Here is a 72089-nt window from a genome sequence, read left to right as displayed (position 1 = left end):
AGATTATTGGAGGAAACAAGGGCTGCAGGGGGTTGTTTTCAAAGTGGATTTTAGCAGAGCTTATGACACCGTGGATTGGCAGATTCTGTTAAGGCTTATAAAGGAGATGGGCTTCGGAGAAAGGTGGTGTTCTTGGATAAATCAGTGTATTTCTACAGCTTCTATATCTATTCTACTGAATGGGTCTCCTACAAAAGAGTTTCATATTGCTAAAGGTTTGCGACAAGGATGTAGTCTTTCTCCTCTTTTGTTTAATGTGGTTGGTGAACTCCTTCATATGATGTTAAATAAAGCTGTGGAATTAGGATTATTTCAAGGGTTTTCTTTTGGAAATGTGCAAAACAGTTTCAATTTGACCCATCTTCAGTTTGCGGATGACTTAATTATTTTTTGTCGAGCCTCCATCACTCAAATTAAAACGTTAGACGAGTGTTGATGATTTTTAGTTTTATGACGGGGCTTCATCTTAATTTAGTTAAGAGTAAATTGTATGGTATTAATGTGGAGGAGGACACACTGAGAAGTTGGGCTAGGGACATTGGCTGCTCTATTGGTTCATTTCCGACAGTTTATTTAGGCCTTCCGCTAGGGGCTAAAAGAAACTGTGAGAAACTGTGGGAGCCAGTCCTAGCTAACTTTGATAAGAAATTGGCGGGATGGAAAGCTTCTTCTTTGTCTATGGCCGGTAGATTGGTGCTTATTAAGTCGGTTTTATCCTCTTTACCTATCTTTTATCTCGCTATTTTCAAGATTCCAACTAAAATCTGTCAAAAATTAAACTCTTTGATGGCGAATTTTTATGGGTGGAGGAGAAGAAAAGAAGAAAATGCATTGGGTGAGTTGGATTAAGATTTGTAAACCGAAGTGTGGAGGTGGTCTAGGAGTTGTTGATTTGAAGCTTATTAATAGAGCACTATTGGGAAAGTGGGTGTGGAAGTTTGCCAACGAAAAAGAATCTTTGTGGAAAAAGTTCTTATGTTCTAAACATAGTGTTAGTTGTCTTTCTATGGATGTCAATAAAGTCTCCTCCCATAAGGACTCTTGGATTTGGAGAGGTATTGTGAATAGCTACATGAAGGATGATTTCTTTGGAGGATGCATTAGATCTCATGCGAGGTTACAAGTTGGGAATGGCAATTCGATTTTCTTTTGGAATGATACATGGTTGGGGGATTTTCCATTGAAAGTTCTTTTCCCTAGGATTTTTGCTCTGTCAACAAATCAAGGGGTAAGGTTGCTGAATTTGGTAGTTTTGATTTGAATGGTTGGGAGTGGAATATTAAGACTAGGAGGAATCTATGCGATTGGAAGTGGCTCAGCTGGTTGATCTATTGGACAAGCTCAATGTTATCAAATTAAATGAATCTTTGGAGGATTGTATGCTTTGGGTTGGTGCGGGCGAGGGTTTGTATTCCGTTAAAGCTTGCACGAAATCTTTCTACTCAGTGGATGAGGATAACTTTAGGTGGAACAAATATGTTTGGCAAGGTCTGGTTCCTCCTAGAGTAGAGGTTTTCCTTTGGCAAGTATCACTTAATAAAGTAGCGGTTAGAGGGGAATTGAAGAAAAGGGGGGTTCACTTAGGGGAGGACTCTCTATGCCCCTTTTGCAATCAAGCAGAGGAATCAGTTCAGCATCTGTTTATTTCCTGCCAGTTTTCCTGGGTACTATGGAACAGAATCATAGCCTACTGGGGTATCAAGTTAGCCTTACCTACTGATCCTTCATCAATTCTAATTTCATGGTCTGTTCTTAGGCCATTTTCTAATATGTGGAAGTTTATTCCGGGGGCTGTTTTATGGTCGATTTGGAAGATGAGAAACGAAATTGTTTTTGAAAGAGGCAAGCTGGACACATCCTCATTGTTTTTCACAGTCAGGTTAAGGCTTGCGAAATGGTTCCTAGCTAAGTATCCTTTATCCTCTATTCAAGTGGACTCTCTAATTGGTGATCCTTCATTGGCTGATAATATTTCAGCTTCTCTTGATTCGAACAGGCCTGTGGTTTACTGGAGTCCTCCTCCAGTCGATTTTTTTAAGTTTAACGTGGATGGAGCAGTTAGTAGGGTTGGGTTGTTAGCAGGAATTGGGGGCATTCTTAGAGATTGGAATCGGATTAAATTGATGTCGTTTTCAGAAAAAATAGGGCCTACTCCTATCATTTTAGCAGAGTTAAAAGCCATCAAAAGAGGAATAGACATCTTTGTGTCATCAGAATGGGTATTGAAGGGAAGGCTTATTATTGAATCTGATTGCAAGTTAGCTGTGGAGTGGTTGAAATATCAGGAGTCAGTTCCTCCTTTTCTTTTAAATTTTGTCAAGGATATTGCGGATGCGGTTTCTGAGTATGAGGTCATTGTGAGGTGGATTCCGAGAAGCTGTAATTGCGAGGCAGATTTGCTTGCAAAGGAGGGGATTGGGTAGTGGGTCACTTTTTTAGTACTGGGTTCGGAGGTTTTTCATCAAGGCGTTATAAGAGTGTGCTTAAGTTTTATGTATCTTAAAGGAGTGGTTCTAGTTTTATGTAATTTTTACATTATCAATATATTAAGGTTCTCTATTCCTCCTTCCCCTAGTAGGTTCTGACCTCATGGTAAGGGCTACTAAGAAGGAGGTTTTTATGAGACCTACTTTTCCTATCAAAAAAAAAAAGCAATACATGTTGCGCTCAGGCTATTTCGGGTTCTGTATTTAAGGCATTTACTTAAATAATTTGTTTAGTTAAAAATTACATATGGTGTTGCATCGTACATAATTGATTTTTTTATCCTCTTATTTGTCTTCTGCATTGAAAGGGAGGAGATTGCTCGAATTGATGAAAATTTCATGTTCTCTTTGGAAGCTCTTCATTGACTACTAATGCATTGATGATGATATTTTTGTTGGCATATTTCTTCTGGCAGAGAATGCAGAGAAGCCTACTTATATCAGGTTTCTTGTATCCAATGCTGCAGCTGGTTCTGTAATTGGAAAGGGTGGTTCAATGATTTCTGAATTTCAGTCAAAATCAAGAGCTCGAATTCAGTTGTCACGCAGTCATGAGTTTTTTCCGGGAACATCTGACAGGATCATTATGATTTCTGGAGCAATTGATGATATACTCAAAGCCGTGGAAATTATCCTTGCGAAATTATTGAATGAGGTGATCCTTTTTTCTTTTTGGCTATGAACTCTATAAGTTCTCCGACAATTTTATAAATAACAAAGCTTGTTTTTCTGGTTAGCTTAATATCAATGATAATGATGCTGCTGAACCTAGAACAAAAGTGAGGCTAATTGTTTCCAATAGCTCTTGTGGCAGCATAATTGGGAAAGGAGGGGCTACCATAAAGTAAGAATTCTACTTGGATACTCCGATTATTGTACATGTTTTTGTTGCTTTGATTTTGGCACTGGATAGGATGTTTTGCAGGCTTGAAATCAAAGGAACTTTTAATATAGTTTTTAGTCACATGACTGGTGTTTGAACTGCTTATTTTGGAATTGAGTCATTTGTGAGAATGTCTGCAACGGAAGTTATACGTGACCAACTGAGTTAGGGTCTTGGGGATGATTTGAGAAATTCACATGTAAAGAGAGCTAACTTGGTGAGACAGGCACTGAAAAGGAGAAATTTTGGTGATAGGAGTAACTTTAGTAAAGATTACCATACCGATAATTTTGATGCAGCTTAATAAGTTACTTCTAGAATTGCATATTCATGACATGCTTCTTCTCTAATTAGATGGGGATGGCTTTTGTTTCATTATAACAGCTAAAGATGTGGAGTTTAAGGTTTACGAGAACAGTGCTTTCTTACAGGAAGTTCCAACTGGCATCAATATCTGAGCTGCATGATATTTTGTTTTCTTTTATCAATTGAAGTACCTTGGGCTTTATTTATGATTGTATGTCAACTGAGAATCATGGAAAAGAACCAATCTATTGTTGTCATAATACATTGGTGCTTGGGTGTTGTGTGGGCTGAGGGCATGTTCTTCGAAATGGATCAGTATCTTAAATGTAACACTCAAATGCACGGAAAATTCATGTTAACCTGTGCTTTTCTACATTTATCCACTACTTCCACCCAAGTATGTATGATAATTGATACTCGAAAGTTATTCTGGTTCATAAAGTATGACTTCTCCCCAAGTGACTTATAGCTGCTACTTGTGGATTAAGTCTCGCAAGAAGTTAATTGGTTGTTTAAAGCTCATAAATCCTTAACATGCTCCCTTGTAAGAAAACTATTGTTGTACTTGTGAACTGTGTACATAATCTTTTCTGAATGCATTAGATGAAACAAGAAACAAAACATATACTAAAAATGATTGTTTAAAGTAGGCTCATGTTTTATGTCTGTGGTCCATGGTATGTTTTAGTTTCTAACTTGGTATTGAAGTATTATTTGTCCCTTTTCATTATGTCTGCCTTAAACATACTCGGATTGTTATTTATACCTTTTTGCAGGTCATTTATTGATGGCTCCCAAGCTGGAATTAAGATATCTCCACAGGATGATAATTTTTATGTCTTGAATGATAGGCTAGTAACAGTAATTGGCACTCTAGATGAGCAGTTTGAGAGCAATTGATTTGATTCTTTCAAAGCTTTGTGAAGAACCCCATTATTCACAAGCTATGCATGCCCCATTTTCATATGCAGGTATGTAATCTTTTTATTCAACTATTGAGTCCATGTTTGCATCGATTGTCTCTGCTTTATCAGCACTATATTGCCATTTTTATCTCCCACCTCTTTCATGGTTATATCACAATCATGTTATGCAAACAGTTGTGCTGTGACCATTTATCAATTAAAAGATGTATTTCCATTCACCCATTATTATCCATTTTACAGGTTTCCATCTAGCACTAAGCCCAAGCCTAACAATACTCATATGTCTCATTAGAGGTTTTAAGATGTGCTAGGTATTTGAAAAGTAAACTTAGCAGCCAGCATGATGCTTTTCGAACATTTTTTTTGGGGGGGTGGGGGGGGGGGGATAAGAACACACTGCCTTTGTCTGTAACAATAGTTTTTTTTTCTTCTCAGTATTTCATCTTTCACCAGGACCACATCCAACGCAAGTCTTCTATCTCAGTTTTTGATATTTTATTTCTCTTTTAGCCTTCACATGTATTCTTTGGAAAAGGATTTTATTTTTTAAAAAATAAACTCAAGGCTGAATGCTTAGAGAACTGTTATGTTATTTTCCGTCGGACCTGAGCCATTTAGTATGATAGCAGAAACCTTAAAGCAAAGGGGCATAACAAGCACTAAATTAGAAGGTGTTTCACCTGTGTAATTTATCCTAATTGCAAAGTAATTGCAGATTTCATCTGGTGGTCAAATGCTTGGAAGTAAGCATAGTCTGTCTGCAAAAATTGTGACCCAAAAATATCATGGAAGTTCCTTTGTGTTTAAATTCCAGATGTTCACTTTGGAAGTTTGTTTTTTTAAGGTTGTTTTAACAAATTTCAGTTGTCAAGTCTGATTCTTAATGATCATTTTTATGCTCTAATTTATGATGCGAGTTGTCCATGATGGGGGATTGCATATTTACCATTTTATTATGTCCTTTGTTTAGTTCTCACTACATATTGCTAGTAAGATTTCTTTGATTTTGTCCCGGTAAGCTTTTTTTTTTAAAAAAAACTTGAAATTTTAGGTATTTTCTTCTCTGGTTTTCATGGATACCATATGCATATGTGCTTCCTTCTGTTGATACAGTGACTTACAATTCAATGAGCTATGCACCAAATGGAGCTGGAGTGAAGTTTCCTAATCACAAGGTTCATCTCTTTCTATGTGCTTTCTCTGTCCTGCGTGATGGCTGACGCTGATTTACTTTGTTCAGTACCAGACAAACTATATTATTACTATTTTTTGCTTTGGTGTTTTCACAAAGGACTATCACATGGTCCTTCCTTTTTTTTTGGCAGACTCATAGAATAGTTATTTGTCAACTCATTACTGCCAAGTTTTACCATACTTCTAGAATTGTTGTATTGCGGTACTATGTTACTCGGGTTTGGGTATGAGTGTTGGATATGGGTACTGGTGTCATATCCCCATACCTTGCTTTTGTCTGAATATGTCGGACATGGGTGATTTAAGTTAAATGAAGATTAGGAGCAATATTGTTGTTGTATTTCTAGTGTCATTTCAATTTCTAATGCCTCCCTAAACCCTTATTATTTATGTTGCAAGTGATGTGAGTGATATTCTGAAATCAATAACTCATGCAGTCATGCTATATTGTGTATATTGTTAATAAATTGATCCTTACTCAATAGAATTCTTTTACATGTCTATCCAGGAGGATCGTAGCAACTCCGTTACGATTGGTGTTTCTGATGAGCATATTGGATTGGTTCTAGGTCGTGCTGGAAGGAGTATCATGGAAATTAGTCAGGTTTATAAATTAAAAATAGTCTAATAGATACATTTGGTTCCATAGTATTTTTCTCATGTTATGAAACTGAACACTTTCTCATTTCAGGCAAGTGGTGCCAGGATAAAAATATCGGATAGAGGCGATTTCATGTCTGGAACAACCGACAGGTACAACAATCCCAATTTTATCAATCTGCCATTAGGCATTGAGTTCCTAGGTAAATTTCCCCCCTTTTCCTTGTGTGACAGGAAAGTCACAATCACGGGATCACAAAGAGCAATTCGTCAAGCTGAGTCCATGATAATGCAGAAGGTAGCAAACGCCACCGAGAGGGCGATGGATTAGTCTTCCGGTTATCAAAAGGTTCAACTATTCTTGCCGAGTCTTTTCATGGACCCGCTCACGAGTTCCTCACATAGTTTGGTTCAAGTTGTTGACAGAGCTATAATAGCAAGGAGGTAGAAGCAAGAACGGGAAAAATTTTATATGGCAAAGCACTTTTTAGGTGCTTTTTGAAACATAAAAACTAATTTTATTGGTTGGGAAAAACAGATGTTAGGATAGGCTATCATTTGCATAACTGAGAATTCGAAGTAGCATAATTTTTCCTTTAGCTATATAATTGTAACAGCTCGCAGTTGTTTACTTCTATTGAATAGCTGAACTATAATTTTGAGACGAAACTTTTTGGATAGTTGATACTATGTAGCTTGATTTGAATGATACTTTACTCGTGATATTTTATTATTTGAACATCCGAAAATTGATTAATATATTGGTATAAAAATACCTCTTGGGTTCATGTCAATAGCAAACTGGTCTCTTTCAAGATAACCAAAATAATCTTTAAATTTTCAAACGAAAATATATATAAATAATTTTGAGCACGAGTGGGGTGACAATGACGACGAGCATATTTAGTTTCATTTTCAATTACTCAATAATTATGTATTTAAAATTTTATATTTAAACACTTAAAAGCTCACAGTCTTTTAAATTTGAAAAGTTTAATGTTTTTAAATCTATATTGTTTATATATGAGTTTTTAAGTGTTTAAATATAAGTTATTTAGATAATTTATTAAGCGATTGAACATAAAACATGAGTAGTTGCTCGGCTTGTATTCATGCTGGTGCAGTTATTGGAGTCATTTTCAAAAGCATAGATCACGTAACACGCATTTATCCAACTTGACATAAAAGAGTGTTGATCAATGTTAGAATGAAAAATAATTTCTAAAAAGGTGATATTCGGGTAAATAAATAAAAAAAAAAAGCCCATTCAGAGTTTTGAAGAGATGACCTCGAGGTTTACGGTTTTTTTGTCTGCACAGAAAAGCAGAAAAATGAAAGTAACTCTTCACCCGGGACTCAGAGATTTAGATCTCAACGGTTGCTGTTCGATATTTCGTCTTATCACATAATCAACGTCGTCTGATCTCGTCCCACTTTGCCCCTCCGTCCTCCATTCTCATATACCTAAATATCTTCTCCGAGATCAACTGTTCAGGTCATTTTATGTCATGGACATGAAGAAATTATATTGAAGAAAATAGAAGAAATTGAGAAGGCAGATAGAAGTTGAGAGAAAAGATGGGAAGCTCGTATTTCATTCATCAAAAGTACAATTCTATATTTATATAGCTGATAGGCCTACTTTTACTAATTAAGTTTTCATGGGCTTATACTCTATAATTCACCCAATACCAGTTGCTAATAACCCATTCTCTTCGGATATACTCCGCTTCAAAGTCTGACCCGTATTTGACCCGCCGAAGGTTTCATCATCTAGTTTAACATGTCTCATACTATTTTCCCCTATTTGAACTTCAATCCCTAATCCTCCATGCATGCTCATGACATTACCCTCCCCTGCAACCTATCCTTATCTCCAAGGATCAACGTTCGGAAATTGTGATTGTAGCATCGAAGCCTTCGGGTAATCTTTCAAATGATGCAACTCATGCCCAAACGCTATTAGAAATCAAACATCCCTATCACCCAATATTAATAGTCCTTGGTAAAATTCAGTCACCATTCCATTGAAATCACTTGCTTTTCCCCCCTTCAGAATCGAGTCAAATATTTTAGTATCAACAGCAAAACTTACAATAGACCCCTTCGTTTTCAGTGTTTTACCCATATCACCAAAGTAGCATTTTGTTCCAGAGAAACCTTTACCACTAATATATCTAATGATGAATTTAAAGGTTCCCAATTGGAAAGAATGAAGATTCATCAAGCCTTGAAAAAGATCAAGAATTATATCAAGGGAGTATGAAGCCAAGCCATCAAAGATTGACGCAAAATTTGGGAGCAGTAGTTCACTACGTTTAGCAATGGAAGTGAACCTCATAGTATACCCTGAATAATGTTGCGCACACCTTATTAACAATTCACAAATGATTACGAGCCATTTAGCTCCATAGCCATCTTTGTTATAGGAGGAACCTTTATCACACTATGTATCAACGTTCTTAGAGCTTTCTGGGCTGGATTATAACTAGAATAGAACTCCCCAATAATAAATGTTGAAATCATCTTTAGTGGGTGGATCTCAAAATTATCAAAATGAAACTGCTTACTTGAATTTGAGTCCTTGGTAGAGATTCTCTAAAATGAAACGCTTTTCAATAAAATGTTTCTCATCAAGATTCAAATCAATTTGCTGCAGAATATCATATGAACACTTGTTTAATATCAGAGCCTGCTGGAAGAAGGACAACTACGATTTTCAGTATGCTACATCTGCATCGCTGTAGTTGAACCGATGCCTACGCAACATTGATGCAGCATAAACTCTCATCCACTTGATATCACCAGTCAATGAGTGTACAACAATCTGGTTATACTTCTCATGGTATATAGCAAGCCACTCTTATAAAATGATTGCAGAAGGCCCAAGTGCAGATGAAATCCACTCCCTTAATGTTCGAAGCATTCAACATAGTTTCTGCTGTTATAAAAGTTTTTGACACCACCACAACAAGAGTGGTGTCAGGATTTAATCCTGCAATATTTCTTGCAACATCAGTAGGATCCACATTTGCAAGGAAACATAATTGCCGTACTTTTGCAAATTCAATAGCCTCAGGGTCTGCTTGGAGAGCAATATGCACAAAGAAAGGACCTAAGAAACTGCCACCAATACTGATTGTAATAACATCATTCAATGTTTTCACCGTAACTCCAATCCATGAGCCACTGCGAACTTTCTCCATACAATCCTTGATCTTATCAAAAGCATTCCCATCAAACTCCACCATCATTTGTTCACATTGTTTTTCGTCGTTCATCAAATCACAAAGATGAGTTTTCTTGATATCCTCAACATGAGCATTCAGGTCCTTCCATGGCTGGGTGTCGCAGATTAGAGTGGTCGAAGCCATCTCCGCTGATTGAATCTGATGAGTAATACGTCCACGCCATTGATGCACATCCTTTGCATTCCAAGTCATTTCAAGATCAACTCTACTTCCATTCAACTCAAATAACTCAACCTTCGAAGAAGTGTAACTAATAAACCATAAGCCAAGTAAATTGCTTTTATTTGTCGTGAAATGATGTCCCTGCAACCTTTGGTGGAACTTTGGACCTTGTAATAAACTTGAATATGCTTTCAGTTCCATCCAGTAGAGAATTTAAAAGCATAACTTGTAACTTTATCTCCAATACAACAAAAGCAACAAACAATCCGCAAGAAATTGAGCAGCTATGAAGAGAGTCTTGAATGTAGAATTGTTGTGTATAAATCCACATGTATGCATAACCGGGTAGAAATTATATTTGTATACGACAACCCACCCTTTTTCACTAAACAAAACAATTTTGACATACCAAATGAACTAATCTCTCTTATAGTCACACTCAAGCTCTTAGCAATTTGATTTATACTCCTTCCCATCAACAAAAGCCGAAACAAATAAGGATCAAAGACCTCAACATGTGTATTGACATTCATAAACTCTAAGAAATAAATTTCTCTAAACATCAATTGAAATGCGTCTTCTACTCTTTACGGGCATTTTATCAAACACGTGAGAAACATCATGATCCCTTTTTTGTCCTTCAGACGAAACCATTTTGAGGTGGATAAAAATGAGTTCAGAAGTGCCCAAATGAAGGTCGATTCATACCTTTTTCCCAAGTAGTTTTCTGTTCATAAGTCTTCTGAACTGGAGTTGATTTAGGATAACTAGTAATACTCGAATCAGACTGAAAATAAGAATAAGGTTGAGATTTATTGGTGTCGGAACCACCACTCTGTTTGGAGCAGATAAAGACGATAACATGTCAAGAATCTCGTGAAGCACTCCGGAGTGATTTTTCCTCAAATTTCGCTGATTTCTTGCAGGTGTGGACTGATCTTTCTTCTCTCCAGCTTTCACCATCAGATTCAAGATTCTGTGTAGGCATACCCTGGTTTCTTCTGATTTGGTTTCCAAGATACCGAATCTTTCTTCCCAGCTCGTTCTGTGCTCTTCCCACCAATTTGGTATGGTATCTTGAACTGCAGAGGCTTTGTTTTCTACCATTTTCTGTTTTTTTTTTAAATTGAGGTTGGATCAATAAATGGCTCTAGATACCAATTTGTCATGGACGTGAAGAAACTATATTGAAGAAAATAGAAGAAATTGAGAAGGGAGATAGAAGTTGAGAGAAAAGATAGGAAGCTCGTATTACATTCATCAAAAATCATAATATTCCTTCTAGTACAGTTCTATATTGACATAGCTGATAGGCCTACTTTTACTATTAAGTCTTCATGGGTTTATCCTCTATAATTGACCCAATACTAGTTGCTAACAACCCATTCTCTTCTGATATATTCCGCTTCAACGCCTGACCCGTATTTGACCCGCTGAAGGTTTCATCATCTAGTTTAGCATGTCTCGTACTATTTTCCCCTATTTGAACTTCAATCTCTAATCATCCATCCATGCTCATGACATCTTAGTTTGTTTCTTTCGTTTTAAGCATTTTATGATTTTGATTTTGATTCGAATTTGTATATTAATGCTTTAGATCTATGGGAGGAATGCGAACTTCGGTGATCTCTGTTTAGTTGCTAAAAAAAATGGCAGGAATTTGAATTTTGTTTGTTTCCAAGGAAATGAGAGAGTGTTGACTTGTTTTAGTCAAACAAGTTTTATCAGAACGAAGAGATGTGAATTACTACTATTTGTCGGTTTTCGTGTTGTTATAGATTAAGAGAAAAGAGTAGATACGAGAGAAAAATTTAAAGAAGAGAGATTATAGAAAAGGAATTCAACATTCATTGCATAATGAAATTCATGATTACACAACAAGTATTTATTTAGTTACAAGCTGGTACATGGAATCTAACAATGCCAGCTGGTATTCCTTACTACCAACTTATAACAGACTCATTATAATCTTCTTTCTCCTTGCAGGATATTGGGCCACATGAAATGTGCTGCTTCAACTCGTCCTGGGTTGGAGACTTGGGCAGATCCGACTCTGACTGGACCGGGTACACGGGTGACTCCAATTCAAAGGGTAAGTACCTCATGCTCCTTTTCGTGTTTCAATCCCTAAATCCCCCTTTTCAATTCCCTCAATCCCTAACCCTTGACTTCTACTTTCCCCAATTCCTTCTTCTCATCCATGCTCATCTCTTCCGACTGTGACAATACCCGCCGCTAGAATCGATCCTTGTCCCCAAGCATCAAACCCTGGAAATTAGCCTCAAAGAACAATATAGTCTTCACATGTATCACTGGTTTCATCGAGGTTTGTCCAGTGTACCAACAACTGCTTTACAGGTTTGTTTCGTCGATTTATTATTCTTCTGCCCATACCTTTATACGGCTCGATTCAAATCTGACCATCATTGTCCATGACAAGAGGGTCTGTTGAAGAGACTATTGAGTCACCAACGTGTTTCTTCAGGATGCTCACATGAAAATCTGGATGCAATCGGAAAGAATCTGGTAAGTCCACTGGATTCGCGACCTCGCCAATTTTCTCAATAATTTTGTAAGGTTCGTAGTATTTTGTAACTAACGTTAATTTTTTGTGCATATCAATGGATGTCTGCCTGTAGGGCTGCAATCTTAGGTATTCTTCTTCTCCCATTTGAAACTGTCGTTCACTTCGATTTTTATCAGCATGTTGTTTAATTCTGTTCTGCAACATATCTGGGACCATATGCACTGTGAATTCTGAACACCATAGCAGAGTATACGGTTTATCAGAATTTACATTCACTTAATACCACACCTCATCATTGTTTTGTGAAACTTTTCTCTTCCCTATATCTTTTGGCCTCTCATTTCTCCGTTTCAAGGTAACAATTTGCCCAACTCGAAGACCATCATAATGAAGAGGTAGAAACCCAATATCTAGGCAGGGTTCTTGGATTGGCAGCTGTAAGCTTAGAGCACTCCAAAATATTAAATTCTGGCTAGTATAGAAACTGGAACAATAATCTTCTAAAGCTTTGTAGTTCACCAAATTTCCATTGTGACCAACCTCAATAGACCCAAACTTATACCCCACATCTTTCTTATATTTGCCCCAAACCAAATTTTTGGTTAACATCTCTTCCATTTGAAATTTAAGGAAAAAATTTCCAATTGATTCAGACATTCTAATTTCTCCAGCAACCGAATCTAATCGAACTGATGTGTACCCAAATAACAAACGATTATTATAATCTGCATCAGTAACCTCATAGGTTTTAGCATTAACCACATTGATGAGAATGATTGTTCTATCAATAATTTCTCTATACCAACTAAAGAGAGTTGATCCTTCATAGCTATTAGAATATTCTTCCTCCCTAGAGTATATCCTTAAATCCAGAATAGTCTGACATAATACACCCACATATTCCCTTAGAAAGTAAACATATTCCAAATAGGTTGAGTTTCATTTGTAAGCTCCCAATCCCAGTACCTCTCCACAACCTTTTTTGTTTTCTTCTTTTTTCTCAATATTTTCATCTTGACCAGGATCTTTGGCTTCAACTAGGTCCTCATCAACTTTGACCTCTGTAGTGATTCCCTTTTCCTACCATGTATAACTTTGGAAATAAACAAATTGTGAATAATTATTCACAAGCTTTTGAATCCATTCCAGATTTGTCTCCTCCCAAATAGAATAGGAGCTTTCATTTGCTTCTCCTTCCTATACGTATGATTTCGGACTCTTTGTTGAAATAGCTACCTTATCAGAAACCAAATATGCTGAATAGAAACCAACCCCAAATTGACCGATCAAATTATTATATGTACCAACATCTTTTCTTTCCTTCACAGCCTTAAAAAACTTAGCAGTTCCACTCTGTGTAATTGTTCTAAGACAATCAACAAGTTCTTTTTTGTCATACCAATGCCTGAGTCAATAGTTGTTATTATCTCATTGTCTTTATCAGTTTGGATATGAATGTCAAGATCAACAGCTTCCTTTAAAAGCTGAAAATCAGTAACACTTAGATACCCTAACTTGTCCCCATAAAACTCAACGAATTTGCCAACAACACCATGCTTCCTCAGAATTTATGTCACGGTTAGAACCAATTCAATAGTTGTCACGCCAATTAATAATTTTCTAGATAACTTGAATCCAACAACACCAGGAAAAACCATGCTCATAGGCTGACCAAGCATGGTTGCCTCAGCTTCAATACCACCAACTCCCCAACCAGCTACTCCAAGACCATCTATCATAGTTGTATGAAAATCAGTTCCAACCACACTATCGGGGTACAACATTCCGTTGGTGTTGAAAACAACCCGCCCGAGATATTCAAGATTAACCTGATGCACAATACCAGAACCAGGAGGAACAACAAGCATATTATGAAAGCCAATAGATCCCGGAAAGAAAATCTTTCCTTGTTCCTCTAAAACTCAAATTCCATGTTTGCTTGCACTGCATTTTCTGATCTGGTTACATCAACTTGAACCGAATGGTCAATGACAAGATTTACAAGAACCAAAGGATTAATTTTGCTTGTATCACTATCAAGTTTATGCATTGTATCACGCATACAAGCAAGGTCAACCACAACAGGCACTCCAATGAAATCCACAGATTCAAGCAAGATTCTGATAGAGTAAGGCAGTTTATCAATCCTTGGATCATTCAGGGTAGGCAAGCTGTAGAACCTTCTAAACTCGCCACCACATGGCTTGGGAAGACTTGTCAACACTGCCTTAAAGGGATGTTCAGCAGCATATTTTTGGCACTGTAGAAATTGATTCATATTTACCGTTGAAGGAGATCCGTCTAATTGTTTTGTTGCTGTTTGAGTTTTATAGTTGTCCACCCTCCATCCCGTATCATAATAAGGGACGATTCTCTTTCTTAATGCATATGGAATCTCCATTTGATTTTGAAGTTGCTGTGCAAATTCCAACCTATTCCAATTTTTTGTTCTGCCCATGTAGAGTTTTAGCCCCTCGACATTGAACTCGCATTTGATGAATTTATCAACACCACCTGTGAAAACTTGTCTTAACATTTTGTTATTACTGTCATGAACTGTCCAAAGCTGAAACGTTAGCTTCGACATTTTTTCAAACAGTTTATGCCCTCTATTGTGAAGTATCCTAATATCATTGGATGTAAACTCATTGGTGGAATCACCATGTACTGGTTTAGATTTTAGGATTTCGGTTTCATTAGGCTTATATGAAAATCGAGATTCAGTCATCCCTGTCACTAACATAGGCTTCTTCCCATCAGTCTTAGGAAGGTTAGGAATATTTACATGTTCATTCTCTGAACTAATTTGTTCTTGTAGTTGAGTAAAGCAGTCCCCATTCCTTTGCTTTTGCTCACTCTTTTTATCATTCAGAATCTGTAAGATCTGCTCTACATATCTTTGATTTGTTACCAGTTTAGATTCCAACGTACTCAATCGGCTTTTCTGTTTTTTCCACCATTTAGGTGGATTAGTATCATCTTGGCCTTGCTTTACCAACACAACCAAGTCTTCAATTTGTTTTTGAAGTGCAAAAAAAAAATCAACTTCAGCCATATTATGGGTTTTCTTTGTCATACCCACTGAAAAATTGCCAGGAATTGAGGCTCTAGATACCAATTGTTATAGATTAAGAGAAAAGAGTATATATGAGAGAAGAATTTAGAGAAGAGAGATTATAGAAAAGGAATTCATCATTCATTGCATAAGGAAATTCTTGATTACACAACAGGTATTTATTTAGTTACAAGCTGGTACAGGGAATCTAACAATGTCAGCTGATATTCCTTACTAACAACTTATAACAGTCATTCTTATCTTCTTTCTCCTTGCAGGATATTGGGCCACATGACCTGTGCTGCTTCAACTCGTCCTGGGCTGGAGACTTGGGCAGATCCGACTCTGACTGGACCGGATACACGGGTGACTCCAATTCAGAGGGTAAGTACCTCATGCCCCTTTCTCGTGTTTCAATCCCTAAATCCCTCTTTTCAATTCCCTCAATCTCTAACCCTTGACTTCTGCTTTCCCCAATTCCTTTTTCTCGTCCACGCTCATCTCTTCCGACTGTGACACCTGCCTTTTCTCCGCTACCACACGGAATTATCGAATTATAGCTGAATTTCAAACGAGTATGTAATTTCGCATTGGCCATTATTTTTGCATTTTATTGGAGTTCAGAAACAACAATTTTGTGCTTTTGTTTTTTGCCTTAGAAACTTTAGGTTGTTTACTTTCAAATAGTGTCGTGAGTTAATGGATAGAATTCAGTTGAAGAATTTCAAGAATTGTTTCGATTAAATTATTCTTGGACAATCATAATTATCATACGTTAATGTTTTCAGTATTATATTTGTGTTTCCTAGTAGATAATCAAGTAAAATTTGACAAATTTAATATCCCACTGAAATGCTTTTTGTGAGTTAATCAGTAGCTATTGTTATCCGTATGTATAAGCTATCCCTTTAAGCTCATATTTATTGGTTTAATGCCCTTTTATTTCTTTGTGAATTAAAAATGTACCGAGTTTCATTCTTGATAAATTTCTGCAAATCCAATTTTTTACTGGACTAAACAACATTGTGTACAATATCTGAAAACTATGTGTATCACTCTTGTCTCAAGAATCTAAGATTGATGTCTTGTTTAGATCCTGAAGCAAGGGGGAAAAGTGGGTTTTAAAATTGCTCTAGAAAATTTTTTCGATTGCATTTTTTTATGCTGTCACGCCAATTTATACATAGAGGATTATAAAATTCTATCATTCTTCTTAAGTTCAACTCCACTAGCTTTTTCTGAAAACTAATGAGTTACAAATTGTGCATCTCTTGATTGTTTATATTTTGCAATTGAAGAACTTCACTTACAGACAAACAACTCATATGAGAGCAGAAGAGATTAAAACAGACATGTATATCAGCAGTTGGCCTTCAGATTTGGCCCACGAGAAGTGGGTTAAACTCCCGGTTTCTAGTGCACATCCATCAGCTCGATACAAGGTATTTTTCTTTTTTCTTGTGAAGCTTGCACAATATCATATTGGTTGTCTCACTTTATGTACCTGTCTCATTTGGGATGTTTGATCATGTTGTTAATCGTTAATAGGGCTGCTATCCATTTATGAATTTTTCTATTATAATGGGGCTAGATTGCTTATCATGTTATTGTTGGCTTATCAATGTAGCATGCTGCAACAGTGGCTGATGAGAAACTATATATCAATGTAGGCAGTCGTAATGGTCTATACCTGTCTGATATTCAGGTTTTGTTACATGACCTCATTCTTACGTATTACTTAATTGTCTGTATTGTGCTCTTTGGCTGCTTTTGCAGGTATTTGATCTTAGAAGTTTGACATGGTATAGTCTGAAACTGAAGATTGATCCTAGTGATGATAAATCAGAGGACAATGGCTTACAGGAAGTTCTTCCAGGCATTTCAGATCACAGTATGGTATGACTTTTATTGCACCACCCCAATAGATATGATTCTTTTTTCCCTAACTAAACTCCTCTTCTTATGCTGTGGTTCAATGCAATTTTGAATAAGCACTTGAAACAATAATTTATTTATATATTTTGTTTCAGATTAAATGGGAAAATAGACTACTTCTTCTGGGTGGGAATTCTAAGAAATCTTCTGATGTAATGATAGGTTTGTATTTCTAAGGGTCATTTGGTACAATTACAGCAGAAGTTTATGAATCCAGTATTTTGTTTAATGGTTTGTGACAAACGAACATTTTTACATTGTTTGGAGTCTAATAAAAATAGTTGATGCACTTGTAGTGCATTTCATCAATCTGGAGACTCATGTATGTGGTGTCATGGAGACCTTTGGAAAAACTCCGGTAACTCACTTTTTACAGCTTGTATTAATATATTTTACAGTTTTCGTTTTCTCTATGCTTGCTCGTTTATTTTATTCTTAATTGATATATAGTTTTAAGTTATATGCTTCTTGAAATGTGTAGAATTCATTTCACTTGCTGGTTTTTTGTGTTATATGTTCCAGGTAGAACGTGGGGGTCATTCTGTCACAGTGGCGGGTTCTAAGCTGATAGTTTTTGGTGGAGAAGACAGGAGCAGGAAATTGCTTAATGATGTACATGTTTTTGATCTACAGACAATGACTTTGAGTGCAGTCGAGGCAACGTAAACTTCTTTTCTGATTTTAAATGCCGATTATTCCTCAAAAGTTTAGAAGTAGCCTGCATCGCTTGTATTTTGTTAGGCAGTCACCCCCAGCTCTAAGATATGATCACTCAGCTGCAGTGCACTCAGAGCGCTACCTTTTGATTTTTGGTGGTGGTTCTCATTCATTATTCTTTAATGATCTTCATGTATTTGACTTGCAGAATGTAATTTTTTTGGTTGGTCACCGCTGATGAACGGCAGCCGGCGAAGCGACGACCTACCGGTTTCTGGATTTTCACGCTTCCCCAGAGAAAATAGGGGGCCTCAGTTTGATCTGTTTTGAGATGGGGGAGAAAATGAAAATTGTTTTTGGTTTTTGACTTTTATAGTTGACCTGTGGTTGACCCGTAACCCGATTCACCCAGCTAGAGGATCCGTGTGTTTTTTAGCACAAAGGGGTAATTACATTTTGGCCCCACAAAACTTTTAAAACTTTCGTTTTGCCCCCTAAAATTCAATTTCGTCCTAAATTCTTTTTAAATTAGCCCCCAATTTTAATTTTTATTTCAAATTAGCCCTTTTATTATTATTATATATATATATTCATGTTTTTTTATTTTTATTTTCATTTTTACTATCTTTTTTTATTTATTGTTTCTTTTTATTATTATTATTTTTATATTATTATTATTATTATTATTATTATTATTAGTGTTTTATGTATGTATATATATTTTATTTTATTTAGTTATTTTTTATTTGTTTTACTAATATTCTAATATATATATATATATTTATTTATTTTTTATCATTATTTTTTCTTTTTTTATTTAAATACCGTTATATATATAGTGTTTTTATTCTTTTTTTACTATTTTTTTTTATTTTTTTATTTAATATTATATTTGTCGAAACCATCTTTCGGTTAGACTCGGAATTGGGCTTCGACTTAGGAAAATGGATTAGGAGTTGACACCGATCATTTATTTTAAGAATAAAACGGGTTGATCGGATACCTTATTTCTTACCTGATCTACGTCTTACCAAAGATGTGTCAGATTCGAGAGTCGGTTACAATCAAGGAATGGTTAACACCCTTGAACTGCCCTTTCGGTACTACGTAGTTTCCAGTTGTCTTTAATTAAGAAATTGAAAGTTTAAATTAAAAGTTAAAATAACGATCCGAATCACTTACCTCCGATAGTTTTAAAAGTGTACCTTTAAAAAAGTTAGAAAATGTTACCTAAAGTAAAATGCGGAATAAAAAAAGACAATAACTATACAAAATGTCCCGAAATAAAAAAAGAAAATAAATACAAAATAAAAAAAGTAAAGACCAAATAAGGTAACTAAATTAAGAAAACAAATCAAATAAAATAAAAAAAGGAAAAAGGAAAATAATAATAATAAAAACACAAACAAAACAAAAAAATAATAATAATAAAAAATAAAATATACATAAATAAAACGTTAGGTAAAATAATAATAGTGATAATAAAAAATAATTAAAAAATGCATCTAATTCATATCTCCCCACTTACCCTAATCACTCCACCATCATTTCATCAAAACAAATGAGAAAAACCCGGGTAGAAAGAGGAAAGGAAGAAATTAAAGTGAGGCCAATCATATAATAATAATGAAGGTTAGGTAAGACAAATATATATATAATATAATATAATAATTAATAAGTAAAAGTAAAAACAAAAACAAAAACAAAAGAAAAAAAATATAAATACAAATACAAATAGAAATAGAAAATAAATAAATAGTAAAAAATAGAAATAAAAAACTAAAACATACATAACGTATTAAAATAAAAAAAGAAAAAAAATGATGATAAGAAAAAATAAAAATATAAACAAAAAAGTTAGGTAAAAAAATAAACAAAACAAGTAAAATAAAAGATATATATAATAATAGTAATTAATAAGAAAAAAATAATATATGCATTAATAATAATAGAGAAATAATAATAATAATAATAATAATAATAATATAAATATATATATACATAATTATATATAATATAATATTTAAATAAAAAAGAAATTAACATGGGAAGGGACCAAATTGAAAGACAGACGAGTTGGGTATTAAATTTAGAAGAAAAATCACAAGAGAAATTCGATTTGGGGGTCAAAATAGACCCTTAAAAATGACGGGGGACCGAAAGGGTGATTTACCCATTTTCCTCAAAAACACACGGATCCCCTCCCCTAGGAGGGGATCCGCTCGAGTCATCGGGTCGGGTTGTGGGTTATGTATAAAGCCCAAAGCTTGAAACAAATTTTCATAATTCATTTCCCCCTCAAATGGATCAAACTCCATTTTATATTTTTCTCTTAATTGTTCTTCGACCAAACGAAGAACACGACCGGGGTTTAAGAACAAACCCAGTTTTCGACAAGCGTCGCCTCGCCGGCCACTTTTGATTGGCACCGGCCACCGTTCATCGGCGGTGAAACATAAAAAGATTTCATTTTTCTAAAAGCTTTCCTTTCCCTCTACTCGAATATCAAGATCGTTTTTTTAAAAGTGCCTCGGGGAGGTGTAGATCTAGAAAAGAACATTTCGATCACCCCCTTTCGGTCATCGACGATCGGGTTTTAACAAAATACAACATGCAAGGGTAAACTACACGAGGTAAAAAAAATTCTACCTTTTATTTCTTTCGGAACTTGTACAAAATTGCTTCGATAATCTCTTACAATTTACTTATTTTTCATGATTTTTTTCTTTGTTAAATTCCTAGTGATCCCTAAATCGTGTAGTTACATATTTATTTATACAAAAAAATACTATTTTTAAAATCCTATTCCGAGTAAAACTCTTGGTTTGTTGAGAGTCTAATGGTTGCTTGCTTTGTTGGCTTTGCTGGTTTTCACATGTTATCGTGGTGTCAAGGAGTTCGGCGTTGGTTGCGTGAAAAACGGCGGTTTGACCAAGCTGGGTGAGAAATGACGTTGGGGAGTCTTCGGGGGTGAAAAGCTAGGGTTACGAACCCTAGCTGGTTTGGGTTCTTGGAATTCGGTTCGGGTCTTGAACAGTTAGGCTACCTCTTTTGTAAATAGGCTTGTGTATTGGGCTTAGCACTTGTTGTAATATGGGACCTGTTACTAAACATGTAAAAAAACAAAAGATAAATAAATATATGATATAAATATAATATATGATAAATCGTATGACACAAGTTGGGGACAAAATGACATGTCTACAGCTGCCCCTCTTTGCTCATTATCGTGTAACGAAAATAGGGCAAAGACTAAAATACATTAATTTCGTCCTACCATCGTTTAGTCTTCTGTCATGTGGATCGATTCCTGATTTATCAGATATCCTTTGTCGAATTGAGTTGCGGCTGGCTCTTCCGTTGCGAAGTCGAGTCCATCTCGAAATAATATGGAATTAAAGTCGGAGTTTGGAATTTGGATCAGAATGTGGTTTCTTATTGCTAAATTATAGTTCAATTCGGTCTTCTTCTCGATTTAAAGAACTTGGTTTAAAAATTTGACTGGCAAAATAGTTTTTTGACTCCACCCTATGGTTGACAGGCCCTCAAGATAAATGAAATCGAACTCGAAAGGTCTTCGTTGACAGATAGATTTTCTCGACTTAAGTTGTGCTGTCGAAAAACGATTTCTTTTCACTAAGGCATGGCTAACCCAAGTCATCTTCTCGACTTGAAAACCACGGCTACCACCGGACAGTAGTGTGAATGATGTGTCATCGAGCTGAATGGAATCGAACTCGATAATTTTTATTGACAGATAGTTTTTCTCGACTTAAGATATACTTAAAATTTGACATACCCTTGAGCTGAATGGAATCGAACTCGAAGGTATTGGCTGAAAAATAACCCTTCTAGCCTTGAGTTATGCTGCAAAGGATGTGCCCTCGAAGCTGAGTGTAATCGAACTCGAGGGTCTTTGGCAGATAGCCCTTCTAGCCTTGAGCTACACTGTAAATGATGTGCCATTGAGCTGAGTGTAATCGAACTCAAAGGTATTTGTTGATAGATAACCCTTCTAGCCTTGAGTTATGCTGCAAATAATGTGCCCTTGAAGCTGAGTGTAATCGAACTCGAGGATCTTTGGCAGATAACCCTTCTAGCTTTGAGATATACTGCAAATGATGTGCCTTTGAGTTGAGTGTAATCGAACTCAAAGGTTTTTTGTTGGAAAATAGCCCTTCTTGCCTTGAGCTATGTTGCAAATGATGTGCCTTGGAGCTGAGCGTAGTTAAACTCGAAGGTATTGGCTGAAAAATAACCCTTCTAGCCTTGAGTTATGCTGCAAATGATGTGCCTTAGAGCTGAGCGTAGTCGAACTCGAAGGTCTTTGGTTTGAAGATAACTCTTCTAGTCTTGAGTTATGATGCAAATGATATGCCTTAGAGCTGAGCGTAGTCGAACTCGAAGGTCTTTTGGTGGCAGATATTCTAGCCTTGAGCTATGCTGCAAATAATGTGCCTTGGAGCTGAGCGTAGTCAAATTCGAAGGTATTTGGTTGGCATATAACCCTTCTAGCCTTGAGTTATGCTGCAAATGATGTGCCTTAGAGCTGAGCGTAGTCGAACTCGAAGGTCTTTTGGTGGCAGATAGCCCTTCTAGCCTTGAGCTATACTGCAAATGATATGCCTTGGAGCTAAGCGTAGTCAAACTTGAAGGTTTTTAGCCTTGATTTATGCTTCAAATGATGTGCCTTGGAGCTGAGCGTAGTCAAACTCGAAGGTATTTGGTTGGCAGATAACTCTTTTAGCCTTGAGTTATGCTGCAAATGATGTGCCTTGGAGCTGAGCGTAGTAGAACTCGAAGGTCTTTGGTTGACAGATAACTCTTCTAGCCTTGACTTATGTTGCAAATGATGTGCCTTGGAGCTGAGCGTAGTCGAACTCGAAGGTCTTTTGTTGGCAAATAGCCCTTCTTGCCTTGAGCTATGTTGTAAGTCGAACTCGAAGGTCTTTTGTTGGTAGATAACCTTTCTAGCCTTGAGTTATGCTGTAAATGATGTGCCTTGGAGCTGAGCGTACTCGATCTCGAAGGTTTTTTTTGGCAAATAGCCCTTCTTGCCTTGAGCTATGTTGCAAATGATGTGCCTTAGAGCTGAGCGTAGTCGAACTCGAATGTTTTTTGTTGGCAGATAACCCTTCTAGCCTTGAGTTGTGCTGCCAATAGTTTCTTTAAAAAATGGCTTCCCTTTACGGGTCTAAGCCGATCATAATTCTTCAGGTGGTTCCTTTAAGCGGTTCTGAACTAAGTAATATGATTTTTGGATGACTCCCCTTCACGGGAAAGCCCACTGATAAATTCTGTCAGCCGGATATCTTCCGTCGTGGAATTGAAATCGGGCTTGAAAATGTTAACTGGAAACCTACTACTCATTATTGAGTTAAGCTGATCTGGATTCGTTCTGAATTGGCTCTCAAACCCATCTAAAATTGATTATGAGATCTGTAGATATGTCAAGTCGGTTGAGGTGTAGCTTCTCACTGTTGAGCCTAGCAACCACCATTGATCTTTAAAGGAGCTTTCGAATCGAGTATATTTCGTCATGAAGTCGAAACTTGACTCTGAAAGCTTCAAAAAATTATGCATGTGAAAAATGATAAATGTAATGCTCTTAAGTATGTCTAAGAAGCATGCAATATGAATTAGCCTTGGACGGAGTCTTGTGCTTTGTCTGCCAATCTTGATCATTGGAATTGATCATGCCCCATTTTCTTCTCGGGTTGTAGCCTTTCATATTTGAGATTGTCTTGTTTGAAAATATTTTTCCTTTCTCTTATTTAGGAGGGAAAAAAAGGATATGAAAATAGAAGAATTCTGTAAAACATTTCCCCTAAATTCAAGCTCGCAATCGAATCAAATCAAATCATAAACATGAGTTCAAAGAATATCAAAGGAATTAATAGCTCTTTTAATGCTTTCAGAGTTATAGCTCTTTGACAATTATTCAAGTGAATGAGTTGGCTTTAGGTTGACCTAAGGTTTCAGCCACAAAAAAATGTCATTTTTTCGGTTATTGTAACATGCTTTTTCTTTGGCTTGGCATTTTAATTGGATGCGGACTAAATGACGCAACTAGCATTATCAATTACTAGACCTTCTATTTCGGTTCTCTGAAATCTTCCATTTGTTCAAGCTGCGTAGGCTCCTCTAACAAAAGCAGTGCAAAAATATTGGTCTAAAAATGAAATTCCTGAGTGCTCGTGTGAAATTGACTATAACAGGTGTTCTTTAACTCCCTTAGTCTATCTTTACCGAAACTCCTTATTTAAATTTGTCATTGTCTGGCTAGCAGAATCAATAAAGCCAGGGCGTTTAACCAATTGCTCTAGAGGGACAACTTAATATCATTGTATAGATATTATAATCACCTTTATCAGGCTAGCTGAATATTATCCGTAAAGCCGGGGCGTTTAACCAATTTCCTTAGAGGGACAACTCAAGTTTTATTATAATTACCTTTATCAGGCTAACTGAATCTTATCCATAAAGCCGGGGAGTTTAAAAAATTGCTTTAGAGGGACAACTCAAGCTTTATTGTATATATATAATATTATAATCTGGGTATACGGGTCCAATTTCTTAAGTTTGTCAAGAAGAACCTGTTATAGTCTAGGTGTTTTTGAAAGTCAAGAAATCTCATCTTTAGAGTTCAATTTCCAAGCAACTAACCTAAACTAGATTCACCTACTCGACTATTCCATCTGTGAAGATCATTATCATCACTGAACATCTTAAATAAAAAGTATAGTAACTGTCATATGCAAAAGATACCACATGTTGTCCGCACCTATGCACATCTAAATGTCAAGCCTTATGAAGGGAGAATGCTATATGGGTTATTTGCAAGAGAATGGTACGATGTTTGAGCGAATCTTCTGGGTAAGGTCAAAGTCCTTTGTTTTATTAACTTTTAATCGTGTTACTTTGTCAAAGATCTATAAATCCAATCATTTACAGAGTTTTTAATTCAATTGATATTCAAAGAATTTCAAGTCTGCAAATTTGATTCATTGCTCACAATCTTTAAAGTAGCATAAATTTATTCAAATGTTCTTACAAAAAATTGAGAAAAATGAAAAAAAAACAAATTCAAACAAAATACCTCAAATGATGAAATGATCTTCCTCACTTGGATGCCCCCGAGTTGTTGAAGTCGATCCAATTCTTATTATTCATTTTCTGTACGATTCTCTTGAATGCGGAGTAGTTCTCGATAGTGCGCCCTGTGACACCACTATGATATTCACAATGAGCGTTATCCTCATACTACTTGGGGTACGGGGGCTTCATGGGTGATATGGTGACACCACATGTGTGTCAAACAACTATTGGTAAAGCTCCTTATATGTCATTTTAATAGGATCAAAATGTTCTCATTTTTGATGAGACATCTCTTGTTAGTTAATGTAATGAAAAAAGAAAAGAAGATAAAAAAAATACGAAATATGCAAGAATGCATGATGCATGAAGTTTCGAGGCATTGATCCAAAAATATGTCTATTACTGTAAATAATCCTTATTAGGGACAAAAGTGTTATGTCTTAAGAGACAAAAAACATTTTAATGGTATAGATCCCGAACAGCCTCTGGCAGGTTGATTCGTCTTCCGTATTTTTTCTGTCACCGGTTGAATACCCTGTCAACCCGTTCCGACTCCTTTGGCTAAACTGTGCAAGTGATGAGCTGCTTGCCCCAAAAAAGTCTCGAAGGACTGCATCTCCGACTTTCACTCTCTGCTGAGCATGTTCCTAGCAAAAGTGTCACTGGAGCCCTCCATCGATGGGAACTATCCGAATCTTACTTCTTGAATTTGTCAACAATGGCCTCCAATTTCAGCTAATGTTTTTCCATCTTGTTCTTGTTGTCTTTGAAAGGACTCTCCAGATAAACAACCTTTTATTGTCTTGCCCCTGCAACATTTGTCGACTCAAAAAGTTGATTTTTAGTGTGTTCGGTGTAAATCCCGGTCCATTCTGAGTATTCTCTGACCATAGTTGGACTTTTGAGCTTTTCATCTCTTGTATTATAACTCATTTATCCATTAATGCATACTATTTACGTTTAACAAACACATTTTTTGTGGATCAACACCTCTTTTAAATGACGCAAATGATGAAAATATAATAAAAGAGAACAAAAATGAGAAGAGTTAGTGAGGTAAAGATAATAATCAAAACAATGATGGAAATAAAAATCCTACCCCACATGATATATATCCCACAAGTTGATTTTGAACAAATCCTAATTGTATAAATTTCTAGTTCGCATGCTTTGAACAGGAAATAAAGCAAGAAATAAAGCAAGAAATAATATCAAAGCAGCCTAGGGTTTGAAATGAGGTTTTGGGGTAGGCTCTAATTCTCCATAGTCTCTCAGATTATGTTCTAAAAAAGGTACATGAGTTCTCCTTGCTGGTGCCCCATTGGGTTTGTCAGACCCTTAGTCCTAAGCCCATTACAATCTTATGTGGACTAAGTTAAACTCGAGAGGAAACATTCCCTTATGCCCATACGGAGAATAAATTCTCACGAGAGTGTCACTTTCACCCCACTTAAAAAAACGGGTTCGAAGCTCGAGTTTAGAGCCTTAGGTGAAAAAACTTTAAGGGCTAAAATCACTGAAAAGAGACCGTCAGTACAACTATTTATTTGAAAAACGCAAACAAAAGTAAATAATAAGGATTGAAAAATTACCTTAAAATTTAAACTTACCCTTTTCATTAAAAAGACAACTAAAAATTACCTTAGCCTGACTCACTTACCTGTCCCTAGCGGAGTTGTCAAGCTGTCGGAAACGTCTTTTGGTTAGACCCGGAATTGGGCTTCAACTTAGGAAAATGGATTAGGAGTCGCCACCTATAATTTATTTTAAGAATAAAACAGGTTGATCGGATATCTTATTTCTTACCTGATCCGCGTCTTACCAAAGATGTGTCAGATTCGGGAGTCAGTTACACTCAATGAAGGGTTAGCACCCTTGAACTGCCCTTTCGGTACTACGTAGTTTCCAGTTGTCTTTAATTAAGAAAATTGAAAGTTTAAATTGAAAGTTAAAATAACGATCTGAATCACTTACCTCCGATAGTTTTAAAAGTGTACCTTTAAAAAAGTCGAAAAATGTTAGCTAAAGTAAAATACGGAATCAAAAAAGATAATAACTATACAAAATGTCCCGAAATAAAAAAAAGAAAATAAATACAAAATAAAAAAGAGTAAAGACCAAATAAGGTAACTAAATTAAGGAAACAAATCAAATAAAATAAAAAAAGGAAAAAATAATAATAATAACACAACAACAAAAAATAATAATAATAATAAATAAATAAAATATACATATATAAAAAGTTAAGTAAAATAATAATAGTGATAATAAAAAAATAATTAAAAAATGCATCTAATTCAAATCTCCCCACCTACCCTAATCACTCCACCATCATTTCCTCAAAACAAATGAGAAAAGCCCGTGTAGAAAGAGGAAAAGAAGAAATTAAAGTGGGGCCAAACATATAATAATAATGAAGGTTATGTAAGACAAATATATATATATATAATAATTAATAAGTAAAAGTAAAAAAATAAATAAATAAATAAAATACAAATTGAAAATAAATAAATAAATAGTGAAAAAAGAGTAGAAATAAAAAAACTAAAACATACATAACGTATTAAAATAAAAAAAGGAAAAAATGATGATAAGAAAAAATAAAAATATAAATATAAATATAAATATAAACAAAAATGTTAGGTAAAGAAAAAAAAATAAATAAAACAAAACAGATAAAATATATATATAATAATAGTAATTAATAAGAAAGAAAATAATTTATGCATTAATAATAATAGAGAAATAATAATAATAATAATAATAATAATAATAATAATAATAATATAAATATATATACATAATTACATATAATATAATATTTAAATAAAAAAGAAATTAACATGGGAATAGACCAAATTGAAAGCAGACGAGTTGGGTATTAAATTTAGAAGAAAAATCACGGGGAAATTTGATTTGGGGGTCAAAATAGACCCTTAAAAATGACGAGGGACCGAAAGGGTGATTTACCCATTTTTCTCAAAAACACGCGGATCCCTTATGGGATTCGATCGAGTCATCGGGTCGCGTCGTGGGTCATGTGTAAAGCCCAAAGCTTGAAACAGATTTTCATAATTAATTTCCCCCTCAAATGGATCAAACTCCATTTTACATTTTTCTCTCAATTGTTCTTCGACCAAACGAAGAACACGACCGGGGTTTAAGAACAAACCCAATTTCTGACCAAGCGTCGCCTCGTCGGTCACCGTTGATCGGCGCCGGCCGCCGTTCATCGACGGCGAAACATAAAAAGATTTCACTTTTATGAAAGCTTTCCTCTCCCTGTACTCGAATATCAAGCTCGTTTTTTTAAAAAAGTGCCTCGGGGAGGTGTAGATCTAGAAAAGAACATTTTGAACACCCCCATTTTGGTCATCGACAATCGGGTTTTAACAAAATACAACATGCAAGGGTAAACTACACGAGGTAAAAAAATCTACCTTTTATTTCTTTCGGAACTTGTACAAAATTGCTTTGATAATCTCTTGCGATTCACTTATTTTTCGTGATTTTTCCTGTACAAAATTCCTAGTGATCCCTAAATCGTGTAGTTACATGTTTATTTATACCGAAAAAAAACTCTATTTTTAGAATCCTATTCCGAGTAAAACTCTCGGTTTGTTGAGAGTCTAATGGTTGCATGCTTTGTTGGCTTTGCTGGTGTTCACACGTCGCCGTGGTGCCGAGGAGTTCGGTGTTGGTTGTGTGAGAAGCGACGGTTTAACCAAGCTGGATGAGAAACGACGCCGAGAAGTCTTCGGGGGTATAAAGCTAGGGTTAAAAACCCTAGCTGGTTCGGGCTCCTGGAATTCGGTTCGGGTCTTGAACAATTGGGCTACCTCTTTTGTAAACATGCTTGTGTATTGGGCTTAGCACTTGTTGTAACATGGGACCTGTTATAAAGCATGTAAAAAAACAAAAGATAAATAAATATAATATATAATAAATCGTATGACACAAGTTGGGGACGAAATGACATGTCTACAATATTATATATATATATATATATATGTTACCTAACATTTGTCATGATTGCCTCCTAGGCCATCTCCCCTTCTTTTCTTCCTACGTTCTATCTCTGATCGAATTGTTCCCCTTTTTTTGGTGAAGTGATGGTAGTAGGATTAGGTGTGTTTCTTTATTTTTTTTTATTATTTCTCTAATATTTATTATTATTATTATTATTTTCTTTTTTGTACCTAATAGTTATATATATTTTTATTTTTATTTTTTTCATTATTATTATTATTATTATTTATTATTTTTTATCTTCTTTTTATTTCTTTATTTCATTTGATTTGTTTCCGTAATTTAGTTAACTTATTTGGTTTTTATTTTTTATATTTTGTATTTATTTATTTTATATTTCGTTATATTTTTATAGTTATTGTCCTTTTGATTATGCATTTTACTTTAGTTAAAAAAAAATCTGACTTTTTTTAGGGTACACTTTTAAATTTATCAAAGGTGAGTAGTTCGGATCGAACTTTTATCTTTCAATTTAAATTACAATTTTCTTAATTAAAGACAACTGATAAATTAATTAGTACCGAAAGGGCAATTCAAGGGTACTAATCCTTCATTGATTGTAACCGACTCCCGAATCCGACATATCTTTAGTAAGATGCAGATCGAGTAAGAAATTAAGGTGTCTGATCTACCTACTTTTATTCCTAAAATAAATGATCGGTGAAGGCTCTAACCCGTTTATTCACGTCGAAGCTCAATTCTGGGCCCACCCGAAAAGACGGTTCCGACAGCTTGGCTCCACTGGGGAAAGTAAGTGAGTCAGGCTAATGTTAATTTTCAATTGTCTTTTTAATGAAAAAGGTAAGTTTAAATTTTAAGGTAATTTTTTCTATCCTTATTATTTATTTTTGATTATTTTTTCAAATAAATAGTTGTACTGACGATTTCTTTCAATGGTTTCAGTTTACCAAACCCTTCTCCACCTAAGGCTCTAAACTCGAGCTACAAACCTGTTTTTAAGTGGGGGTGAAAGTGACGCCTTCGTGAGAATTTATTCTCTGCATAGGCCTAGCAAGTAACATTCAGGATTTATATACCTTATGTATTCGTGTGAATTTATTCACCGTGCGGGCATAAGTGAATGTATCCTCTCGAGTTTAACTTAGTCCACATAAGCTTGTAATGGGCTTAGGACTAAGGGTCTGGCAAGCCCAAGGGGGAGCCAGCAAGGAGAACTCAGATACCTTTTTTTAGAACCTAAATCGGGAGACTGCAGGGAATTAGTGCCCACCCCAAAACCTCATTTGAAACCCTAGGCTACTTTGAGATTATTTCCTGCTTTACTTCATGTTCAAAGCATGTGAACTAGAAATTTATGCGGTTAGGACTGGTTCAAAATTAACATGTGGGATAGAGATCATGTCCGGGTAAGAATAATAAGCATGTGGGGTAGATATCATGTGGGGTAGGGCTTTTATTTTTTATTATTGTTTTGATTATTATCCTTACCTCACTAACTCTTTTCATTTTTTGTTTTCTTTTATTTTATTTTCATCATTTGCATCATTCAAAAGATGTGTTGATCCACAAAAAATGTCACTCTGCTATGTTGTAAATGACTCAGAACAGACCGAGATCTACACCGAGTACATCAAAAGTCGACCTTTTAAGTTGTCAAAATTTACAGGGGCAAGACGAGGAAAATGTTACTGACCTGAAGAGTCCCTTTAAGGACAACAAGAACAGGATGACAAAGCGATAGCTGAAATTGGAAGCCATTGTTAACAAATTCAAGAAACAATCAAATTAACTTTAGATAATCCCTTTGATGGAGGATTTCGTTGGCGTTTTCGTTAAAGAACAGACTTAGTAGAGAGTTAAAAACCAGAGATGCAACCATTCGAGACTTCTTGGGACAAGTGCAAAAAGTAACTCATCACCTGCACGGTTTAGCCAGAGAAGCCGGAGCGGTTAGACATGGTATTCAACCGATGACAAACGAAGACAAAAGACTAGTCAACATGTCAGAAGCTATTCAGGATCTAGAAGACATAGTGGTTTTTTGTCTCTTAAGAAATAACACTTTTTCCCCAATAAATGATTATTTATAATAACAGACACATTTTTGGATCAATGCCTCGAACATTGCATGCATCATGCATTTAGACATATTTTTCATTTTTGTTATTTTCATTTCTTTACATTCGCATTAACTAATAGAAGAATGTCTCATAAAAAAGGGAACAAATACTGGAGATACCAACTCAAGCATTGGACACACCCCATCCACATAACACCCGTTCAAAAAAGAAAAAGATGGAAGCAAAAATCACTCAACTTGAGGAAAATATGTTGAAGTTACAGCGAAAGCTAGAAGATAAGATAAACCAGAGCAATCTGAGTACTCTGGATATAATCACGAAGAACCAAGAGTCCTTGGTCGATTACATTGTTGCCAAGCTAGCTGGTCTACGTCAGACAAGTGCACCTGGGGAAGGTTCATCGGAAGGGGTAACTATGACACCTACTCGCAAGTGGTTGTCTCACCTGGAATCTTACCAGAACTTCAAGGGGACTCATCCGCTACAAAAATGAAGATCCTATCTGCTACAAAGATACAGAATGTTGTATCTAACCCTGAGAACAAGTCGGGTTATTACCATATATCGGATTTGGACAAAGAGGACAAAGTAAAGAAGATGGAGGAGAAAATCAAGCAATTGAAGGACTAAATGAAGGTAGTTAAAGAGACCATGACTACCATAGAGTCGATGCCACGGAACTCAGTCTAATCCCAGACTTGGTTCTTCCTCTGAAATTCAAGTCCCCAGAATTCGAGAAGTTCGATGGAAATAGTTGCTCATCCGCCCACATCACCATGTTATGCCGAAAGATGACAGGATATGTAGAAAACGACCAACTCCTAATCCATTGCTTCCAAAAGAGTCTGTCAGGCTCAGCCATCCGGTGGTACAATCAGCTAAGTCGGTCTAATATCAAGACTTGGAAAGATTTAGCCAAGTCATTTCTGGAACAATACAAACACGTCAATGACACAAGGTCAAATCGAGTTATGCTACAAAGCATGAAAAAGAAGCATAACAAAAGTTTCAGACAATATGCACAGAAGTAGAGGGATTTGGCTGTGTAAGTGCATCTACTCTTGAATGAGAAAGAAACCCAGAAGCTCTTCATACAAACACTAAAGGCTCCTTACTTTAAACCTAGTTGCAATCATATCCAGTAATTTTTTGGACTTAGTTATGGCCGGGGAGATGGTAGAAACTACCATAAAGCAAGGCAAGATTGAAGAAGGGGAGACAAGTAAGAAACCTCCTATGAAAGAGAGGAATAGAGAGATTAACAACCTGAGCACCTACAACACTAATAAAGGTGTTATAATCTCCAAAAGAAAATCAACTGCAGTTGTACCGTCATGTACTTTTAGTTAAGATTCCAGAGAACCTAAGAAGGAAAAGAAACATTCCGACCCTATTCTCATGACCTACAAAGAGCTTTACCAACAACTTTTTGACACTCACGTAGTGTCACCATATCCAATGGAACCCATGAAACCCCCATACCCCAAGTGATATGATGAGAATGCTCATTGCGAATATCATGGCGGTGTCCCAGGGCACACTATTGAGAACTGTTACGCATTCAAGAGAATCGTGCAGAAGATGCGCAACAAGAACTGGATCGACTTCAACAACTCGGGGGCATCCAAGTGAGGAGGAAGATCATTTCATCATTTGCAGCATTCGGTTTGAATTTATTTTTCATCTTTTCTTAAGTTTTTTGTAAGGATATTTTTATGTTACTTTAAAGACGATGAGCAATGAATTAAATTTGCAGACTTGAAATTCTTTGAATATCAACCGAATTAAAAACTCTGTAAATGATTGGAGTTATAGATCTTTGACAGAGTAAAACGATTAAAATTGATAAAACAAAGGACTTTGGCCTTACCTCAGAAAGATACGCTCAAACACCATAAACAAGAGGCTTGGTATTTAGATATGCATAGGAGCAGACAATATGGGGCATCTTTTGCATATGGCATTATTATACTTTTGTTGAAGTTGTTCAATGATGATGATGATCTTTACAGATGGAATAGTCGAGTAAGTGAATCTAGTTTAGGACAGTTGCTTGGAAATTGAACTCTAAAGATAAAATTTTTGACCTTCAACAAACACCTAGACTATAACATGTTCTTCTTGACAATCTTAAGAAATTAAATCCTTACAAGCTGAGCTATTCCACTAAGGCAATTGGTTATAGAGGAAACTCGAAAGCCTTAGCTTTATGAATAGATTGCGTTCAAACTATGACATTGCTCAGACACTTGGCAACTCGGTGTTTGCTCCACTAATATTGTCAGGTCGAAGACTTTGTGATGAGATGAACCCTTCAGTTAACCTGATAAAAATGATTATATTATTAAGTTGTCCCTCTAAAGCAATTGGTTAAACACCCTGACTTTATGGATTTGGCTAGCCAGATAATGGAAAATTAAACCAAATTTATCTAAATAAGATATTTTCGGTAATGATGGACTAAGCGAGTTAAGGAATCCCTGTTATAGTCAATTTCACACGAGCACTTAAGAATTTCATTTTTAGACGGATATTTTTGCACTGCCTTATTAGAGAAGCCTACAAAACTTGAACAAATGAAAGATTTCAGAGAATCGAAATAGAAGGTCTAGTAATTAATTATGCTAGTTGCGATATTTTGTCCGCATCCGATTAAAACACCAAGCCAAGAAAAAAGGGGCATGTTGCGACATTTTGGTGGTCAAAACCTTAGAAAATAGGAGGCCAACATGAACCAACACATCAACTTGGACATTTGTCAAAGAGCTACAACTTTGAAAGCATTAAAGAGCTATTGATTCTTTTGATTTTTTGTGAACTCATGTTTATGATTTGATTCGATTGCGAGCCTGAATTAAAGGGCAATGTTTTACAGAATTCTTATATTTTCATATCCTTTATTTTCCCTCCTAAAATAAGAGAAAAGGGAAAAACATTTTCAAACAGGACAATCTCAAATGTGAAAGGTTGCAACCCAAGAAGAAAATGGGGCATGATCAATTCCAAGGACCTGATCGGCAGACAAAGCACGAGACTCCATCCAAGAGATAAAATAAAACTAATTCATATTGCATGCATCTTAGACATACTTAAGAGCATCACATTTATCATTTTACACATGCATAATTTTTGTATCTTTTAGAGTCAAGTTTCGACTTCATAACGAAAGATACTCGATTCAAAAGCTTTTTTAGAGATTGATGGTGGTTGCTTAACTCAGCAGCGAGGAGCTACACCTCAACCAATTTGAACTGTTGAGAGACCGAAAGATCTTAGAATCAAATTCAGACAGGTTCGAGAACCAATTCAGAACGGATCCAGTTCAGCTTAACTCAACAACGAGCGGCCAGTTTTCAGTTAACATTTTCAAGCCAGATTTCAAATCCACGACGGATGATATCCGGCTGACAGCATTTATCACTGGGCTTTCCCGTGAAGGGGAGTCATCTAAAGATTTACGATCAGCTTAGGCCAGTGAAAGGGGGTTATCCTTCATTTAGAGGAGGTTTACAACACAGTTTAAGTCGAGAAAAGTTGTCTGTCAGAAAACAACTTTCCAATTTCATTCGGAGCCAATTTCAACTTCACAGCGAAGGATATTGGACTCAAAACAATGCAACTTACGCAAGATTGGATTTTAAGTTCATAACGAAGGATATCCAATTCAAAGCTCAACTTCACAACGAAGGAGCCATCCACGATTTCAACTTCACGACGAAGGATATCGTGCCCAAGTAGATTGACTTAGTTTCATAACAAATGAGTCATCTATAATAATTGGGGTTATCTCCCATCCAATTACAGCATAGCTCAAGGTGAGAAGGGCTATCTGTCAACCAAGACCTTCGAGTTCGATTACATTCAGCTCAAAGACATATCAAATTTACAATATAACTCAATGCGAGAAGTGTTATATGTCAGTAAAGACCCTCGAGTTTGATTACATTCAACTCAAAGGCATATCAAATTTACAACATAGCTCAAGGCGAGAAGGGCTATCTGTCAACAAAGACCTTTGAGTTCGATTACATTCAGCTCAAAGACATATCAAATTTACAGCATAACTCAAGGCGAGAAGGGCTATCTGTTCACAAAGACCTTCGAGTTCGATTTACATTCAGCTCAATGACATATCAAATTTACAACATAACTCAAGTCGAGAAGGATTATCTGTCAATACCTTTGAATTCGATTCCACTCAGCTCAAGGGCATATCAAATTTACAGCATAGCTTAAGTCGAGAAAAGCTATCTATCAACAAAAACTATCAAGTTCAATTCCATTCAGCTCAATGGCGGACCAACCACATGGTGGAACTATTTTCCAGTTGAATTTTCAAACCAAGGTCTTTAAATTAAGAAGAATACCAAGTTCGACCAAGATTGGCAGCAAAGAGCCACTTTCCGATTCATCTACGATTTCGACTTCACAACGAAGGGTATCGTACCCAAAAGATTAACCCAAATTCACGACGGAGGAGTCATCTGTAACACATCAACACTGAAGTCTTCAGGTGAAGTTTCAGCTTCATGACGAAGTGTCTTGGGCTAGAAGACGTTCCAGAAGCTACTTACCAAAACTTTGAGTTCAGTTTCAACTTCATGACGAAGGATATCGCGCTCAGAATTTTTCAGTTCAACTCAACCTCACGACGATGGAGCCATTTCGTGATTCAATCCAAATTGACAAACCACTCTTGATATCGGATTTCAACTCTACGACAGAGGACATTCGATATGGACGAAATTTGTGTCTTTTAATCTTTGTCCTATTTTTGTTACACGATAATAAGCAAAGAGGGACAGTTGTAGACACACTATTTCATCCCATGTGTCACACCTTTATAATATATATTATATTAAACATATATTTTATATATTATATTATTTATTTTGTTTTATTACACATTACAGGCCCAAAACCATTACAGCTGGTGACTTAGACCCAGGTCTTCAAGTAACCCGAACCGGCCCAGGATTGTGATCTGAACCACTAGATTAGAGTTTCCAACCCTAACCTCTTCTCTCAAGCACATCATCCCCCACTGATGACTCCTCATGCATCCAACAACCCATGCACCGGGATTTTCGGCATCACCAACAAACATGCAACAAGGATACCATTTTTGTTTAATTAGGACTCTAATCAAACTCTGAAAATAGGATTTGTAAGACTATAAATATGCATGCTTGTAAACTGAAAAACACAAGATTACGGTAGAAATCACACGAAAAATCATAGAAGCAAAACCGAAGTATTTGTAAACTTTCGAAGTGAAAATAAAGGTAAAGATCATACCTTTTTTTTTAGTTCTTGGCTTGTATGTGGTTGCTGCATTTTATTTTCTCTTTGTTTTAACTCCAAAAGAACAAAAGAAGGTTCTCCCAAGGAAAAAAGTGGTTTTCGAAACTCTCATTCTCAGATCTAGCCTCCCATGAGGCCATTTTGCGAAAATAAAGTGGATATTCAAACTGTGGGTGGAGAGAGCTTTTTAAAAATGTAATTGTTTTGGTTGGTCGTCGCCGATGAACGGCGGCCAGCGAGGTGGCGACCCTTCGATTTCTGGGTTTTCACGGTGGTGTTCTTTATTTGATGAAGAACACCCTATAGAAAATAAGGGGCCTCGGTTTGAACTGTTTTAAGATGGGGAAGAAAATGAAAATTATTTTTGGTTTTTGACTTTTATAGTCGACTCGTGGCCAACCCGTGACCTGATTCACCCAACTAGAGGATCTTAATTTTTTAGCACAAAGGGGGTAATTATATTTTAGCCCCTCATATTTTTTAAAGTTTTCGTTTTGCCCCCTAAAATTCAATTTCATCACGAATTCTTTTTAAATTGGCCCCCAATTATGATTTTTATTTCAAATTAGCTCTTTTATTATTATACATATATATATATATATATATATATTATTTTCATGTTTTTATTTTTATTATTTTCATTTTCATTTTTTTACTATTTTACTATTTTTTTATTTTTTATTTTTTTTTTCTTTTTATTATTATTATTATATTATATTATTATTATTATTATTATTAGTGTTTTATGTATATATATTTTATTTTATTTAGTTATTTTTTATTTGTTTTACTAATATTTTAATATATATATATATATTATCATTATTTTTTCCTTTTTTTTAAATATCATTATATATATATATATATATATATATATTTAATTTTTTATTCTTTTTTTACTATTTATTTATTTATTTAATATATATATATATATATATATATATATTACCTAACATTTATCATGATTGCCTCGTAGGACCCTCCCCTTCTTTTCTTCCTACCTTCTCTCTCTCACCGAATTGTTCTCTATTTTTTAGTGAAGTGATATAGTAGGATTAGGTGTGTTTCTTTCTTTCTTTTTTTTTATTTTTCCTCTCCTATTTATTATTATTATTTTTTTGTACCTAATAGTATATATATATATATATATATATTTCATTATTATTATTATTAATTGTTTATTGTTTTTTTCTCTTCTTTTTATTTCTTTTATTTTCTTTATTTCATTTTATTTGTTTCCATAATTTAGTTAATTTATTTAATTTTTATTTTTTTATATTTTGTATTTATTTTCTTTTTATTTCGTGACATTTTTATAGTTATTATCCTTTTGATTCTGCATTTTACTTTAGTTAACATTTTTTCTGACTTTTTTTAAGGGTATGCTTTTAAATCCATCAAATGTGAGTAATTCAGATCGAACTTTTATCTTTCAATTTAAATTACAATTTTCTTAATTAAAGACAACTGGAAATTAATTAGTACCAAAAGGGTAATTCAAGTGTGCTAACCCTTCCTTGATTGTAACCGACTCCTGAATCAGACATATCTTTAGTAAGATGCAGATCAGGTAAGAAATAGTGACTAAATTGATTCAATGTGTAAATATTAATGATCAAATATATAATTGAATTAAAGTCCCGAACGATTCCTCCTATACCACCAGCAAACCAGTCCCGTTTCATTGCGCCGTCTACATTAATCTTAACAAAGCCGGGGGAGACCAGACAGATGGACTGACAGTCGGTTGTCTTCTAGCTGAAGACAAATCAGCCAAAGACAGATCACAAACGAGGCTGTCAAAGTAGATTGAGGATGAAGGATACTTTAAACCAAGACACGAGTCTGAATTTCGTTAGGAAAAATAGCTGTGAGGAATCGACCGAGCCATTGTTGGAACCAACGTCGTTTCTGAACTTCCATATCGACCATAAACCGCAAATGAGATGAAAAACCATATTGAGTCCTCTGAGGATGGAGCAGCACCAATGAACCATTGGATTAAGAAAGAAGAAACATCACCAGGAAAAACCGAGGAAATGCTCCATAATCGAATGAACCTGTTCCACAGTTCCCACGCAACCTTGCAGCCAATGAAGAGGTGAGACTGTTTCAACATCAGACCCAAAAACCGGACAAGTAGGGTCCGTAACATATTGAACACCACGTCTTGCCAACAAGGACTTAATAGCAATTTTCGAGTGCAATACTTGCCAAACAAAGACTTCCACCCTTGGAGGTGCTAGACCCAACCACAAAACATTATCCAGCAGAGAGGTTCCGCCTTCAGTTTAGACCATAGAGAGCATAAAGACTTTATTGAAAATAGTCCTCCACTCCCTCTCCACAAGAGCCCGTTTAGAGACGATTAATTAGTTGGATAAAAACTTATAATTCAATTAATTAGTTTTTTTAAAGACAATTAATTTAATTGGATAAAAAATTAAGTATCGAATAATATTTATTTTATAAAAAGTATAATTCAAAATTATACGAATATTACCATCCAAAATCCAAATGTGCATGTAGCTTAAATAATAATTTATTTTTGTCAATCTAGGGTACTTACAAGTGAGATAATATAAAGTTGAGTCTTTAGAATAAATTATATTTCACGTATATATTAAATTATAGTCAATGTAAGATTTAAAAATAAAAATGAGTTCAATATATTTCACAATTATTTTCAAATAATAATATATAAATTATATTAAAAATAAAATTTTATTAAAATTATTTAGAGAACCTAAACAAATCTAAAACACGAACAGATCATCATTACCCAAATGCTTATGAGCATCTTACACAGATAAGATGAAAAAAGTGTTTAGAGAATGAAGCAACCAAGCAATTGTTTCAAGATAGATTACAAACCCAGATTATTATTTCTCTTATAGTATCATGTACCTTACAACTTTATATGGTGAACAGTTCTTTTAAGGACTGTAACGAGATAATATGTGTATGAGTTATGGTTTCAGATTCGGCGATCATCACAAAAAAAGAAAATAAATGATGAGACATCACCCGGTTTACCATCCAAGTCAGCCTACAGTGGTAACTAATATATAACCCGACATTTGTAATCAATCGACGTGTTTAATGAATTATAGTCCATACCTTGAGCAAAGGCAGCTCCACATCTTTAGACTCGCAGAAATTATTAGGACCCAAAATAGCATCAAGAAGAACCAACCTCTTGAAACAAAGGGCCCCGTCTTGCCAGAAAGTAGGCCAGCCATTGGCAGAAAACTGGAAGAGTTAATATCACCTTGCAGCAAGTTAAAAGAAAGAACAATGTTGACACTCCCGTTTTTGTTATACGACCAGTCTAATCGGTTGCCAGAAGAAGACATGTTTGTTATTCTTATCATGCCAGCCATAACATGATCAGAACTCGAAGCATGTGAGGCAGAATTTAGCTTGAGCGTAGCATCCTTTGAAGGGAGTTCAGAGGCAAATGCAGAAGCAGCTGGAAAGCCACCCAACATGTGACTAGCCTGTTTAATAAATGGATACTTGGTACCTGTACCACAAATAATGCACCAAAAGTGAGCTCAATTGAATACAAATGTTAGAATGTCACTTTAAACAATGGCATTAAGAGTTAGGCAGTTCCAAACATCTTACCAAGTTCAACTTTTGTGGCCTCTGTTTCTTGATTTGAAGAGGACGCTTCACTATTGCCATGTTCTTCAATCTGTTCGCTTGCATTAAGCTCTTGTTCAGTTCCTTCATTTGTATGCTGTTATCAAGAAGTACTTTAATTAGGAACTGCACAAATTCTCTGTATGTACTATGGCAAATAAAAAGGACATGAAATAACTATATACCATTTGGGTAAGAGGTTCTTGGCCAGAAACAGGAGTATCACTTCCCACAATTTCATCATAATCAAAGGCCAACAACTGATCATTAGCATCATCGAATGAAAGATACTCCTGAATGTCAAAAAGTTCAGAATCTGATTCAATGGGGTTTGAAAAATCATTAGCTTCCAGGAAAAGTTCTTCATTGGCCGGAAGATAATCAGTAACATCCTGGTATGGGTCTTCAAACACACAGTCTGTGGAATTGAATTTTTCAATCGGTTCAAGCACAAATTCTTCCTTAACCGGTTTTACATTTGTAGCTGTCGCCCTTGGCTCAGGTAAATCCGAGACCACAACCTCATGATGTGGCTTTGAATCATCTTCAGTGGCATGCATGCAAGTAGGCTTCTGATAATCTTCTTTGAACTCCATTGAATGTTCAGCACAGTTGCTTGATTCCCCATAATAGAATGTGGAAGGGTAGAATGCATAATCAGACATATTGTCTGAGGGCTTTAGATTGTCTTCACTTAACTCCCTTGAATGTTCCACATGGTTGCTTGATTCCCCATGGTGGCTGTTCGGTGGCTGGATAATGTTGTTTTCAGATGGATTGCCAATGTCAAGATTCTGTCAAGAAGCAAAAATTCATAACTATGACCAGTCGTCTAGCAGTGACACTGACTCATTCATAGCACGAGTGTCTGACCAAGGATTACTACAATTTATAACTACATTAACTGAAGCTGTAGTTTCTCAAAGATTTCATAAGCATGCCAAGCCTTAAGGACAACTCTGGTTTGAGGGATTTACCCACAGCCATAATAGAACTTCAATAGAAAACATCATGAAATGCCAAATTGATCACAAATAAAACCTAGAAAAAGTAAAAGCCTCAATACACTCAACCCAGCTCTAAACTCGCATACACATGCACCTCACTCTGGCATTATTACTTTTCATGAAAATCAGATTTATCTCGTTCACCAAAGATTTAGGGGGAAAATGGAATATAAAAAAAGCAATTATTAAGTTATGCCAAGAGAACGAGTGGGGTCAACATGTTTTTCTTCTCAACAGGAAACAACATGCACGGACAGTTAAAGTGCTTGCCTGGAAACATTTACTAGCTTATTTTATATCGTTTTGTATCCTATAAACTTTCATTAGTTATTATCATTTTCAATTAAATTGCAAGGCATCATGCAAAAAAGCTCATTCAAACTTCCAAACATAACAACATAAAATATAGCAAAGGTCAAGTTTCTGAGCACAAAACAAGTCATAAACACTACACACCTCAACAAAAGATTCTTCATTGGCATCCTCTTCGTAGACTGCTACATCATGTTGACCAGGCACAATAATTGCCTCATCATCGTCCCATTCTTCTTCGATAAAGGGTGCTCCATACTGCTCCCCGTTCTTTGGCCCAGACCCACTCTTCTGAAACACCCTACACAAAACAAAAGCATCCTTCCAGCCCCAACAACCCAACATTAATTCCCAAACAAAAATCAAATCACAAAAACACTACAGCAAAGATTAAAATCTTTACCTGTTGAATATCTTTCTCCAATGCCTCATCAGTAAGGCGGTACTCGTGCATTACCCAGTTAGTACGTTCACCGCGTGGAGCACGGCCTTTATGGTAAACAAGGGTTTTCTTCATGCCAACCACTCTTTCCCTAAAGCGAATTGCACGGTCCTTTCCAGTTGTCTTCCAGTAGCCTCTCTCAGTTGCCCTATTGGTCCTCGACCCATTTCCATATTTCTTGTCCAGTGCACTGAAGAAGTACCACTCCAGGTCCCTGCTCTTCAGCTTTGACTTATCTATTAAGAAAAAAATCTTGATTTTCAATTTAATAAACTCAACCAAAATTCTAGTTTTATTATATAAAGTACAAACTTAAATTTAAACTAGATAGAGGCGGATTTAAAAAAAAATAAAGATTGCAGGGGGGAACCCTAAAAAGGCGTAAAGTGTGTATCGTCAAAAGCTTTAAAACAGAAATGGAAAATATAACCCAAAATTAGGAAGTTAAACCTATTATTAAGCAATTAACAGCATCCCAAATTAAAATAACCTAAAATAAAAACCCCTAAAAGAGGCCTATAGTTCTACCCGAGTATCTTCAACAATCAAACCTCAAACACAAAATTGAATTTCCCCAATAACCCATGAACCAAAATATAATTAACCAACAACGGAACCCTATTTTCAAAACTTAATATTTGGACCAAGATTAAAAGAAATTATCCCGAAATTCAAGAACCAAATAAACAATTGACCAAGCCAAACAAAAAGAGAATCGAACTGAAAGAAGAAAATTAAATAAATTACCAGGGAGATCCCAAGGCTCGGATCTGTAAATATCGATAATAGAGATCAAATCGAAAGAAGGCTTATTCAAGATTTTTCGTTTTAGATAGTAACGAACGAGTTCCTCGTCGGTCGGGTGGAACCGGAACCCGGGTGCTAGAGAGGTTGCTGAGTCACGACCCATCTAATCAGAATGTCTAGAATAAAAGGAAAGTTCAACGTTTTCAAAGAAATCAGATTTTTTGGGTTTCGGACGGAAGCTCAACCAAAATTCGGATCTTTCAAAGAAAAGACTATGGAAATATGATAAAGATGTAGTGTGGTAATTGTTTATTTTATTTTCAAAATGATAATCAGGATTAAATATTAAAAGAGATTAAATTATTTAATTTAAAAATATATAAATTTATTGTTAATAATCTTTAGAATAAGAGAATAAAAAGTTTTTAGTTGACATATTTTTCTTTTTAGAATTATAAGTTCAATATTCATTATAAAGTAAAAAAAAATCTCCTCCCCTTAGATAAATATTAAATACCAAAACTTAAGTATTTTTTTAAATAATAATAATTAATTTATATAATACTTAAATCTATAGGACCTAAATTATTGTTTAGCCAAAAAAAATGGAGAGTCAGTCTCCCCATTCATATTTTGATCAAATGGTTATTTATTTATTTATTTATCAATTTCATATAATTATAAGATCGTGTGTATTTATATTTTTTTAATCTATGATGTTTATAAGTGGGTAGTATTCATTCTGAAAACTCCCAATCAATTTCACAATGAACGCTTGAATACATTATAGTCTCTGGTGCTCAAACCTGAAACCTCTAAAAATAATAATAATTCTTTTAACCGCAAAGGTAACTTAGTTTCGTGTTGTTTATAATATTTTTTTAATAGTTGATAACATAAACTACACACATCTTACATACATAACTACTTAAATTTATAACATAAAAATATAACATTTCATTCGATCACTAAAATCACTCGATGAAGTGTATATTCATTCTTATTGTGAGATTAGAAGTTTGATCTTTATCTATGAAAATAAAATACATTTTAACATCAATTGTTTATGTCTTATTAATAGTATCAGTGTTGAAGGGATTGGTCATCAATAGTGATGGTAAATATTCAAATTTCATAAAAAATGATATTTTATTATAAATTTTGATAAGGATTATATATTAATTATAACAATAGAAAATTTTATATGTGAAATATATTTTTAATTAAATTTAAAGATTAAAAAAATAAGTAATAACGTATTTAACATTATTTCATTATTATTTGTATAATTATTTGAATAAAGCACTCAAAAGATCTTTAATTATAAGGAGTTATTTTATTAAACTCCTCACTATAAAATTATAAAATGGTCCATTAACTATAAGAACTATTTTCTTGAGTTCTCCAACAATTAAAAGTCACAAAATATATACTCGACTATTTATATTTTTAAAACTCGTATTTTTCGTTAAAAAATTAACTACGGGTTTAAATGTGTTAATTAGGTATGATAAAATAATATTTTTAATGATGTCTATTGGCATTGCTGTTGTTTGAAAGCGTTGACTCAATGATATAATATAAACAGAGAGTCTATTTATAAAGTATAGCTCAAATGATTCTGAAATTAGATTTTATCATATGTTATCTCTAGCTCAGACAGTAACTAATTTTTTTTAAAGATCAATGATGAGATTGAAATATATAAATAATCAGATGAATATTTTATAACTTTTAATAGTCGAATAACTCAACAAAACAACACCCTAAATTTAATAGATCATTTTAATAATTTTAACCGTTGAAAGATTCAAAGAAAAATATTTTACCTCTACTTTTTATACTAATTGATAAAATTTTCGTGGAAACTGGGTGTTGACAGTTGAATAACAGTGTGACACGTGTATTTGAACGGTTTGGTTTACGGATATTGACGTAATCAATCCGTCACTTTTTGAGATGGTTAAGAAATAGTATGTGAAATGGTTATGTTACCCTTCTACATGGGTAAAGTATTTGGGTCTCTCTTCTCTTTCATATATTTATTTCATTTTACGTGAGTTCCAATAACTTTAAATTTGCAAATAAACTTTTATGTTGCGTTGGATTACATTAGGGGATTGTTTTAGAAAAAGTAGACTAATATACTGTTAATATATGGTGTTATAGAATATATTAAAAGATATTTGATAAATTCGGTTTAGTGTTACCGAAAATATCGAGTAATAATAATGTAATAGGTGGAAATCATGAAGAAATATTAAAAAATTTGGCAACCGATAAACTTAGCTCGTCGGTTTGTGTCGATACTTTATAAAAATATATTGATCCATCATAATATAACAAATAAAAAATGACAAAATCGGTCTATAAATGACAAAACAGTTAAAGCGCTACCGGATATATTGAAAGTGTCGATACTTTATAAAAACGTATCGATCCATAACAATATAACAGGTAAAAAAATGACAAAACCGGTCTATAAATGACAAAACAGGTAAAGCGCTACCGGATATATTGAAAGTGTCGATACTTTATAAAAATGTATTGATCCATAACAATATAACAGGTAAAAAAAATGACAAAACCGGTCTATAAATGACAAAACAGGTAAAACGCTACCGGATATGTTGATAGTGTCGATACTTTATTATAAGTATAGACACTTTTAGAATTTAAAAAAGAAGAAATTATAGCGCTAATAAAGTGTCGATACTTTATAAAAATGTATCGATCCATAACAATATAACAGGTAAAAATATGACAAAATCGGTCTCGAAATGACAAAACCGATAAAGAGCTACCGAATATGTTGAAAGTGTCAATACTTTATTATAAGTATCGACACTTTTGGAATTTAAAAAAGAAAAAGTTATAGCGCCAATAAAGTGTCGATACTTTATAAAAATTTATTGATCCATAATAATATGACATGTAAAAATATGACAAAATCGGTCTCGAAATGACAAAACCGGTAGTAAAAAAGTGTGCTTGTGTGATCATTTTTATTTTAAATTTTTCATTTTTAATACAAAAAGTTGGATATTTTAAGCAAAATCAAGTAAGAAAAGAACAAAAACTTTGCAATAACAAAAGAATAACATTGGGAAACCCACCATGTTATCAGTTTCTCAAAGAACAAAAACCCAGAAACAGGTAAATTTACAATGTAACCGATAAAAATATACTGGTTAATTAGCAAATAGGTTTACATTATGTATCGACACTCTTTAAATATGTGTCGAATACTTTTTCCCCAAAATGAAAGCACAACGAGGTGCACGCATAAAGTGTCGATACATTTAAAATTGTATCAATCCCAATAACATCAAAACCGATAATTATAATGTAATAGGTAAATTTGCAATGTTACCGGTTTAAATATACATGTTTAGTTAGAAAATAGGTCAATATAAGCGCTACCTATTACATTATATAAGCGTTACCTAATATATTATTGTACTTGATAATATTTCCGGTTAAATGATATAACATAACCGGTCTAATGATATAACATAACCGGTCTAAATTTTAAACAGTCACTTGTTTAATAAGTCACGCCAAAAATAATAATTATTTAAAATAATTTATATGAATAATTGAATGTTATCAAATAAAATTATTTTTCTTACTAAATTAAAAATAAATGATTCCTCCAAATATATATGTAAAGTTGACTAGACATTCCTTTATTTGTTTTCCTGCGAGACGACGGAATGATAAATTAAAGGCTGGCTAGCTGGCCGGCCCTTGTTCCTATATGTAATGGAGGTAAGGGGGAGATAAGATAGTAGGCTCTCCCTAACACCAGATTGAGAACAGCTTCCGTAGAAGACCTCCGAATTATGAAATACCCTCATTAGAATTCGATCTTTTATATGTCTTCACGTTTATCATCATCTTTTATATGTTGACTATATATCAATTTAATTTAAAAATTTTCGTTGTATAAAATATAAAAACATTATTGGTCACTACAGAGTACAAAGCCATCGATATTAACATAGAAAATTTTATTTTTTTATATAGATTCACGAAATATAAAAAGTATTTAAGAATTTATAAAAAAAATAACGAGGAATTGAATTTGTATCAATTTCTAATAAATTAGAAAGAAAGAAAAAAACTCAAAAGAGTTAATTCATAATTGAAAGTTGAATGATTAAAATGTGTTCTTACTAATAATTGAGTAACCAATATATATATAAAATGTTAACATTCTTTTAAGATTTAACAACACAATGACCTAATTATTACCATTGATTAATCGAATGACTATTGTGTCTTTTTTCCAAATCTGATGATCTAATTCTGAACTTACTGATAATAGAGTGATCTATGAAATAACTTACTCATAATGCAAAGTAATCATCAATTTTGGAAGGGTAAATTTCATAAATGGTCACTACTATTTAAGTAAGTTTTCGTTTTCCTACTGAAGTTTCAAAGTAACAAATTAATCACTAATAAAATCGGTAACTAACGTTATCGATTTGTAACAAATTAATCACTCGATGCTAACAACCGTTACCGGAGGTAACGAAATATTGATGTGGCACATTAAACCGGTGACCTAGCACTATTTTTCCACACATTTGACCTTTCGAAGTTTTTGACCATGTTTTAAGCTGCTTCTTCATTCTTCTTCTCTTCTCTCTACTTAAAAACCAGGGTAGCTAGTTTGAAGAAAAAAGTTTCGACCAAATTATGGCTGAAGCTCATTGAGTTCTCAATCATTGCCAAGCCTAGTTTGAGCGGATTAGAGTCGATGACGTCTAGGTGATCGATTGTTGCTAGGTGAAATTCAGATAGCTACTTGATCTGCACCAATTGCTTTAGCTACATCTCCAATAATTTGCATTAAGAATTTACACCAGTTTGTCAATGATCCATCGTACTCATTGATTTGATCATTGATCCCATCTTTTAAGAATTGATAGATTATATATCCATGTGCTCCATGAATCTCGATCCCATCAAAATCTGCAAGTTACAATCATAATATGCAAAACAATCATTGTGCCAATGGAACGTGAGGATTAATAGTTATTCTAAGTATCGGCTCAAATTGCATTCAAGGCTGCCTTGAGGTAGTGTTATATAACCTCTTCTATTTTCGAGATGTCTAGAGCTCGAGGTTTCGAATAAATGTCATAGCTCTCATCAGGCATAAGAATTCTCCTTCTACTCGAGATCGACTTGTTTGTCGGTGATATCGGTGCCGCCTCACCAAGTCGATACACTGAATGTGATGCACAACCAACGTGCCAGAGTTGACAGAAACTGATCATGCTTCCTTTTACATGAACAACATCGGCAATCTTCTTCCATGCTTCCACCAGTTCTTCCTTGTAGATTCCATTCCAGGAACATGTTGGAACCTGCTTCAACATTAGACAATGTTTCAAAGAAATTTAGGACATGTGGAAAAATTGACATGTTTGTCCATAATTCAAAGTGGGTGAGGTCCAAAACTGAGAGATAGAGAAGCCTTAATGGACCCTAAAAAGTACTAATAATTGTTGGAGTAATTCGAGTCATAAGTTATGAAATTAGCCCCAGGTTGGGGTCCCTTGAGATGAGTTTCCGCCATTATTACTTGATCAGATGATAAAAGAACTTAGTAAGGAAAATCCAGAGTCGTTTTTGTATGAAGAAATTGTGTTAGAGAATATAAGCATGTGGCAAAATATTGGACGGCATGGGAGTGGAGCTGGCTTGGGTAAGTATTTATCGTTGAAAATTCTACCCTGTGTTGAGTGGTGTGTAGGGCTTTGATTGGGCAGCAATAATAGAGATGCAGATCGACGGGTAGCTCCCCTGGTTTTTAATTAGAGAGAAGAGAGAAGAAGAAAAAGAATGAAGAAAAGCTTAAATGTCGGTAAAAAAACTTTGGAAAGTCAAATGTGTGAAAACTTAGTGTATGTAACATGTCACTTTAATATTTTGTTAATTCTAATAACGTTGAGTTGAGTGACTAATTTATTATAAATCGATAACGTTAGTAATCAATTTATTACTTTTAAAATTTTAATAAAAAATTAAAAACTTATTCAAATATTAGTGATAATTTTTGTAATTTATTTATTTTGGAAATAGGGCTACAAGTTGACAATGATAACAGATGTTCCGTTTGTGGACATAGACACTGAAATCGTTATATAAAATGACATATCTTGAACAATTTGTTTGTAAGATTAAAAAAATTAAAATGGTTATAAGATAATATATGTTTTAAAAGTTCTCATAATTTGATGATAAAAGTTCATCACTCTACAAATTTTAATGCTCTAATCTGGAACCTCTAAAAAGAACAACCATTCTTTTAACTACTGAGGTAGTTTAATTCATACATTTTTCTAGAAGATGTTAAGTATATTTTTGTGGTAAAATGAGGGAATATTTTATTTTAAAAATAAAATTAGAGAAACATGATGTTTTGAAATAATTACATGGAAATTAGGTAAAATTTATAATAATTGTTAAAGTTATTTTTAGTGTAATGATTTAAGGGGTTTTCTTTGAAATTGAGAATGCGTTTGATTCATAGAAAATATCATTATTAGTGGGAATGCTTTTTTACTAAAATCGTATTCCCACGTTTGGTTTAAGAGCATTCATTCTCGAGACCAATGAAGTATTCCTAACGGTGACAAATTTTGAATATTTTTCCGATGATATTTTTCTCTTCTTTTTCTTAAGTATTAGATAATTTCATCCTTTTAAGACAATAATATTCCTCAAGTAATATAGTTATTTTAAAATGATATTTATTTTTGTATATAATTACATGATTATAGATTTATTTTATTTTTTAATAGTTTCAGATTTTTCAATACTTATTATAAAATAATATGATCGCATTTTTCTCCGATCTGATTCATTCTCTGTTCGTGATTTTTCTCCGATTGACTCCCTGGTGTTTCGCTGAATCCAGTTCCTTTTGTTGGGGATGGATTGGAGAAAGCTCTTTGAAGCCACCCATGAACATTCGTTGGAGTTTGTTCTGTGACAGTTCGGCTGCCAGTAGAAGCCCTAAATGAGGGAATCTCCACATGGAAACACTCGTTGGTAGCCCAATTCTTTGGGTGTTCGCCTAATTTTGGAGTGCTGCAGCAGATTATTCAATCTTTATGGGGAAAGTGGGTGAAGTGGAGGTCAAGATTGTGGGGAGAAATCTTTTCATTTTTCAGTTTGTTTCTATGATAGCGTGCGATTGGGTGCTGAGGAATGGCCCATGGCATATCCACAATATTTTGATGTTGTTTAGATGATGGGAACCAAATCTGCAGCAGTTGGATTTCAATTTGGATCATGTTCCAGTGTGGGTTCAACTATCTAATGTGCCATTAGAGCCTTTCACGTAGAGAGGCTTAAGCTATATCGCGAGTGCACTGGAGACCCCGTTATACATGGATGACATCACGGTAGCTGGACAAAGGCTTTCCTTTGCCAAGGTATGTATTGAAATTGGGCTTGATTTTCATTGTCCCAAGTTCATTATTGTTACTTTGAGTAAGGATATGGTTGCTTCGATTAGAGTGCATGTTCCATGGATTTCTCATAGTTGATGTAAATGCAAGACGTTCTCTCATAGTGAGAAGGATTGTCCCAATAAGCCTGAAATGGTATGGCAATAAAAAAAAGGGTGAGGTTGTTACTGGTACCGAAATTAGTAATGTTACTCCTAAAGATGTAGGGGAAAGTTTGGTAGTTGAAGAGAGTGTCACTGTTGTTAAACATGGGGGTAGGGGGAATATGCTTTTACTTTCAAGGTTAATGATGTTGTGATCTCCATTGACAATTCTGTTGATGATGGCTTCTTAGTGAAGAGGTCTAGTTCGAAGTCTAAGGTGAAAGCTAAGAATATTGTTGTGGCTAAGAATCGATTTGCTCTTTTGGCAAATGTAGAATTAGAACCTGTTGGTCAGGAGCGTAAAGCTCGCGCTGTATCTCTTGGAGTTACTAATCTGTTAAATGAATTAAAGCATAAAAAGAAGGAAATGTTGAGAAAGTTAAGAAGTGTACTGAGGGTGTGGGTGGGGTACCAAATTATGCTCAATGATCGTCGGTTTTTGGAACATGATGGGTTTAAATGTAACATTCTCAATACCGATTGTAAAATTTCAGAATTTGGTGATTAAAATAAAATAGTTGAATAGTTCAAGAAGTTATGTGGAAATATTTCCTAAAAGTTGTTAGTAATTATTAAAGAAATAAAAGGGAAAAATGGTCATTTGCCATGAAAGATTTTTATTTCCCTTATAAGATAAGGGAAACACACGTGGAATCCATTTCTTTGAAGAAATGAGTTTCCACACAATTCTTTCATCTTCTTCTTCTTCCTTTCTTCTCCTCCAACGTGAAGCAACCCAAGCAAAGGTGAGTTTCTTAATTAGTTGATTATTTGTTGAATTAAAGGTTGGGTTATGATCCTTAGGTGATACTTAAGCTTAAGGAAAGTTTAAGTTGTCTTATAATCCAAAGATGAAGAAGTTATAAGAGATTAAAGGGAATGAGTTTCTAAATAAATTTTTGGAAAAGAGTTGATAAGTGGAATTAGAAACTAAAATTGACTTGTCATATGTATGAATAAGAAGTTATAAGTGTTAAATCAAAGTTTGGATTACATGGAAAATTTAGTAAGATTTTTGGTTTTAAGAATTTGGATGAGATATGAGAGATAACAAGATGTTGAAATGGTAGAAGTTAATTAAGATGGTTGTAGATGAGATTGGTGATATGACAGGAGATTTTATGATGAAATTTAATAAAAAATTGTGGAATTTTTAGGTGAAACCAATTTATTATTGATAGGTGCATCAATACACTATGAGTGGGTACCGATGCACTAAGACCAATTTTGAAGGTGCATCGATACACACCGACAGGCATCGATGCATGAAAATTTTGAAGCTATTTTGGGTACCGATGTACCCATAGTGCATCGGTACACTCCTAAAGGAAAAAGTGAATATGAGTCTATTAAATTCGTTTAAGTTATTATTGATAGGTGCATCAATACACTATGAGTGGGTACCGATGCACTAAGACCAATTTTGAAGGTGCATCGATACACACCGACAGGCATCGATGCATGAAAATTTTGAAGCTATTTTGGGTACTGATGTACCCATAGTGCATCGGTACACTCCTAAAGGAAAAAGTGAATATGGGTCTATTAAATTCGTTTAAGTTATTAGCATCAAATTATAAGGTGTAGATATCTGATAATTACATTAAAAATGTATGATTGTGTAGATATCGAGCACAAGCAAGTTCTGAAACAACTGCAAAGTTAGGATCAATCCAAAGAGTTAAATCATAGAAGTGGATTTAGATATATATATACAGTGTCAAGGTGAGTGCGCATTATTTAGTATATGATGTTCAATGAAAAATAAGACTTGCGATAAGTCTATTTCCAATAGTAAAATGCATGAATTCATAGAAGTATGTGTTTACTATGATTTATATGTGTGCATGAGTATATGTGTTAACAGGTTATTATATATGTTACATGATTTGTATAAGTATATGTTAGTGTGATAAGTCATATGAAACAATAAAAATAATCTATAAGATTATATAAGAATATGAAATATGTTATAGAAATTACATGATGACATGTTTGTTCCTTGGTGTAGTGATATATGTGTTATTTGATATGAATATGGTAAGTAAAAGGGATTAATGGTGATGATAAGAATAACAATAAAGATAATGAAATAACATGTATATGTGAATATATGCATATGTGAAGACATAAGAATGAGATATAAGCAATGTAACAAGAAGTGTGAAATGACATGCAAAGTTGATACAAGCTATGCAAAAGTGATCTACGTGACTATATGTATATTTGATCCAAGTTATGTAAACATATGAGAATAAAATATGAGATATGTGAATCTAATATATGAGAATACATGCCTATGTGATGAGCTATGTGATGTATATATGAACATATGTGAACAAGATATGGCGGACGTACATGAACAAATAAGAAATGATATAAGCTATATGAAACGATCTATATGATTACATGTAATATGTAATAAATTTTATATGATATGAGATATATGCTTACACATACATGTGGTATGTGATAGAGAATAAAGAACATGTGATTATAAGAGAAATGATATGAATACAAGAATGTTATACAATGATCTATGAGATCATATAAGAATGATACAAGTGATGTGAACTGTTATAAATGATTATGCCCATGTTATGTGATGTGAGAGCTAGTGGTATAATTGGCATGCCAAGAGTCGAGGGTTACCTATGTTCTTCGGAACATATGGACTGTTTACCTATGTTCTTGGGACATATGGACTGTTTACCTATGTTCTTCGGGACATATGAACTTTTTACCTATGTTATTCGGAACATATGGACTGGTCATTCGGGATATTTATACGAGCTGTGGTGACAACATAATTGTGCACAACTTTAATGTACTCACATACCTTAAGTTCTCAAAATTATACATGGGCTAATAAAGCAATAATATAAATATATATATTATATGTGATATGTGTATGTGTGATATGTTATGAAAAATGGATTACAAGGATTATAGGATGCTATATATGATTCTTTGTAAAATGATGTATGTGTTATATGATATACATAAATAAAAATTGAAAAATAACATATGTGCAGATGGATAATTGTTGCATGACAGAATATATGTTGCTATGTGTGTATTGTTTAAGTAAGAATGACTAAAGAAAAATATAAATGATAACGGAATGAGGTAAGGATGGAAATGATGAGTTATGTATGTGAATATATTTAATTATATGAAATATTTTATAGTTTTATTATATTTTTTATATGACTCACTAAGTCAATGACTTAGCGTGTGATTGTTTCACACGTAGGTTCCGAGAAGAGGAAGACTTATAAAAGTTATGCAAGACATGTCATTTTCTCCTTTCCAAAAATCAGATCAGAAAAGAAATGAATAGATGGTATTTTGCAATATTGATTGAGGTTAGCATGTAAATAAAGATTTGTATCCGATATGCTCTAATCGTTTTTTTTTTGTAAAATCATATGATTGAGTTTTGTAATGTTTTAAATGTATTTATGTAAATGGTGACTTATAGTGATGAGAGTTTAAATTTTTATGAAATTTATACATGTTTTCCCGAAATTACTATAGCAGTGCATCGATACACAAATTATATTCGATGTTTTTGTGCATCGATACACTGTAGCAGCACATCGGTACACTTTAACACTGTTCATTACTGTTCATGGTACTGTTCATACCTTATATTACTGCTCATAAATATGTTTTTGCCTTAAATTTTTAAAATGAAGAATAATTCAACAATATATTATCATATTTTTTTAATATAAGTCCAAATGTTCTATTATTTTGTAAGAACATTGTTTGATAAAAGTCAATGTGACATCTCGGACTCGTATCCGGGTCGGATACGGGTTGGGGGTGTTACATTAAATGCCCATGCTAAACAGAGGTATATTCTTGCTAGGATGAATAAACTTTATGTCGATATGATATGTTTAATAGAGACAAAAGTTCGGGAGGACAAGGCGCTGATTATTGTCTCTATTATTTTTTATGGTTGAATGTTTGTTGCAAATTACAATTACATTGGCAATGGTTGAATTTGGATGTTATGGAAACGGGAGCTAACCATCAGGAGGAAGGCTTTGTCGCGAAGAAGCTTGACAGGGTATTAGTTAGTCCTGCTTGGGTTGATATTTTGCCATCTTCTTTTGTTGAATTTCAGTTGTCTGATGTATTCGATCATTGTCCGGCTATCGTGTGGTTTGATAGGACTGTCCAAGTGAATAAACCGAAGACTTTTAAATTTTTAACTTTTGGTCCTTTCATCCAGAGTTCTTGAGCCTTGTTTGGGAGTCTTGGGATAAGCATGTTTTGGGGGATCCTATGCTAATCCTCTTCAGGAAGTTAAAGAGGTTAAAGGGACTTCTTAGGAAACTGAATAGGGAGTATTATAGTGACATTTCCGCCTGTGTTGTTGCACATAAAATCCTCATAGATAAGCAACAATGTCGTAATCTCTGGTAGAGGAAATGAGGAAAGCATTGCGGCATTGCGGAAAGAATTAGGTTACCTTCAGAAGTTTGAGTGTTTGTTTTACAGTCAGAAGGCTAAAGTTCGATGGATTCGAGAAGGAGATGCGGGGACTCGATTTTTCTACTCACCGGTTGCATGATAACTCTGGGCGTAAAATTGAAACTTTATGGACATGTCTTCAAGGCTGTGGGGTTCTTCACAAGCTTAATTGGTCGGAAGGATGCGAATGTTACTCGGTGTGATGTTAATTTTTTTGTGACATTACTCCTTGCCTAATGGAGCTACTGAGTCTTTAAGAGATTAAGGATGTGATTTTTCATCACGACGACGATAAGGCATCGGGGCCGGATGGGTACTCACCTTGTTTTTTCAAAAAACGTGGGGGATTATTGAGGCTGATTTTATCTTGGTTGTTCATTTTTTTTATTTAAATCATCATCTCTTCTCCATGCTTTCAATTCTATGATGATTGTTCTTGTTCTCAATTAATGCGAGCAATATGAAAGAGTTTCGACCAATTTCTTGTTGTAACATATGATATCACGTTATTACAAGACTCTTGGTTAATCGTTTAGCTTGCTTCTTCCCAGTTATGGTCGCGTCGAATCAGTCGACGTTTGTGAAGGGGAAGAATATCATCGATAACACCTTGCATGCCTATGAATTAGTGAAAGGGTATACTAGGAAATCCTTGTCTCTACGGTGTGCGGTTAAGGTTGACTTACAAAAGGCATTTGACAACCTTGATTTGGGGTTTATGATGGATGTTTTATAGGCCATGGGGCTTCCCGATAAGTTTTGTGGTTGGATTTGAATTTGGCTCACTTCCCCTTGGTTTTTAGTTGCTTTTAATTGATCTTTGGTGGGCTTCTTTGTAGGTGCAAGAGGGGTTAGGCAAGTGGATCCTCTTTCCCCGTATCTCTTTTTGTGCTGGCTTTGAACGTTCTTTTCGAAGCTTCTGGATTTTGCTGCAAAGAAAGGTATCTTTCAGTTTCACCTGAAATGCAAGGCCACTTTGACCCACTTATGTTTCGTGGACGATCTTCTTATCTTTTTGAAGGGTTATGTGGATTCGTTGATGAAAATTCAAAGTGTTTTAGATTGCTTTTATGCTTGGTCGGGTTTGAGACTCAACTTGTCCAAGTGTGAGGTTTATGTTTTAGGGGTCCCCAATAAGGTTCTTGATAACATTATAGGGAGTTTAGGGTTTAAGAAGGGGTATCTCCCATTTTGCTACCTTGGGGTCCTACTTGTTACTAGAAAACTCTCAGAAAAAGATTGTCAAAGCTTGATCGAGAGTGTAAAGACTAGATTGAAGCATTAGGCTAATAGGAGACTGAGTTTTGTTGAAGACCCCAATTACTTTGCCCAGTGTTGTTTAGCATTACTAACCTTTGGTGTAGACAACTTCTTCTCCCAATAGCTTTGGTGAACCAGGTTAATCATCTTTACATGGGCTTTTTTTTTGGAAAGGAAAGAATGAAGCTGGTGTGGGAGCCAGGGTTGAGTGGAATCATATTTGCACCCCTAAATCAGAAGGGGTCTGGGGTTTAAAGACCTTGCTTGTTGGAACAAATCTTGTTTTTTGTAGTTGCTAAGGGATCTACTTGCCCGTGGTTCTTTGTGGGTTGCTTGGGTTAAAACTTATGTTGTAAAGGGTGATAATGTATGAATGTCCAGCCTAGGGGGAGATTAGCCGGAGTTTAAGGAAAATCTTTTCCTTTGGGGGAGCCTACTACTGTTTTTAGTAGTTTGAGTAGTCATTTGGATGATCATGGGGTAGGGCGAATTTGGGTTGCGCTCAGAGACAAGGGGTCGAAAGTCTCATAGCATCGATTGGTTTGGTTCCCAATGTACTTTTTGAGACATGCTATCATCGTATGGATAGTGTTGTTTGATAGATTGCTTACTCGTGATAGACTTCTCCGTATGGGGATGCATGTGGATGGGGTGTGTATCATTCGTACTAATGTTGATAAGTCTCGCGATCATGTGTTTTTTTACTACTCTTTTTCGGGTTCTGTGTGGGAGAGTGCTTTGGCTATGTGCGGCATTCAACGTCGATCGTTGGGATGAGAGCACGAGGTGGTATGGATATGCTCTAACGTGCAAGGTAAATCTGGCTCGGCCACTCTGTTAAAGATTGTTTGGAATGCTTTCATTTAATTTGTGCAGGCTAATATTTATGGTGAACTTAGATATAGTTTGAATCCCTTGGTATGTACTGCTTGGGGTATTGAGGGATGATAGCCTTGTTTTTTGTTAGGTGCTTTTGATATTGTAATATTCTTTGCTTTAAATACAATATATACATTTTATCAAAAAAAGTAAAACAAAAATATCATATTTTTTTAGTTTTATTTTGATTATTTATTATGTATGAGTTTAATTCAAATTTTATTTTTGTTATGTGTTTTATTATGTTTATTTTTAAGTTTAATTTTCATAAAAGATTTCCTATATTGTATTTTTTTATGTTTTCTATTAATTTTGTCAAATATCAAAATTTCATATGATATTTTGTCATACAACTTTTACATGTAGCATGAATGAAATAAAATAGTATAACAATTAACATGTACTTATACCATGTACATCTCTCAATATCTTGATACTTCAAAAATAAACATATACTTACACCGTTGTAAGTATATACATCTCCTAATATTTTGATATCTAAAAGTAAACACAACTATATTTGTATAAATATATTTTTGTATTTTCAAAGAAATAAAAAAATTAAAAATAATAAAAAATATATTAAGTATTTGTGTATAAATTTTATTTAAAATATATATAAATTAAAAATAAAAAATTATTTTTTATTAACTTTCATGTAAATATTTTGACTTTAATATTGAGAAGTAAACTTATTAAAAAAGAAAATAAAAAACAATTTGGTAAAACATATATTTTTCAATATGATATTTCTCTAATCAAAGGTTGTAATTTTATATTCCTGTAGAACGAATCAAATGAGCTAATACAACATTCTCAACAATATGATAAGTAATGTAATATTCTGATAATTTTATTCTCAAAAGTAATCTTACATTCTGTAAACCAAACTATCCCCGAAAATAATTGTGTTGATGACTGTGTAATGCTTTTAGATATGACAAACATATTTGCGTGAGTTATGAAAAAGAAGTGATGCTAAACAAACTCCGATTTCAATATCAATATGTTCAATTTTGAGGATAGAGATGTTGGACATAAATGCTTAAGACAAAAACAAATTAAACGTAACTGTCGATCAACGATTTCCTCATTTCATCAACAATGGCACTTGGTTGCGCTTCTCGCAGCTTGAAGACGCTCTCGATGACGGAGAGCTCGGTTGCTGTGGTATCTGACCCGCAGAAGGCAGTCCAATCATTTACAGTCATTCCAGCAGCTAATACTTCACTCCCACGGTTGATGGTGCCGGCCACCAAAGGAACCTGAAGCAGCGTTGAAAGCTCATCCAAGTCTTCAATGGATGTACGAGGATGAACCTGCAACAGTCAAAAAGGTAAATAGGAAAATAAGATCGGAGAATGTAAGAGATAATCATCTGTGCAAGATGAAGACAATATTATCTCACCAAGCCGCCTCGGTTTGAAAAGGCACAGTAGCTCCCGACAAGAATATTACCGGCGATTGTTTGCCTGAAAACTTCTACACCGAGAACATCAGCAATTATCTCCTCAGTTTCCTGATCAAAGTTGCAGACGAATAAGCATAATAAGCTCACTGTAATATCTCAAGGAAAAGAAGATAAGTGAATTAAGAATATATCTTAATTAACTATTCCAGTGAAATACCGAAATCTACCCGGTCCAAGTCGGTATGCGTCAGAGCAACATGGTCATTGCAAGCTATACAGTTCCCAAGAGCGGATAGTTTCTCCTCTATGCGCTGAACAACAACTTGATCTGGTAGACTATTTCGCAAGTGTTGAAGTTCTTCAATAAGAACAAAAAGAATTGTATGAAACTTAAGCCCGATAACTAGAACAAATATAAAATATTAGCCTACTGAGAAAGGAATAAGATTAAAAACCAAACCAACTATCACTTGAAAAATCAAACTCAAGGATTGGATATATCTAAACAGAGGGATTTCTGAATACTGCAACACATTTCGCCATTTAGAGTAGAGTTGTTTTGCACTTACGTTGATCATAGAAGGCAACTAAAATGATAATCATAAACATAAAACACCCAAGTGCCCTATAACTTGACATGCCAAACCGCGGCAAAGTCCTAACCTATGTTACTCGGACTTGGGTGAGTCTCAATGAGGGTATATGTCATTTTCAATTTCTTAAAGTTTTCCATGTTTTGAAGGGTCTTTTAGGAAGTCCAAATATGTGTTGGACACAGGTGTCAATATGGTGCTTCAAGTCAAGGCAACATAGGTTTCTCCTTACTTTTGCTATATGAGAAACTGTCATCAGCTATACCTGAAGTTAAAAAGAAACAGCCACAAAGGGTAGAAAAGTTACTTCATAGGGAAACATCTATAAGCTTGCTCAAGGCTATAAAGGCGTAAGCAAGCAAGTGGAACAAACACAAACCAAAGAATAAAGCAGGAAAAATACCTCCAAGAGTAGGCTATCATCTAGAAGTCAGGACCTTCTGTCCCGTATAGATCATAAAAAATTTCAATGCAAGTACCACATTCTCTTAATCTAATGACCCTCATCAGATATTTATTCAAATTGAACCAAGGTTTACTAATTTTTAAGGATGAAAATTTCTAATCATAGAACAAACAGAGAGTAAGAAACCAAATTATAAATTGCACAATTGCCAATGTTTAGATCCCACTGAGTACTACTAACAATAGAAGCAACTTTAACATCGTTAATGCTTTGAGATAACTCAAAAAATTATACTTGATCGGTAGTGGTGTGAGGGACAAGAAGCCCATTCTTATTTCCTATAAAAAAGAAGAAGCAAAATTCACGTTAAACAAAGCCAAATGCATCTAACAATAATGAATAAAACCCAGGCCGGTTGAACCACGAATCAGTGGCATGTTTGGTTCGGTGATTATATAAAAATAGGGTAACAGTGAACCTAATCAGAAAATCAACTCAAATGTTAAAAATCTGAACCAATAAAAACTGGTTTTATAAATATACATTTCAAATTTTTATTTATAATTAATGAGAAGTAAAAGTCTAACCTCTTAACTTCATATTAAAGATCATAACTTAAAGTCAAAATGTATCTTTTTGTTAATTATCAACCATATTTAATATTTGTGATTTTAGATATATTTACTCCATAACGAAAGCAACCAAAAAACCATATAAGTTTTAAAAGATTAATTGATACTATGTAAAGAAATACAAGTTACAGCAATGTTATGAATAACTTAGTGGCATAAGCAGAAGATTAAAATATTTATACATAATCAAGGATGAATGAATCTTACTAGTTGCCATTATAAAGCAGTAACAATGGATCGGAGATGAAAACAGAGAAGAAGCTAGGCAGTGAAAAAGATAGATGGAACCGAGTTTAACCTACGAAGAAAAAAAATCAAACAGAGAAGCAAAGAATGATCATACAATACCTATCCTCGTGCATAATAACATATTCCAAGAACGAATGATTCAAAAGACTCAATGTCAAGTTCTACAACGGTGTAAATGTAATAGTTCAAGCAACAAATTTTCCAAGACAAGGAACTATAAGAAAACATTTTAAACCAATCAGATAGGATGCTGAAAGAAGACTAGCCTTGCACTATTAGTTGTTGTCAATCCCAAATCATATTTGAACATTTTCCAAACATTAATATTACTTGATTAACCAACATAAATCACATTAGAAAGTCATACAAGGACATATGTAGTCACCAAACTCCTAAATTTCTGCTCAAATTCAACTACAAACAAATGTCAATAGAAACTAAAGAAGATCCCCCACAACAATGGTTAAAAAAGTAGGAAATCAGATTATCAAATGCCATTACATACACAAAGGAACTATCTTAAAGGGAAATGTATGTAAAAAAAAATTAAGTCTCAAAATCATACATTTATTACTGAACCATAGAAACCCAGATAACAAAAGCAATCATAAGTCTCAACAAAGGAAAGTTACATTTAGACTGATGAAGTAAATTGCTAAATACCCAGAAACATATTTGAAGACACTTAATTTCGTTCGATGTTATATTGTATAGTATTATAAACTATATTATATAATTCTTCATTCATATTATATTTACATTCATTTACATTTTCTATTTTTAGGCCCGATAATAAGCCCAGCAGCACAAAGACCAACTGCACGTGACCCAGTCCAAGATTCAGGACCTGCAGAATGCTAGGGTTTCCAACAAGCCTTCCCCTCTGCGCCGCAAGTCACTCCCAAGCTCGCACGCCTCTCCCCCGTGCTTCTCGGCAACAAGCCATGATTGTGGACGTGTGGGACTCCAACCAACCACGCGAGAAACGGGCAACCAAGCAACAAATGGAAGAAATTTAGTTCAAATAGGACTCAAACTGTAATCTAAAAATAGTATTTTCTAGACTATAAATAAGATGTAATCCCCATTGTATTTTTCACGAGTTGATACGAATACAAGAAGAGATTACACCAAAAATACTAGAGAAACTACAAGGAAAAATAAGAGCAAAAATCTATAAATTTCGAAAGTTCATTCGAAATAAAAGGTACCTCTTTTTTTCTTCCTCGCGTGTTGTTCGATCTGCATGTGGCTTTTGTTGGTTTTGTTTCGTTGTTTTGATTTGAAAAACACGAAGAAAAATGATTTTTCGCCGATGAACAGGGGGTAGGGGTCGAGATGTTCGAACTTAGATCTACCCCCGAGGCTGCCTTTTTTAAAGAAACAAAATGTATTTTTGAAATGAGGATATTGAGAGCATTCGAAAAAGTAAAATTTTTTTTGGATTTGTCACCGATGAATTGCGACCGGCGCCGTTCAACGGTGGCCAGCGAGACGGCGCGGGGTGGCCATGGTGGCCGGAATCTGGATTTTGGGTATGTTCTTCATTTCTGAAGAACAGGCGAGAGCTTTTTTTTAAGCAAAAGGGGGGGGCGTCTGATGAAGTGAAGAGAATGGAAATTTTAAAACATGTTTTTGAGTTATATAGCAGACCCGTGGAGTTATTACGACACAACCCAAGCTAGCGTGTAACCCGCGTGTTTTCTAATAAAAGAGGGTAAATACCCTTTTGGTCCCCCTAAGTTTTAAAAGCCTATTTCAACATCAAATTTATCTCAATTTGGCCACTACTTTTTATTTTCTTTTAATTTGGCCACCCAATTCACTTTTTTCTTTAATGAATCCTTTATCTGTAATTATTATATTATATTTTTATTTTATTATTATTATAAATTTTTTCTCTAATATTTATTATAACATGTATATCTATATCTAGTATTATTATTTATATATATTTAATTATATTTTTCTATTTTATTTACTATATTCAGTTATTTTTGGTTTATTTATTTATTTATTTATTTTTACTATTATTTTTATTTTTTATATCTTAATATATATATATATATTATGTCAACCCCTAGACCCGGCCTATACGTTTCGACTAAGTCTAGTAGATCACATTATGATTATTAAAGACATTTTTCGAAACCGTTATTCCATCAATATAAAATCACATTATAAATAACATGAAATTATAAACAAATTATACTATCAAAATCCAACTCGTAAATATAGTACCAATAAATAATAATTTAATTTAAAACTTGTCTATAATTCAATATCACAATAAACCGAGCAGTATTAGCAAAAGAGTTATCATTATAACATCCGATATTTTAAAATAAGGTCCATGTCACCAAAATAAAGTCAACTTGCCAGATAAAAACATTACAATTTGATTTACTTCAAGAGATATGTTGATCCTCCAAGTGCTCAACCAAGGTATCTAACCAACAGTATCTGAAAGGGGAAAACATTTTCAAAAGGTGAGCTAGGCTCAGTGTGTCCCAACATTTCCATAAAATCACAATAGGTACAAATCATAGTCCAGTAATCTCACAAATTCGTAAAAGAGTTTAACTTTTTGAAAATCATAGTTTAAACCCTTTTCTGGTACACCATCAGTAGTTCCCAAAAGTATTTTCCATATAGCTTACTTTATGCACATAGCAAAAAGAAAGCCGACTTAAGGATAGGCTATGAAGCTTGTATCCTTAAGCCCAAGTCAATAAGTCCATATAGCTTACCCTAAGCACACAGCAAAGGAAAGCCGACCTAATGAAACATCTTGGGGCCCTCAAGAGTCACATTAGGCCCAGTTAGCTTGATCAGAGCTATTCCATCGTATTTCAATTCCAAAATTCAATTGCACCGTGACATAAATTCCATAAATCCAAAAACATGGTAATCATATACCATTTCAAAACAAAAATTAGATAGCAGCCATATTCCATAAATTGTCACATTAAATTGGTGCATCCATAAAACAATAGCCAATGAATTCGGTGTACCACATATTAAAACCAATAAAACAGTTCAATAATAAGTAGGGAACACACCTCAACAATAAGTTCAAATAGCAAATTTACTGATTGCTGGTTTCACCACGCTCTGCTACAATTTTCGAACGGGTGAATACTGGCACACGTGGTTTAACTGATCTAGAAGAGCTGGGTTGAGCTGTCAAACGATCCGGAGAGTCTCTTGTACCTTCAAACAATAATAATCTATCAGTCCCAAATCCTATTTAATTGTTCAAAGCTAGTCTTCTTAAGTATATAAGCATTTTTCGAGTTTGACTATCAATTTAGGGTATTTCGAGTCTGAATTTGGCCAAATGGATTGCGGAAACGGAATCAGGACGTCGAAAAATATAAAGTATGACTTTTCGGAAATTCAGATTATTGGTCAAAGTCAAAGTCAACCACTTTGACCATAGATTTGGAGACCTTCGAATTCGAATTTGACAAAACGGACCACGGAAACGGATTCGGCACGTCGAAAACTATCAGGATAGGTATACTCGGAAAAGATTAACGGTCGTTTAATGCTCGGTCAAAGCCATTTTAAGTTTTGGTCAAAGAAAGTCAACAGTCAACGGTCGGTCGGGTCAACGGTCGGGTCGGGTCGGGTCAACGGTCGGGTCGGGTCAGACCGGTCAAACCGGTTCGAACCGGTTGAAACCGGTCAAACCGGTCAGAACCGGTTGAAAACCGGTTAAACCGGTTTCCAGCAGCCACTCGCCCTGCGGCGGCGCGTGTGGCGCGTGAGGCGTCCTCCGGGGCCCTAAAAATCCCGAAAAAATTTCTAAAAATTATTTTGAGCGATTTCGAGATACTTACAACGATCGGTTCAAATTTTTGAACGGCGGAGAGCTCGATTTCAAATCGGCCGAATCTTTGACTGCACCACCTCCTCACGCGCCGCCGTCTACGGCGGACAAGGTTGACACCGGTGAACTCGGAATGGCACAAGGAACACGATGGTGCGGGAGGTGTCGTAAACAGAGCAACGATCAGGGGTGAATTTAAGATTTTCCCGGCGATAGAGCTAACAAAACCGTCACTACTTTGACTGGAAATTCCCAACGTTTGGCCGCGTTTCGCTTCAATTAATTTGAAGGGTTTGCTCCTCGCTCGATGATGAACACAACGGTGGTTTCAAAACAACGATCGGAATTCGGACGGCGTCGGAATCGAGTTTGGAAGTTGTGTGCGTGAGGAAGGATTTGTGAAATTGATTTCTGTTTTTCAAAACAGAAATCACGCATATAACCATTGTCTGCCGACACTCCATGGTTAAATTCAGGGCTTGGTCCCTGAATTTTCTTTAACTTTAAAACAAGCTCCAAGTTTTAAAATCTTTCAATTCAGTCCCCAAATTTTCGCCAAATTTTCATAATTAAACCCTCAAATTTTAATTAAATATTATTTTGAAAATCGGGTTGTTACATATTATTTATTTTTATTTTGTTTTCCTAATGCTTGTGTATATGTATATATTTTTATTGCTTTTTAATTATTTTATTAAATATTATATTATATATATCACCTAATTTTTCTAACCTTTTCTTTTTCTTCTTAGGCCCCTCCATGTCTCCTCTTTTGACCCTTGTTTTTTCCCCCGTGCATTAATATAGTGGGCACCCTTTATTTGTTTTCTTTCTAATTTTCTTTCTTTGCTTTTGTTTTTTTCTCCTCACATCATATATATATATTTATTTATTTTTACACAATATTTTATATCCCTATTATTTTTCTTAACTATTGCTTTTACCTATTTTATTAATTATGATAACTTATTATATATATGTATATATTCTTTATATTTTTTATTATTTTTTACTTTTGTGTATGTTTCATTTCCATTTTGTCTTTGTTTTTACTCTTGTTTTATTTATTTATTTATTGTTGGCTCTTTATGTTCTTATATTTTTTCCTTTATTTATTTTTTCATTTTATTATCTGTTTATTTATTTTTTTTCATTTTATTTGTTTTCCTTATGCTATTTATTTTATTATCATTTTCATCTTTTTGTTTATTAGCATTTTATATCTTAATCCAATTCAGTTTCTCATTCTAAATTTAATATTTAAGTCTTTTTAAGGGTTTTCGTTCAGCCAATCAGAGGTAAGTAATTCGGATCATATTTTTACCTTTTAATTTAAGCTTATAATTTTCTTGATTTATGACAACTGGAAATTACGTAATACCGAAAGGGTAGTTCAAGGGTGCTAACCCTTCCTTGACTATAACCGACTCCCAAATCCGACATATCTCTGGCACTATTCAGACCAGGTAAGAAAAATGTATCCGATCAGCCCATTTGTTTTAAAATAAATTTCGATCCTTTTTACTTACTTTTGATTATATTTTTCGAGGAAATAGTTGTACTAATCGTTTTCTCATGATATCAGCCTTTAAAATTTTTTCACTTAAGGCTCTAAACCCGAGCTCCAAACCCATTTTAAGTGGGGGTGAAAGCGACGCCTTCGTGTGAATTTATTCACCGTATGGGCCTGGCAAGTAACCTTCGAGATTCATATACCTTATGCCTTCGTGTGAATTTATTCTCCGTATGGGCATAAGGGAATGTGTCATCTCGAGTTTAACTTAGTCCATACAAGCCTGTGATGGGTTTAGGACTAAGGGTCTGGCAAGCCCAAGGGGGCACCGCCAAGGAGAACTCGAGTATCATTTTTTTAGAACCTAAACCGAAAGACTATGGAGAAATAGAGCCTACCCCGAAACCACATTTCAAACCCTAGTACATTTTTACCCTAACCATGTTTTTGTTCCTTCTTACTCTTCTTATTTTTCTTTCGTCATTTCTTATTTATTTATATGTTTTCATTTACTAATGTTTTTGCCTTTGTGTTTGTTTTCTAGCATTTGCATCATTACAAGAGGCTATTGATCCCTAAAAAGTATTTTTTATACACAAAATAATTCGAATTAATAGAAAAAGGTGTTGTAATACAAGAGATTAAAAACCCTGAGGTACGACTATGGTCCAAGAAGACCCAGAAGGAAAAGAGAGACAGTCTTCAAGGATGCTATGTGTCAGAGCTGGTTAATTATGCCTCTATCAGCCTAAAACATAATAATGTTCAAGAGCTTCGAGACATCTGAGACAGTTGGAAGAATGATCGAAAATAGAAGTTCAGCTAACGGTACGGTGACATTACGCTTTTACTCCAAATTAAGACTGATGAGCCTTTAATCAGAGCTCTGGTTCAATTCTGGAACCCGGGATATAATTGCTTCACTTTTAATCGGGAGGACATGGTGCCCACCATTGAAGAATACACTACCCTACTACACTGTGAAAATATCAAACTGGAGCGAGCCTACATTAAACAAATTAAAAGTCAGCCTTTTAAGAATACACTGGCAAGGGTTGTGGGAGTAGACGAAAAATGAGTAATTGACCGGACTCAGCGCAGAGGCAGTGGGGAAGGAATTGAATGGATCCACATAAGGCAATTAATGAAGAACCACGCTGATGAGTGGAAGACTATAGACCTTTTTGCACTAGGTCTGTACGGGTTGATTATCTTTTCGAAGGTATTGGGCTGCATTGACGCAGTCGTGGTAGAATTGTTTGAACAACTTCCGAGACAGGTTAACCCAGCACCAGCCATCTTAGCCGAAACCTTTCGATCTCTCAACCATTGTCGAAGATCTGGCGGAGGAAGGTTCGTTGGTGTGTTCAGCTCCTTCAAGTCTGGATTCACAACCATTTCTGGAAGACTAATAGGGTTGCCTACAGCTGATTTAGCACCACATATTCACCTTTAGGAGAGTTCATCACAATGAAATCATGAAGGTGCTTCAAAGGAAAAGTGGATGAAAGTTTTTATACATTTTTAGGATCTTGATATTACTTGGAGAGCCCCCTGGTTGTTCCTCGGTGACGTTTTTTTTCGGTGTGGGAATTCTGATACTATAACTTTACTTTGACTTTGGGGTACAGTTGGGTATGCTCCGTTGTTGGCACTGAGACAATATGGGGAATTTCAGTTTGTCCCCGCAATATACAGACTAATTAAATCAGAGTTTGTGTATAGCAATGACAGTTATAAGAAGATGATCAAGGAAGCAGTCGATTCATGGAAGCAAGTATTTTGGATGGATGTTGTAGCTACCAGATACATGCTTACTCTAGACTATGTGGAGTGGCGAAGATTGAGAAAGAATGATAACATCTCGGTGCCAGACTGTGAAGACACCCGAACTATGGAGGAACATCTCAGGCCTGTCCCTTCTGGAGTTGAGATAGCCAGGGCAGAGTTTGAAGCTGTGAATAACGAACTGAAGCAGAGGATTAAGGAACTTGAAGCTGAACATTATCAATGGAAGCTAGATGTCGACTCTCAGAAATATAAAGATGACAAACTAGAAAGAGAATAGAAAAGAGTCCGTTTTGAGCTCGAAGATTTGAGAAAGGGGTGTCAAGATAAAGTCAAAGATAACTCCAAGTTGAAAGTAACCTCTGAATACTGGAAAGACGAAGCTCACAGTTTGAAAAGGAAGTTCGAGGGGCTTGATGAAAGAGCTTGGAAGGAACAGTTGAAGACTGCTCAAAGGCGCTTGGCAGACAGTCAATATCAGAATCAGCGCTTGAGATTCTGAGTGGCTGATTTAGAGAAACAACATGAAAAGGATAGCAAGACAATAGATGAATTAGAAGCTATTGTAGACGGGTTCAAGAGGTAAGCGAACAAGCTTTAGATAGTGCCTTTTGATGGAGGATTACAGTGGCGTTTCCGTTGGGAGCAAGCACAACAAAGGGTGAGGGCCAGAGATGTAACCATCTGAGATTTCCTGGAACAAGTACAGAAGGCGGCTCGTCATCTTCACGGCCTGGCAAGAGAAGCAGGAGTGGTTCGACAAGGCATTCAACCAGTGACAGATGTAGGCAGAAGACTTGTCAACCTACTAGAAATTGTTAGGGGTCTAGAGGATTTAGTCCGAATGTACCTTTAATTTGTTTTTATTTCTCTTAAAAGATAAAACATTTTTGTCTGAATAAGGATTATTTATAATAATGGACACTTTTCTGGATCAATGCCTCCAAATTGCATACATCATGCATTGTATATTTTGCATATTATATTTCATGTTGTTTTTTATTTTGTATTTTCCATGTTTTTACATTCGTATTAACTAACAGAATATGTCTCAGACACCAAGCTTACCATCGCAAGCATTAGATACGCATCACCCACACAATACTCGAGCAAAAAAGAGACAAATGGAGGCCAGAATGGAGAAGATCGAAGAGAACATGGCAAGACTGCAGAAGGAATTGGAGGACAAAATGGCTTAGAACAGTCAAAGTACCATGGAGTTCATCAAGAAAAGCCAGGAATCCTTAGTTGACCAAATCGTGGCTAAGTTTTCTGGTTTACAACCACAAGCAAGTGCACCTGGAGCAGGTGCTTCTGAGGGGGTAACCATTTCTCCGACCCCAAAAGTGGTTGTCTCATTCGGGATCTTACCCAGACTGCAAGGTGACTCATCTGCCGCCAAAGGGAAAGCTGTATCTGTAACAAATTTACAGACTTCTGCGGCAAATCCTGACAGTCATCCGGACGACTGCCTTATCCCGGATTTTGACGAGGAGGATAAGGCAAAGAAGATGGAAGATAAGATCAGGATGCTCGAAGATCAGATGAAGATGGTCCAAGGAGACCATGATTATTATGGAGTGGACGCAATGGAGCTGAGCCTAGTCCCAGATTTGGTGCTTTCGCCAAAGTTTAAGATCCCGGAGTTCGAAAAGTTCGACGGGAATAGCTGCCCTTCAACCCATATCACTATGTTCTGTCGGAAGATGACAGGATACGGGGGAAATGACCAACTCCTGATCCATTGCTTTCAGGAGAGCCTGTCCGGTTCAGCTATCCGATGGTACAACCAGCTTAGCTGAACTCATATCAAGATATGGAAAGACTTAGCCAAGTCTTTCTTAGAGCAGTACAATCATATCAATGATATGAGATCAGACTGAGTTATGCTGCAGAGCCTGGAGAAGAAGCATAACGAGAGTTTCCGACAGTACTCACAGAGATGAAGGGATTTATCTGTGCAAGTTCATCCACCCTTGGATGAAAAGGAAACTAGAAAACTGTTTGTACAGACCCTGAAGGCACTTTACTTCGGGCACTTGGTAGCAATCACATCGGGAAGTTTCTCAGATTTAGTCATGGCCAGGGAGATGGTTGAACTGGCTATAAAACAAGGAAATATTAAGGGAGGTGACTCCAGTAAAAAGCCTCCCATGAAAAAAAAAGAGCGAGAGATCAACAATGTCAACACATACAACACCATTAAAGGTGTTACGGTCTCAATTTCAAATACAACTGCAGTTGTATCATCCGGTACTTCTAACCAAACTCAGAGAGAACCAATGAGAGAAAGGGAAAGGGAGCAGTTCGATCGTATTCCCATGACCTATAAAGAGTTGTATTAATAACTCTTCGACACTCACACAGTATCACCCTACCCAATAGATCCGATAAAGACCCCATATCCGAAGTGATATGACGAAAACGCCCATTGTGAATATCATGGAGATGTGCAGGGGCATTCAATTGAAAATTGTCTTGCATTCAAGAGGCTTGTACAATGAATGCAGAACAAGAATTGGATCCATTTCAACTCCGGAGCACCGAACGTCACCCAGAACCCCTTGCCTAATCATCCAGAGGCAGGAATTAATGCAATCACCATCGAGAACGACAGGAGAATTAAAATTTGTGTTTCAAAAGTTAAAGCTCCTTTGGCTTGGGTATGGAGCCAAATGGTAAAGGCGGGGCTTCTTACACCCCATTCACGTGAAATAAGGATTAAAGATGGTAACCATTATTGTTACCACAACGAAGAGGGGCATAATGTACAAGAGTGCCCAGAATTCAGATCGATAGTCTAACTCATGATGGACCGGAAAGAACTGGAGTTTTATGAGGAAATTCAAGATTCTTTAGAAGTAGAGGTTTGCGCTACCGGAGAATCATCAGACAGAAGATTTAGTAGGGGTAGTCCTTTGATAATTACCCCTAAGGAAAATATGACAGTAACAACATCAGCCAAGGTGGTGATCACAACACTTCGGCCTTTTCAATACAAGGACAATCGGCAAGTGCCACTTCCAAAGGATGTGATAGCTAAGTGGGGCAAAGACCATTTGAGCCATTCAAAGAAGATGTGCTAGTTGTCAATGAACCTATAAAGGAGGTAAAAGCTAAAGAGTTCCTCAAGATCCTGAAGCACAGTGAGTACAACATTATAGAACAGCTCCACTGTTTACCTACGCGTACTTCAATGCTATCACTATTTTTAAACTCAGAGGCACACCTAGAAGCACTGTTGAAAGTCCTTAATCAAACGTTCATGCCACAAGACATACCAGTCAGCAAGATGGATCGACTGGTGAACAATATTCAAGCTGATAATTTCATCTCGTTTTTAGATAATGAGATTCCATCTGGAGGAAGAGGCTGAACTAAGGTGTCACACATCACTACCTATTGTAAGGGACATGCCTTACCGAGTGTGTTGATCGATAACGGCTCGGCCCTGAACATGATGTCTTTGGTGACATTGAAGAGGCTTCCAATAGATACCTCTCATATGAAAGCCTGTTAAAACGTGGTCCGAGCATTTGACGGGACCAAAAGAGAGGTAATTGGTAAAATCAAGGTACCGTTGACCATCGGACTAGCCAACTATGATGTTGAGTTCCTTTTGATAGATATCATTCCATCCTATAGCTGTCTATTGGGAAGGCAATGGATTCATCAAGCAGGTGTAATACCCTCCACACTGCACCAAAAATTTAAATTTGTTATTGACGGGGCCTTAGTAATTATCCATGCTGAGGAAGATATCGTGGCAAGTGTTATCACGGAGGCCCCGTATATCAAAGTAGATGAGGAAGTGGTGGAATGCTCCTTCTGCTCCCTAGAGTTTGTGAATGACACGTTCGTGGAAGAATGAAGAAAAATCCCTAAATCCCGACTTTCCAAGTGCACCAGAATGGAGATCATGTAGACTTTGGGATGAGGTGCCAAGATCAGAATAGGGTTTGGGAAATTATTACAAGTAAGGATCAATCCAGTCCTTCCTATTTTGAAGTTAGATCAGTTTGGGCTTGGTCTTCAGCCCAGTTACCATGAAAAGAGGAAGGAAGTCCAAAAGAACCGAGAAATAAGACTAGCCAGGTTAACTGGAGGTGAACTTCAACGGGAACCCATGGCATTCTCGCCTTTTTACCGCACATTTAAGTCAGGTGGTTATGTGTTTAAAACCACCACATCCGAGTTAGAAATGGCTCTGGCAGATCTGAACATTAATGTCGTGACCACAGAAGATATTGACAATGATAGATCCGGGATATGCCCTCTGCCACCTGGGTTCGTGCCTAGCAGTTGGTCGGTGGAAGAACTACATGTGGTTTACAAGAGTCTTTCAGAGTAATATTCGAACTATCCCTATTTGCCTATTCCCAGGACAATAGGTGATCTTTTGTAAGGGTGAATAAACATTTTGTTTACGTTCAATAAAAGATGCATTTTTTCCCTATGTCCATGGCAAACAAATTTTCTTTCATTTCTTTTTTGGGATTCATTGTCTATTTTCTTTATTTCAGCACTACATTTCCATTTTCTTTCGAATTTGATTCTTGACTATTTCGTGTGGGATATTTCCTCACACACACATATCTTCTGTGTTCCTTCGAGACCCTAGATAACGATAATATAGGGATTGATGATCTTGATCTGAAAGTGGATTTTGAATCGACCATTTGTCTCGGGGAATTTGATGAATGCGACACTGAAGAGGAGTGTAACTTGCCTTTTGAATTGTTGAGAATGGTAGAAAGAGAAGAGAAGAAAATACTACCACATGAGGAG

At 35.1% G+C, this 72089-nt stretch overlaps 3 protein-coding genes, 1 long non-coding RNA gene and 1 pseudogene across 4 annotated transcripts in view; 2 read left to right on the top strand and 3 right to left on the bottom strand.

Annotated features, from left to right (window-relative positions):
* The window catches only part of LOC120118454, a 16085-nt gene extending 11185 nt beyond the window's left edge, over positions 1-4900 (bottom strand). Inside the window, exons 1-2 of the long non-coding RNA XR_005515750.1 lie at positions 4774-4900; positions 4256-4265 (exon numbers count right to left, since the gene is read on the bottom strand). This is a non-coding gene — a long non-coding RNA (uncharacterized LOC120118454). The remainder of the gene's footprint in view (positions 1-4255; positions 4266-4773) is intronic.
* LOC120118453 overlaps positions 1-7083 on the top strand; it is a 13810-nt pseudogene extending 6727 nt beyond the window's left edge.
* A 10373-nt stretch (positions 7084-17456) lies between these two features.
* LOC120118830 (acyl-CoA-binding domain-containing protein 5-like) lies at positions 17457-30811 on the top strand. The gene is made up of 4 exons (XM_039138790.1): positions 17457-17683; positions 17848-17987; positions 18067-18193; positions 30737-30811. Exons 1-4 carry the CDS (start codon positions 17660-17662, stop codon positions 30809-30811), a joined length of 366 nt encoding a protein of 121 aa, XP_038994721.1. The 5' UTR covers positions 17457-17659.
* An 8505-nt stretch (positions 30812-39316) lies between these two features.
* Positions 39317-42899, bottom strand: LOC120118452 (NAC domain-containing protein 78-like). The gene is made up of 6 exons (XM_039138478.1): positions 42612-42899; positions 41826-42100; positions 41567-41743; positions 40289-40897; positions 40086-40200; positions 39317-39981 (listed from the first exon to the last, which is right to left on the bottom strand). The coding sequence occupies exons 1-6, from the start codon at positions 42772-42774 to the stop codon at positions 39563-39565; spliced, it is 1758 nt and encodes a 585-aa protein (XP_038994409.1). The 5' UTR covers positions 42775-42899; the 3' UTR covers positions 39317-39562.
* Positions 42900-57935: 15036 nt separating this feature from the next.
* Positions 57936-68025, bottom strand: LOC120118829 (eukaryotic translation initiation factor 6-2-like). The gene is made up of 5 exons (XM_039138789.1): positions 67928-68025; positions 67749-67807; positions 58513-58643; positions 58283-58393; positions 57936-58193 (listed from the first exon to the last, which is right to left on the bottom strand). The coding sequence occupies exons 1-5, from the start codon at positions 68023-68025 to the stop codon at positions 57936-57938; spliced, it is 657 nt and encodes a 218-aa protein (XP_038994720.1).
* Positions 68026-72089: the final 4064 nt, after the last annotated feature.

Source organism: Hibiscus syriacus, unplaced genomic scaffold (assembly GCF_006381635.1).
Source record: "Hibiscus syriacus cultivar Baekdansim isolate YM2019G1 unplaced genomic scaffold, ASM638163v2 tig00110328_pilon, whole genome shotgun sequence".
Taxonomy (NCBI): Eukaryota; Viridiplantae; Streptophyta; class Magnoliopsida; order Malvales; family Malvaceae; genus Hibiscus; species Hibiscus syriacus.
The sequence above is the reverse complement of the archived record's forward strand: the minus strand, read 5'-3'. Positions and strand labels throughout refer to the sequence as shown.

Bases quoted from the DNA above. Each gene is read 5' to 3' on its own strand.
- LOC120118452 (XM_039138478.1), bottom strand. From the start codon at position 42,774: ATGGGTCGTGACTCAGCAACCTCTCTAGCACCCGGGTTCCGGTTCCAC. The intron at 42,101-42,611 runs GTAATTTATTTA...TTTTCTTAATAG, and splicing joins CGAGCCTTGGGATCTCCCTG to ATAAGTCAAAGCTGAAGAGC. The intron at 40,898-41,566 runs GTGTGTAGTGTT...GCTTCTTGACAG, and splicing joins ATGAAGAATCTTTTGTTGAG to AATCTTGACATTGGCAATCC.
- LOC120118829 (XM_039138789.1), bottom strand. From the start codon at position 68,025: ATGACGAGCCGCCTTCTGTACTTGTTCCAGGAAATCTCAGATGGTTAC. The intron at 67,808-67,927 runs GTAATCCTCCAT...TCTCTAAATCAG, and splicing joins CTCCCAACGGAAACGCCACT to CCACTCAGAATCTCAAGCGC. The intron at 58,394-58,512 runs GTAGATTTCGGT...AACTTTGATCAG, and splicing joins CGCATACCGACTTGGACCGG to GAAACTGAGGAGATAATTGC.
- LOC120118830 (XM_039138790.1), top strand. From the start codon at position 17,660: ATGGAGACCTTTGGAAAAACTCCG. The intron at 17,684-17,847 runs GTAACTCACTTT...TATATGTTCCAG, and splicing joins AGACCTTTGGAAAAACTCCG to GTAGAACGTGGGGGTCATTC. The intron at 17,988-18,066 runs GTAAACTTCTTT...GTATTTTGTTAG, and splicing joins TTGAGTGCAGTCGAGGCAAC to GCAGTCACCCCCAGCTCTAA.